At 41.0% G+C, this 71,813-nt stretch overlaps 1 protein-coding gene and 1 long non-coding RNA gene across 3 annotated transcripts; one reads left to right on the forward strand and one right to left on the reverse strand.

Moving 5' to 3' along the window:
• Nucleotides 1-8,284: 8,284 nt before the first annotated feature.
• LOC131839479 (uncharacterized) lies at nucleotides 8,285-19,629 on the reverse strand. The gene is made up of 3 exons (XR_009356960.1): nucleotides 19,375-19,629; nucleotides 12,913-13,043; nucleotides 8,285-8,674 (listed from the first exon to the last, which is right to left on the reverse strand). It is a non-coding gene; the product is annotated as an uncharacterized LOC131839479 (long non-coding RNA).
• Nucleotides 19,630-19,713: 84 nt separating this feature from the next.
• CTSC (cathepsin C) lies at nucleotides 19,714-55,399 on the forward strand. Of its 2 annotated transcripts, XM_059186970.1 has the most exons (7): nucleotides 19,720-19,972; nucleotides 21,856-22,001; nucleotides 39,490-39,656; nucleotides 44,262-44,417; nucleotides 48,752-48,867; nucleotides 52,950-53,081; nucleotides 54,384-55,399. In XM_059186970.1, the coding sequence occupies exons 1-7, from the start codon at nucleotides 19,801-19,803 to the stop codon at nucleotides 54,884-54,886; spliced, it is 1,392 nt and encodes a 463-aa protein (XP_059042953.1). In that variant the 5' UTR covers nucleotides 19,720-19,800; the 3' UTR covers nucleotides 54,887-55,399. The 2 variants fall into 2 exon arrangements, with proteins under 2 accessions (XP_059042963.1, XP_059042953.1); XM_059186980.1 differs by lacking the exons at nucleotides 39,490-39,656; nucleotides 44,262-44,417; nucleotides 48,752-48,867; nucleotides 52,950-53,081; nucleotides 54,384-55,399 and adding exons at nucleotides 27,427-27,511; nucleotides 29,137-31,515 and having other exon boundaries at nucleotides 19,714-19,972.
• Nucleotides 55,400-71,813: the final 16,414 nt, after the last annotated feature.

A 71,813-nucleotide genomic window follows, 5' to 3' on the forward strand; every position in this document is an offset into this window, starting at 1 on the left:
CAAAATACATTAGAAGCCATTTTCCTGTTGGCTTCTCTGGTTATTAAGGTTTCCAGGCAGTCCCTGGAGACCTAATCCACCTCACTGATATTTCCACCAAAAATGCTTGCTGTCAAGGAAACTAATAGCCAAACTTCTGTCATGGCCCAAAGAGATCATCTCCCAAATGAGAATTTGGTAAAATTGACAAAAGACATTGAAAAAGAGGCCCCAGGGTGGGAGAAACAATATTGGCAATCTAGTAACTGTTGCCTCAATAAAAAGAGAACTTGGGTTTGGGCCAAATAACAGTCCAGACCTCTTAGAAATCCTAAAATTCCCACTACTTACCACTGTACATACATTAAACCATTTTTCTACTGAAAAATGATCATGCTTATGAACCAGTATTGGTGGAGAAATTTGAGAAGGCCACAGAAAGTGCCTATCTTGCTTGTCCCACTTAATCAGGATATAATCCGGGAACCACTTGTGAACATTTAAAATTAAACAATGGATCATTTTAGGTTTTGTAAATGTATTTCATATACCTTTCCCAATATCATGGATTGGTTCCAAACAGTTCTTATCAGATAACAATACTATTTTATTTTGCTTTGTATTTTATATTTTATTTATTTATTTAGATAGTGAGCATCAGGAAGGGCAGAGGGTGAGAGAGAGAGAATTTCAAGCAAACTCTCATAGAGCCTGACACAGGGCTTAATCTCACAATACTGAGATAATGACCTGAACCGAAATCAAGAGTCTGATGCTTAACTGAGCCACCCAGACACCTCTGAGATGGCAAAGTTGTTTTAAAAAGATTCTTTGAAGTTTTGCTGTTTTGCAGCAAGCTTCATCAGCTACTGCTTCATGGTTTTTTTTTTTTAATTTTTTATTTTTTATAAACATATATTTTTATCCCCAGGGTACAGGTCTGTGAATCACCAGGTTTACACACTTCACAGCACTCACCAAAGCACATACCCTCCCCACTGTCCATAATCCCACCCCCTTCTCCCAAACCCCCTCCCCCCAGCAACCCTCAGTTTGTTTTGTGAGATTAAGAGTCACTTATGGTTTGTCTCCCTCCCAATCCCATCTTGTTTCATTGATTCTTCTCCTACCCACTTAAGCCCCCATGTTGCATCACCACTTCCTCATATCAGGGAGATCATATGATAGTTGTCTTTATCTGCTTGACTTATTTCACTAAGCATGATACGCTCTAGTTCCATCCATGTTGTCACAAATGGCAAGATTTCATTTCTTTTGATGGCTGCATAGTATTCCATTGTGTATATATACCACATCTTCTTGATCCATTCATCTGTTGATGGACATCTAGGTTCTTTCCATAGTTTGGCTATTGTGGACATTGCTGCTATAAACATTCGGGTGCACGTGCCCCTTTGGATCACTACGTTTGTATCTTTAGGGTAAATACCCAATAGTGCAATTGCTGGGTCATAGGGCAGTTCTATTTTCAACATTTTGAGGAACCTCCATGCTGTTTTCCAGAGTGGCTGCACCAGCTTGCATTCCCACCAACAGTGGAGGAGGGTTCCCCTTTCTCCGCATCCTCGCCAGCATCTGTCATTTCCTGACTTGTTGATTTTAGCCATTCTGACTGGTGTGAGGTGATATCGCATTGTGGTTTTGATTTGTATTTCCCTGATGCCGAGTGATATGGAGCACTTTTTCATGTATCTGTTGGCCATCTGGATGTCTTCTTTGCAGAAATGTCTGTTCATGTCCTCTGCCCATTTCTTGATTGGATTATTTGTTCTTTGGGTGTTGAGTTTGCTAAGTTCTTTATAGATTCTGGACACTAGTCCTTTATCTGATATGTCGTTTGCAAATATCTTCTCCCATTCTGTCAGTTGTCTTTTGAATTTGTTAACTGTTTTCTTTGCTGTGCAAAAGCTTTTGATCTTGATGAAATCCCAATAGTTCATTTTTGCCCTTGCTTCCCTTGCCTTTGGCGTTGTTCCTAGGAAGATGTTGCTGTGGCTGAGGTCGAAGAGGTTGCTGCCTGTGTTCTCCTCAAGGATTTTGATGGATTCCTTTCTCACATTGAGGTCCTTCATCCATTTTGAGTATATTTTTGTGTGTGGTGTAAGGAAATGGTCCAATTTCATTTTTCTGCATGTGGCTGTCCAATTTTCCCAGCACCATTTATTGAAGAGGCTGTCTTCTTTCCATTGGACATTCTTATCTGCTTTGTCGAAGATGAGTTGACTGTAGAGTTGAGGGTCTATTTCTGGGCTTTCTATTCTGTTCCATTGATCTATGTGTCTGTTTTTGTGCCAGTACCATGCTGTCTTGATGATGACAGCTTTGTAATAGAGCTTGAAGTCCGGAATTGTGATGCCACCAACGTTGACTTTCTTTTTCAATATCCCTTTGGCTATTCGAGGTCTTTTCTGGTTCCATATAAATTTTAGAATTATTTGTTCCATTTCTTTGAAAAAGATGGATGGTACTTTGATAGGAATTGCATTAAATGTGTAGATTGCTTTAGGTAGCATAGACATTTTCACAATATTTATTCTTCCAATACAGGAGCATGGAACATTTTTCCATTTCTTTGTGTCTTCCTCAATTTCTTTCATGAGTACTTTATAGTTTTCTGAGTATAGATTCTGTGCCTCTTTGGTTAGGTTTATTCCTAGGTATCTTATGGTTTGGGGTGCAATTGTAAATGGGATTGACTCCTTAATTTCTCTTTCTTCTGTCTTGCTGTTGGTGTAGAGAAATGCAACTGATTTCTGTGCATTGATTTTATATCCTGACACTTTACTGAATTCCTGTACAAGATCTAGCAGTTTTGGAGTGCAGTCTTTTGGGTTTTCCACATATAGTATCATATCATCTGCAAAGAGTGATAATGTGACTTCTTCTTTGCCGATTTGGATGCCTTTAATTTCCTTTTGTTGTCTGATTGCTGAGGCTAGGACCTCTAGTACTATGTTGAATAGCAGTGGTGATAATGGACATCCCTGCCATGTTCCTGACCTTAGCAGAAAAGCTTTCAGTTTTTCTCCATTGAGAATGAGATTTGCGGTGGGTTTTTCATAGATGGGTTTGATGATATTGAGGTATGTGCCCTCTATCCCTGCACTTTGAAGAGTTTTGATCAGGAAGGGATGCTGTACTTTGTCAAATGCTTTTTCAGCATCTATTGAGAGTATCATATGGTTCTTGTTCTTTCTTTTATTGATGTGTTGTATCACATTGACTGATTTGCGGATGTTGAACCAACCTTGCAGCACTGGAATAAATCCCACTTGGTCGTGGTGAATAATCCTTTTAATGTACTGTTGAATCCTATTGGCTAGTATTTTGGTGAGTATTTTCGTATCTGTGTTCATCGAGGATATTGGTCTATAGCTCTCTTTTTTGATGTGATCCTTGTCTGGTTTTGGGATCAAGGTGATGCTGGCCTCATAAAATGAGTTTGGAAGTTTTCCTTCTATTTCTATTTTTTGGAACAGTTTCAGGAGAATAGGAATTAGTTCTTCTTTAAATGTTTGGTAGAATTCCCCTGGGAAGCCGTCTGCCCTGGGCTTTTGTTTGTTTGGAAGTTTTTAATGACTGTTTCAATCTCCTTACTGGTTATGGGTCTGTTCAGGCTTTCTACTTCTTCCTGGTTCAGTTGTGGTAGTTTATATGTTTCTAGGAATGCATCCATTTCTTCCAGATTGTCAAATTTGTTGGCGTCGAGTTGCTCATAGTATGTTCTTATAATAGTTTGTATTTCTTTGGTGTTAGTTGTGATCTCTCCTCTTTCATTCATGATTTTATTTATTTGGGTCCTTTCTCTTTTCTTTTTGATAAGTCGGGCCAGGGGTTTATCAATTTTATTAATTCTTTCAAGAACCAGCTCCTAGTTTCGTTGATTTGCTCTATTGTCTTTTTGGTTTCTATTTCATTGATTTCTGCTCTGATCTTTATGATTTCTCTTCTCCTTCTTGGCTTAGGGTTTCTTTCTTGTTCTTTCTCCAGCTCCTTTAGGTGTAGGGTTAGGTTGTGTACCTGAGACCTTTCTTGTTTCTTGAGAAAGGCTTGTACCGCTATATATTTTCCTCTCAGGACTGCCTTTGTTGTGTCCCACAGATTTTGAACCGTTGTATTTTCATTGTCATTTGTTTCCATGATTTTTTTCAATTCTTCTTTAATTTCCCAGTTGACCCATTCATTCTTTAGAAGGATGCTGTTTAGTCTCCATTTATTTGGGTTCTTTTCAAACTTCCTTTTGTGGTTGAGTTCTAGCTTTAGAGCATTGTGGTCTGAAAATATGCAGGGAATGATCCCAATCTTTTGATACCAATTGAGTCCTGATTTAGGACCGAGGATGTGATCTATTCTGGAGAATGTTCCATGTGCACTAGAGAAGAATGTGTATTCTGTTGCTTTGGGATGAAATGTTCTGAATATATCTGTGATGTCCATCTGGTCCAGTGTGTCGTTTAAGGCCTTTATTTCCTTGCTGATCTTTTGCTTGGATGATCTGTCCATTTCAGTGAGGGGAGTGTTAAAGTCCCCTACTATTATTGTATTATTATTGATGTGTTTCTTTGATTTTGTTAGTTATTGGTTTATATAGTTGGCTGCTCCCAGGTTGGGGGCATAGATATTTAAAATTGTTAAATCTTCTTGTTGGACAGACCCTTTGAGTATGATATAGTGTCCTTCCTCATCTCTTATTATAGTCTTTGGCTTAAAATCTAATTGATCTGATATAAGGATTGCCACTCTTGCTTTCTTCTGATGTCCATTAGCATGGTAAATTCTTTTCCATCGCCTCACTTTAAATCTGGAGGTGTCTTCGGGTTTAAAATGAGTTTCTTGTAGGCAACATATAGATGGGTTTTGTTTTTTTACCATAAGGCGAGAAAAAAAAACAAAAAATGAAAAAAAAAATCAGATTAACTGCAAGACTAAAAAAAATCACAGGGAAAAATCCATGAATCCCGTGCTTTGCTTTCTCCTCCTCTATAATTCTGCTGCTCTCCTTGGTATTGAAACCGCACTCCTTGGTAGGTGAACTTGGTCTCGTCTGGATTTCTTGTTGATCTTCTGGGGCAGGGGCCTGTTGTAGTGATTCTCAAGTGTCTTTGCCCCAGGTGGAATTGCACCGCCCTTAACAGGGGCGGGGGGTGAGTAATCCGCTCGGGTTTGCTTTCAGGAGCTTTTGTTCCCTGAGTGCTTTCCGTAGAGTTCCGGAGGACGGGAATATAAATGGCGGCCTCCTGGTCTCCGGCCCGGAGGAGCCGAGAGCCCAGGGCCCCACTCCTCAGTGCGCCCTCAGAGAACAGCGCCCAGTTACTCCTGTCTGCCTGACCTCCGGCCGTGCTCCGAGCTCACCGAGCCTGCGACCGGTTCAAGGTAACCCCGAGCTGTGAGCTTACTGTCGGCTCTGTCTCTGTAGCCAGCTTTCCCGTTCCAATACCTTCACGCTCTGCGACACTCAGACACCCCTGATCCTTCTGTGACCCTGCAGGACCTGAGGCCACGCTGACCCCGCGTGGGCTTCGCCCCAGTTTAGCCTCTGGAGCAATGTCCCTCAGCGGAACAGACTTTTAAAAGTCCTGATTTTGTGCGCCGTTGCTCTGCCGCTTGCCGGGAGCCGGCCCCTCCCCCCGGGGTCTATCTTCTCGTCGCTTTGGATTCACTTCTCCGCCAGTCCTACCTTTCAGAAAGTGGTTGTTTTTCTGTTTCCAGAATTGCTGTTCTTCTTCTCTTCGATCTGCCGATGGATTTTCAGGTGTTTGCAATCTTTAGATAAGCTATCTAGCTGATCTCCGGCCAGCTGAAGTAGTCTCAGCCTGCTACTTCTCCGCCATCTTGACTCCTCGATCCTGCTTCATGTTTATACCTGTGCTGTACCTTCCCAAATGCAGTCCGTTAATTCTTTCTGTGTGCTCTTGCTGTATCCACTCATCTGCTTTCATGGTTGCTTTAAGCAGAGACTTCTAGACACAGAGACCCCAGGTTTGCCTTCATAAGGAGATCCTTTCTCCCCTAAGTTGGAATAAGTGCCAATAAATATATGAGCTGGCTACTTTTAGACCTAGAGTCTGGTTGAGAACTATCATACAATTTGGAATTGTTATGTTACTTTATCTGTTTTGTATAATGATTTTAAGTTTTGTATTTTGTTGACTGTTGAACTTAAAAAAAAAAAAAAAGTACCCAATGAGGTGAGGTTGGCTCAAGGCTTCAAGATGATCTCCAACACTTACAACTTTGAGAAGATGTAGACTTTAGACTAGAATACCTCAGAGTTTCTCCCTTGTAACCTTTCTGGTTACTCAAATATGATCTTAACTGGCTTCTAATTACTAAATACTTCTTTCTAACAGAGGATATGAGAACCAGAAAAGGTCCTTCATTGAACTGAGGGGCAAAATCACTAAATATAAAGAATCCAACTATTAATCAGCAATACTTTTAAAAGAAAGATCTTGATCAAAATAGGGAAATGTGAAAATTAATTAAGGGAAACCTCATCAAAATGGAGCAGGGTGGTTTGGCAGGGGAGCTCTTATGCCCTACCACTCTTCATCAATGGCAAATCCAACAGGAAGACAGGGACCTTGCTCATGGGTACTACTTTACTATCCCAGCAGGAAGAAGAAAGTCTTACTTCTTCTCTAGGCAACAGCTCAGCCAATAAAAGAAGGCCACAGTTTAGCCAAAGAGAAGCCACTATACTTTTATCCCAGTGGACCTTTTATTTATAACAACTTTCCCAACTTTCTGCTTTTCTCTATAAAAGAGCATATCTCTTCTCTGTTCTGCAGACTTGCCTGTGGTTTTTGCCATAGCTTGCTGGTCTTAGATCTTAGTTCTCTGTTATTCCCAAAATAAACACTTATTTTGCTGGTAAAATAAGAGTTTATTTTGATGTTTAACTAAAGCAAACAAAAATCTTGCCTGGAACAATCTTTTCCTTTTGCTAATAATTTTCTTGCCCCATCCTCCTTTATAAAAACCTCCTTTTTTGTACAACTTCTCAGAGCTTCCTTCTACTGGCTAGATGTGATGCTACCCAATTTGTATACCATTTAATAAAGCCAAGTAGATCCTCAAGTTGAAAAAGAAAGAAAAAGGAAACACAAAGAATATTGTGGTAGATGAATAAATACAAAGTTAATTCTTTTGAAATAATACTCAAGGTTTCCTGGGTAGCTCGGTTAAGCATCTGACTCTTGATTTAGGCTCAGGTCATGATCTCGGGGTCATGAAATAAAGCCCCAAGTTGGGCTCTGTGATGGGCATGGAGCCTACTTAAGATTCTCTCTCTCCCTCTCCTTCTGCACCCCACCCCACTCTCTCTTTCTCTAAATAAAAAATTTTTAAATGAGATAAAATAATACTCAAAGAGAAAGAGAGAAATCAGGAAACAGACTCAACTAAAGAGAACATACTGATGGTTACCAGAAGGGGGTTGGATAGTAGAAATAGGTATTGGTGATTAACAAGTGCACTTGTTCTCATGAGCACAGGGTGATGTATGGAATTGTTGAATCATGATATTGAGCACCTGAAACTAATATAACACTATATGTTAACTAACTGGAATTAAAATAAAAACCTAAAAAATAAAATAATATCCATTGAATGTTCCATTAAGAAAACAAACAAACAAGTAAACCAAAGGTGATGGGTTGCAAAACATACAATTTTGAAGGTGGCAAAAAATGTTAAAACAAATAAAGTGCTCTTAAAATTCATTATGGAGGAGGGAAAATGCCCGAGAAAGCTGAAAATATGAAAACGAAGAATAAGGATCAAACTTGTTTTAAAGTCAATCGGTAAGACAAAATGAAACAAAGCATTCTATTGTTTATGGGAATTGACCATACTAAAATTCCGTGTTTAAATTTAGAGGGAATAAGATTTAATAAAGCGTTGGTACCGTTGCCTGAATGAAAAGACAACTGAACTCCTATATCACACAATATACAAAAACACACCTTAGGTGTGTTTCAGAAATACACAGTTAAAATTAAATAATAATTACTTTAAGTACTTAAACCAATTTAAAACAGCTTAAAATATTTACATTTAAAACAATTTAAAAGATTTATAACTCTGGGGGGAGAGGAGGTTTGCAAGGAGCAGGCCAGGCCCCGGAGGGGGGATGATTCTCTGACGTTGCTGGTGTCACTGAATGAACTTGAGTTTGCTCCTTGGTGAGTCACAGAAACTATGGTAGGTGGGACTGTCACACAAAGCAAAGGTTATCTGTAGCAGGTAAGGAGATCACAAGGAATAACTTCAAAAGCCAAGATTCCCTGTGAATGGGTTCCTTTTATTTAGGAGTAGGATGGATATTTAGAACAGGAAGCCTGGTCATCACATACAGAGGCAGACATCAGTGGTGCAAGCATCTTAAGGAAACATGCCTGTACCTGAATTGTATATTATGTAAATGAGGCTTGTGCTCCTCCTGGGTAGAGATTTTAGGATTATAATGAGATAAAGGTAAGTGCTGGGCACTCCATGAGTCACTCCAGGGACCTGCAGAGCACGTGTGAGTTGGGGGTTGAGCACAAACTGCCCCGGGTGATCGGGGCCTCCAGAGCTCTTCCTCAGAGTAGTCATGATTGCTTGCGGGGTGGTCCTGCTGGTTTCCATCAGGGGATGGCTCACAGGTCTTTTGCTTGAGTTAAGAAATAAGCTACAAAGAAGAGATTAAGGGAAAATGTGACAGGATCAGTGGGTACAAACAGACGGGCAGTAAAGGTCAGGTCTTGGAGTCTAACTGGCGACACTGGGAGAAGTCCTATATGCTAGGGCTCTCCTGGATACTCAGTGCTGCAGTATCTATTTGACCCAGCAATGAGTTGCTGTCACTTTTGTACAGAAATAAAAGCAGCTAAAGAAAAAAAAAGAAAGAAAAGGAAAAGAAGGAAAGAACGAAGAAAGTAAGGCAGCTATAGGAAGGATTTATGTTCAAAAATTCTTACTGCAGCATATTTTGCAATGGTAAAAAGGTAATAATGCTAAAATACCTAGAAAAAACCCAACAGCCCATTAAATAACAGTTACATTGGTTTGTTATATGCCTTAGGTACCATGCCTCCATTTTTCTTAAACAAACTCAATTTCTTGAAGTGGAGAGATTTCTGTAGTTCAGTTTTAGGAATGAAAAACATTTTTTGAGAGCAGGCATGCACACGTGCAAGCAGGTAGGGGACGGGGAGGAGAGAGACTCTTAAGCAGTCTCCATACCCAGACCAGAGACCAACTCAGGCCTCAAGAATAAAAGATTTTTATTAAAAAATGAAATCGGATGGAGGAGAAATATATCCAGTCTGCTTCTGTGTCATAAAAATAAACTGCAAAATCCATACTCACCTAGCACTTCTATAGTGCTTATTCTGTGACAGCATTATTAAAAGCATTTCACATTTTCACTCATTCAAAACTTCACTACAACCGTGTGATGTAGATACTACTATGATCTCAATTTTATTAAGGTAAAAACTGAGTCAGAAAAGGTAGCTTCCCGAAAGTCACACAAGATAGTAAAAGGTGGTGCCAGGATTCAAACCATGGCATTCAGGATCTAGAATCTGTGGCTTTATAATCATGGGCTCTGCTTCTTATGCAGGTTTGTAAATGGCTGGTAAGTTTAGTAAAAGATCTGGGAGCAGGCTCACCAGGAAGTAAACACAGATTACCTTGCCCGGCAGGGTGAGGACAAGAAGGAAAAGGAAAAGGGGTAGAAGTGGGGAAGAAACTTTGTAGCACAATAGCAAAATGTACTTGGTGTAATTTTAAACAAAATTTATTGAATTTTCTATTTCATTACATAATATGATAAATATGGTTAAATATAAGAAACAAAAATCAGCAGTAGCAACTGAAGGAGAACAAATTATACCTCCCCAAAAATATGCCTCTTTGGCCTATCGATTATTTCAAGCTGGCCATTTTTAAGAAACAGCAGATAAAGGTAAAGTTCTGAAAACCCAGTGGAAGTTAGAAGAGAAGTTAACAAGGGAAATCTCCATTTGCACCAGGAAGATGGGGATGACTCTAAATCTCTAGAAACTGTTATAAATGGAGATGGCAGGGACTTAAATCTCCATTACAATCTTACTCGTGTTTACTGTGCTTTTCCTGGTAACCTCCTATCACTGACTTCCCATCGTGAATATCTTTTGTCTTTAGCTGAAGATGGTATTTAAGGTGATGGCTTTGGCCATTTTGGAGAGGTACTCAGTTTTCCTGGTGTTATCAGACTCAAACTTGTCTATGCATCCAATGGGCAGTAAGCTGATGTCTGAAACACCTGTTTCAAAGCAAAGAAAGCTTTATTATCAGAAGGACAGCCCAATGAGAAGGCAGGGGCTTCTTGTCCTGTTGAGGACAGGTCTTGTCCTGTTGAGCCTAGGGACAGCTTATAAATTTGCAAAGGAAGTGAATACAGGAGAAGAGGGTGAAGGGCTTCTTGAAAACTTTAGGAGAATGGGGGGCTTGAAACAATCTGGAGGTATGCATTCTTTCGGACAGTGAGGTGCCTTTTGGGAACTGGTACATCAGGTATGTCCATTAATTTCCAAAAGAAATGTTACTGCCGGGTTCCTATTAAGTTTCTACAATCAGTGGGTAAACACGGGGTAGGAGTGAATAAGGCAAATTTAACGATAAGAGGTGTGTAAAGTATAATTAAGTAGGGAACCAAACAAATGTGGAGCTAAGTTAATAATGCAACTAATAGAACTATAATTCTGCTTATGCATTCATTACAGGCCCAGGAATCAGGTGTCCAGTCTCATGGGGTCTCTCCTATGTGAACAGTAGGCACACATGTTAGGAAACTTTTGTTTCTCTTTCTCCTGTCAATCTGTGTTATATCAATTTAATTATTAAACTATCCAAAGAACCTAGAAAGGAAGGACAGAGAAGTTTTCTGCCCCTACAGAACAAATAGAAATGATGATAAATTTGAGGTCATTTTTCCTCAGAGTTAGTTGTTACCTTAATTGTACCCACACTAAAGTTATTTATATATTTAATTATATATATATATATATATATATATATATATATATTTATTTAAATTCTAAGGGTACTAAATGTTTAAAAGGAGGAATGCATAAATCAGTTTGATTATGTCAACTTAAATAATAAAAAGTCATGATAAATAATGTCAATTTATTTTCGACTTACTAAAATGAAATACTTTAAATGTTCTCATATCATCACTTGAGTAAGTTATCTGATTCTTAGAAAAGGGATGTCTTTCTCTATTTGGAGTAATGGACAGTCTTCACCTTGAAACCTGTCATCCTGGACAGTCTGGACCTTGAAACCTGAATAATGCTCTTCATGCAAAAGCTATACAGTTTTGCTATTTTAGAATTCACCTTGGTTGATTTCATGTTTCCTTGTCATTGATAACATATACAAAAAAGGGAATTCAAATCAAAATATGAAACTTTGAAATAAAATGCTGAGACATGGGTTAGCATTCCTATTGCCCAGCATGTGTTCGTAACTTCACTTCAGAAGAGCAAACCAAACAGTTGTGGAGCCGTGCAGGGTCAACTTCCAAACTAACGCACACAAGTATATTAACTTAAATAGAAGGCACTGTACTTGCAACTCCCAGTTTACTGCAGTGGACTTTGTGTTTCCAACAACCTCTCTAACTTCCCCCTTTCCTCTATAAAAAAGCGTTTATCTCCTTTGCACTGCTGCCCTGCCTATGCTTCTGCCACAGCTTGCTTGCCTGGATTGCAGTTCTCTGCTATTCCCGAATAAGCCTGTCTTTGCTGGTAAAACACTGGCAGTTTTATTTTTTTTAAGTTCAGAGCACCTACCACATGTTGGAAATACCATGGCGAACAAGACAGAGAAGTCCCACGCCTCATGGAGCTTATGTTTGAGGAGGGGAGAAGCATAATAAACAAGAATATTCAATAATTACAGGCAGTTTTTAGCAATTTTAGGTGTTACCTAGAAATAAATGTAGTAATAAAACTGAAGAGCTGGAGAAGGCAGCTTCAGGTAGCAGGGGTAAAGGAGGCCTTCCTGAGAAGGCGAAATACTTATCAGTGACAATGTCATCAATGGTGAGAATGAGCCGTCATGTGAGGAGGTAAGTTATTTCAGGCAGAGAGGATAGCAGAGTACAAAGGTAAGGAAGAGAGAAGAAAGCTAGAGCGTCTGAGGATCAAACAGAGGGTGACAGTTCCCAGTACAGTGAGCAACTGGAAGAACAAAGAGATAGGGGACAGTTCATGCAGATCTTTCCTATAGAATTTTATTCAAAGGTGATAGAAAGGTAACCTATTAGGAAGTATTCAGCTTTCCAATATTTGGAGTAACATGATATGATTCACATTTATTAAAAAACCAGTGCAGAGGGTAGGCTCTGTGTGATATACTGGCTGATCAGAAGGAAGGTGTGTGAAAAGGAAGCGTCAAAGATGTCCCTTAGGTTCCTGGCTTGTACACTACATTCAAGAAAAAAGTGGATGAAATTAGAAGCTAACCATGGTTGTTCAGCAAGAAAGGATGGCATATGGGACCAGAGTGATGTTGGTGGAAAGGGAACAAAGTGGACACATCCATAATTGGCTCTTACTCTGTGTGACCTACAGGATTAGTCTGGTCTATCAGTAAAAATAATGCTTCTTAAAAATTTCATTTCTGGGCACCTGGGTGGCTCAGTGGTTTAAAGCCTCTGCTTTCCGCTCAGGTCATGATCCCAGGGTCCTGGGATCAAGGCCCACAAGGCTTCCATGTCTCTCTGCCTGCCTCTCTGCCTACTTGTGATCTCTGTCTGTCAAATAAATAAAATCTTTAAAAAAAAAATTTCATTTCCCAAACTTGTGTTATTTCACAGAAGGAATAGTGAAGTGAGAATAGGGTCAAATGGTAGAGACTTTCTCCATAACTTACAGTTCCATAGCTGCCTCAACATATACATCTTCTGTTTGGTTCACTTGTAGAACCTTTCTTTCTTTTAATTTTATATCTGATGGCATCAATAAGTAGACCATGCTTCTCTTCTGAAATCACACTCCAGCAATCTAACAGAAAGCAGAAAAGTGTTCGGTTGGTTATCAGACCTATCTATACCCACGAGCAGCGTGACTACAGAAAAGTGACTTCTGTTTCCTAAACCCCATTTTCCTTATCAGTAGAGTGGGAGTAATGAGATATGTAAGATTGCTATCAAATTTACATAACATGTGACTGTACTATGCAAGTTATGATAAGCTATTCAAATAGAAACACAAAGTGTTTTATTCAAATAACAGAGCACAATAATTCTCTAACTTCATCAGCTCATATTCCATCAAATGCAAGGATGTTCTCCTCCAATTTTTACATCTTAACTGAGTAAACTTAGAATATTACCACCCCTCTTATAAAAAAATGACACAAGTAACCCCCAATCATTAGGGAACATGGCTTAAGCAGTTTCTCCGTTCTTGCAGTTGTGTTTGTGGTTGGAAAACCACACATCCTGCCCATCTCTATCCACCTCACGACCAAGGCCATGCATGTTTGAGAGCATCTCAGAGTATGCAGTTATTCTAGTGAAGAAGTTCTCAGCACATGCTCCAAGAACTTGTGGGAATCCATGGGACTTCTTCAGGAGTCTGTAAGGTTCTTTTTTTCAACTATACACCTATATGATGGTGGGTGTTCTTCATATTCTCCAACCAGAACAACTTATCCCAACATATGCAACGTGGAAGCAGATAATCCAGCACTTTTCCATTAACCCAGGCGTTCGAATTTGCAAAATGGTAAAACAATGTTACTTTCCTGGGTTTTTTTTTTCATGTTTTTGATAATATAGCTATATATTTTTAGAATTGTGTTACTTTCACTTTATTGTTACTATTCAGTAAGTCAGTACTTTTTACATCCAGTTTCTGCTAGGGTAAATATTGCCGATATAACCCATACACACAAAAGTTCTTTGGAGTCTTCATAATCTTTAAGAATGCAAAGGGGTCCTAAGAACAAAAAGTGGGAGAAACCTTATAGTGCAATCAGCCAACCTGTGCAGCATTCCTAGCAACCCTCTTATTTCAGCAAGGGTAAGCTCTAATTAGCTTGTTTTCATGTACAGAAAGCTAATTACTTGCTTCTTATGTCTTCCTTCCTGCATAGGATCCACCCTTTCTTTCATAAATTTTATGAAGAGGATAAATGAGTGAATATGGGCCAGGCTCTGTCAAAAACTTTGACATACAAAAATAATGGAGTCCTGCTATCAAGGAACGTGGATCCTAGTGGAAAAAGCAGACAGATCATTGAAATGAATCATAAAACACAGGAACATGGGGTAACACAAGAGGGCATTCTGTCATCTGCCCAGGAGATCAGAAGGACAGAAACCATACTCAGAACATGACAGGACATGACAAGACCTTTAAGCTTGTGGGTCAACCCTACTTCCAAACAAAGGTCCCCACTGTAGGTGCCATGGCTCAGCATTGCTCCATGTCTCTTTAAGAGACAGCCTGCATAGAGGGCAGCTGGCCAACAGCCTCCCCCTGTAATGACTTCAGGAACCACCTCAGCTTTCCAGTCAAGGCAGACAACTAAATGCAGCTCAGGTACTAGGGCCTGGCCATGTCTGCCCACGTCAAGCTCATCTCTGCCGTGCTAGCTGGGGATCTCAGAGTTGTATTCCTGAGTCTCTTTCTCCACAACCCTCTTTCCCTCCTTCCTTTCACGGGATGAAATCCAAGGCTTTGCCCTCCTATTCCTCTTTCCTCTCAACTTCCACTTTCATGGGCGTTGGTCCCTAATAAATTCTCTGAGTCTCAGATAATATCCTCCTCATACAATTGTGTGATAATTAAATGACCTAATATATGTGAATTATCTTGGTACAGTATAAAGTCCTACATAAATAAAATGACTAAGATGATTATTATGACTCCCAATGACAGAGATGTACATGCAACCAAGTAACATGCTACAACTATATGTCAAGTTTTTTCTTCTCTATTTCTAAGAGTACTATTTCTCTATTTCTAAGTGTACACGCAACCAAATAACGTGCCACAATGGTATGTCAAGTATTTTCTTCTCTATTTCTCTACTTCTAAGATCTTTCATTATTTTAATATGCATTCCAGAACAGTGGCTTTCAAACTTACACTCAAGGCAGGGAACTTGGAAATCATGACGCTTTTTGCTCTTTACCATGAGATATAGGTACATTCATGTCCATCATAGTACCAGTCATTCAACATATATTTGAGAACTTATTGTGTGCCAGAAATTATTCAGGGTGCTAGGATTACAATAGAGAACAAGATTCGGAGCCTATTTTTAATTAAGAGGGATACGTTTTCTAACAGAAATAAACACAATAATAAATGCAGTCAGATCTTCATAGAGATCTGTATTTATTCATTTTGTCTTCTCAAAACCAGATGAGGCAGATAGGGAACATAATCATGTACATTTTATAGATGAGAAGATCAAGGCACAAAAAGAAGTAAAAATAACTTCCAAGATCAAACATCTGGTGAAAGGCAGAGGCCAGGCTTCCCTCTCAAGCAGTGTGACTTGAGTCCTTGCCAATGTTTAAACCAGTGATTCGCAACAATAGCTGTATCAGCAACTCTGGAAAGGGGATTGTTAAAGCACAGATTGCTGGGACCTACCCGGAATTTTCCTGATTCAGTAGGTTATGAGGTAGGGTCAGGAATTTGCGTTTTTACAAATTCCAAGAAGATGTGGCTGCTGCTGGTCCTATTGGTTCTGGGACCACACTTCGGGAACTACTTCTAAGCAAGGCAGCCTCTCTAGAAACTTACTTGTTATAATAATCTGAGAACCAAATTCTAGTTTGCATAGAATATCAGTTGGGTTATGGGGCACCTGGGTAGCTCAGTTAAGCATCTGCCTTTGGCTTGGTCATGATCCCAGGGTCTTGGGATTGAGCCCTGTGACAGCTCCTTGCTCGGCAGGGAATCTCGCTTCTCCTTCTCCCTCTGCCCCTTCCCCTACTTGTGCTCTCTTTCCCTTTCTCTCCTTCAAAGTCTTTTAAAAAATCAGTTTTGTATCATATCATTTCAATACATGCCAGATTTTCAGGAATGAAACTCCCAGGTAAATCAATAGGAGATTGTACTTTGTTCTGCTGGGACTTGACCAAGTTATCTAGCACTGACACCTGACCAAGATTTATCCAGCATTGACACCTGACCAAGAGCTATCTAGCATTGAGACTTGACCAAGAGTTATCTAGCATCAGCACCTAGGTATGGTAGTTGAATGACCTGATGAATATCTGATGAGATATTTGTGGGGTTTTGTTGTTGTTGGTTTTGTTTTTGTTTTTTGTTTTTTGGCAGGGTGCAGAGGGAGAGACAGAAAGAATCTTACTTAAGCAGGCTCCATACCCAGTGCAGAGCCTGATATGGGGCTCAGTCTCACAACCCTGACATCATGACCTGAGCCAAAATCAAGAGTCTGATACTTAACCGACTAAGCCACCCAGACACCCTAATATTTGTGTTCTAACTCGCTGAAATGATTTCTGTTTTCAGAGAAAAGGTACCCGTCATTTTTATCCTGATTCTGTAATTTTGCATAGAGGCAAAAAAAAGTATCTGAATATCTTATTCTGTTTTCCAGATGCTGAAATATGTCTTTGAATTAGAAATTGAATAAAAATTTGCTATATTTTTCTTTTTTATTAAGTATATAACTGGCTTATATATACATTTCATTTCAGAGTAATAAAGATCTCTATAAAATATTTGTTAAAAATTAAAACTTAGGGCCGCATCAGTTTGAGAATCACCGATTTTCCTCCCTGCTAATGGAGACAGGGCAATATTTTATTTTGAGGGGGAACAGTTTGGGAATTAGTAGATAATTGGAGTAAACTAATTTTTTAAAAGATTTTATTTATTTATTTGACAGAGAGAGAAATCACAAGTAGACAGAGAGCCTGATGCAGGGCTTGATCCCAGGACCCTGAGATCATGACCTGAAGGCAAAGGCTTAACCCACTGAGCTACCCAGGCACCCTGGAGATAAATTAAATTTAAAATCAAGTTACCTGGGGCACCTGAGTGGCTCAGTGGGTTAAGCTGCTGCCTTTGGCTCAGGTCATGATACCAGGATCCTGCGATCAAGCCCGGAGTCGGGCTCTCTGCTCAGCAGGGAGCCTGCTTCCCTCTCTCCCTCTGCCTGCCTCTCTGCCTACCTGTGATCTCTGTCTGTCAAATAAATAAATAAAATCTTTAAAAAAAAAAAAATTAAGTTACCTGAGGCTTATTTTTGAATCTCAGTAACTGGCAATGTGACTTTGAGCAAGTTATGATCCCTGGATCTCCATTTTCCAATATTAAAATGAACCCATTAGACTAAAAGGTCTGCAAAATCCCTTTTCAGTTATCATTCATTGAATAAAGACTATGTAGGGGCACCTGCGTGGCTTAGTTGATTGAGTGCCTGCCTTCAGCTCAGGTCATGATCCCTGGGCCCTGTGATCAAGCGCCATGTCCCTCTCCCTGCTCACTGGGAAGTCTGCTTCTCCTTCTCCCTCTGCCCTTCCCCCTGCTTGTATGCGCTCTCTCAAATTTAAAAAAAATAAAAGACTATTTAAACTTTCTTCATAATTAGGTATACTACTTTGATTACAGCTATCAAAGAAAATTACAACGGGACTGTTGAACTCTTCGACTCTTTGATATTGACAACCTAGTAAAAGTTTTAATGTTTTAACAACAAATAGCTTGCTTTCCCAGGGACTTGGAAAGGCGGTGCTACATCTCTAAGTGTGTTAGCTTAATTACATGATGTCAACTTTGAATCTTAAGTATAGGACTATAAAATCTAAAAGGCCCCAGCCCTGCCTTCGCAGTTTGTGCCTGCATTACAGAATATGTACACTTCTGAGCTTCCAAAGTGACTCCTCTTGCCAAACTGAAATCGGCTTTCAGGCTGAGAAACCGAGGTAAATATCAGGGAGAAGAAAATTTTCCTCTACCCTTCAAAAGTTCTGGCAGGGCTAAGAATTAAATTGACATGGATCAGATTAACAGGAGGAAATTAAATGTGATTTTGTCTGTACGGGAACCCCACATACATGAGCACTTCAAAGCCAGAAAGGTGAAATGAGGTATGTACGCCAGCCTGTGCTAAGGACGGGATCGGGGCCTGGCACCTCAAAGGACAGATGTAGGATTCACACAGCAGTAAGAGCAGGTATTTGATAATTAGATGTTTACCCTACAACACAGATGAGTTTAAAAAAAAAAGTTATCTCTGGTAATAACTCACATTCTGAGAAAGATCCCCATTTAGATTCTTCTAGGTAGTTGAGGGGCAAACATGCTTCTCTTGACCTTGTAGTCTTAATTACCTTCAGCTCAAAACAGTCCACATGCACAAGGGGCACATTTTGAGAAGACTTGCTCTGAGCCCCTTCACTTACGTATTTATTTTAACACTCCAAGAAAGTTTGAGTGTTTTTACATTAGGATCTAGGGAGACAAAGGCGAATCGTGTGTTAAATGTGCATATTTACTTGTAACCAGTGTGATGAGGGCAAAATGCCTGTGCCCTACAGGGCAGGGACACAGAAAAGTTTGTTTTGTTCATCACTTGCCCTTGATGCTGACACAAGGGCTGACACAAGGCCTGACACGCACAATGGGTTTTGTGTGCAAAAGCAGCCCCAACTTCCACCAACAGCCAGGAAAGTCAGAGAAGCTCTCACAGAAAAGGGTGATATTTAAATTAAGCAAAGAGGCACTTGGAAACAGTGCTACCTAATAATTAATTGGCAGTCAGACTGGCTGGCACACTGGAACCTGCTGGTAAGAGCAGCTTTCTCCCACCAGCTTCCTTCCTCACTCTGCCCAAGTTACTTCCTCTCTCTGAGCCTCCTGCTTTTCATCGTTAGAGGAGAAGGGGTTGAGTCACATAATCTGACATCTTTTGGGCATGTGTGTGCTTGTATTTGTGCAAATAGGATAACCTATTTGTTAACCAAATCCTATAAAGTTTGCAGGGGGGAAAACCCCGAATACTCAAAAACTGCAAGTTTGCACTACAAATGAATTCTCTTGTGGGTAATAAATAACATTAACAGGAAACTAGACAAAACCAAGCAAAAAAAAAAAAAAAAAAAAGAAAAAAAAAAGGTTGTGAAAGTTTTGTTGGAAAACGGAAGGAAGACCAGTTCTCAAACAGCTAGGGTGACTGGGGGTAGCGAGTAAAATTTTTCCGAGGAAGGGGAAAAAAACTGAGTTGGTTGAGGACTAAGTGGAGAAGAAAAGCAAGTAAAAGAAAACCCCACTTACTAGATCTCTCCCTATCTGGGAATGTTTCCCGCCTTCCGTCTGTTACCTCCTGCATCCCTAGCCTTACCTTCTTCAGTCTCCCTCCGAGGACCTCTTTGTGATTTTGGTCTCCTCCCGCCCGCACACATTCCTCTTTTTCTCCACGTACCCCTCCCCCCGCCCAGTTACTTTTCAAGAAGCAAAGTCACTGTGGCTCTTAAGTCCTATTTTGAGACGTCCCATGGTCATAGAACGTGTGCCTCGCTTCTCCCAGGGCTCAAGGTCCAGCGGCAGCCAGGTACCGAAGAGTGCGCACTCCGGCGGCCTCACCTGCGGGCGGGACTGCTCCCGAGCGCCCCGCCCCCCGCCCCCGGCGCCCCAGACCCCGCCTCCGCCCTCGCGGGCCGCGGGTTTCCGGCAGCTCTGGTTATTTTAAGGCACGCGCTGTCCGGATCGCCTCACTCCCGGCGGTCCGCTGTCTGTCTCTTCATTTCCCCTCCGGAGCCCCGCCAGCATGGGTCCCTGTCCCCGCTCACTGCTGGCCGCCCTCCTCCTGGTCCTCTGCGGCGTCGGTACCGCACACGGCGATACACCTGCCAACTGCACCTACCCTGAGCTGCTGGGCACGTGGGTCTTCCAGGTGGGCCCCGTTGGTTCCCAACGCAACGTCAACTGCTTGCTTATGGGTAAGCCGCGGCGCCCCCGGACTTCCACCCCTACCCGCTTTAGCCCGGGACTCCTTCCTTTCAGTCCCCCGAGCTCTTCTTTCCGCAGCGCCCACAAGGAGCGCCCCCACCCGGGGCCGGTGCCGGTGGGAAGCCGGGTGGACCTAAAACCCCTTGGGGTGCCCTTTACCGCTCCAGGACCAAGAAGGCCGAGTTCAGCAGCTGAGAACTTCTCATTTCATGTTTCTTTGGTTGTTACCGGACCTAAACACTTTTTTCAGGAACTTAACATTCCCCTTGGGTTTTTGTTTTTTTGCTTATTTATTTTTTTTTTTTTTCTGTCTTTTTAGTTTGGAAGAGAGTGGAGACAGTGTAGTCTAATGATCTCCCTGTCCAATCTGAATTTTTAAAAATTTTGCTCATGGAAAATGAGCTCAAACACCGAAAAGCATAGCAAGAAAATGTTTTGTTGTTGTTGTTGTTGTTGTTTTTTTTTTTTTTTTTTCTTTTCTTAGCTTGTGGGAAAGAGTCCTTATACCTAGCGTTTTTGATTTACACGTGTGTTGATGCTGCTAGTCCAAGAAAACTTTTGGTATGATGCTACATTGTTTCATGTATTGCAGGGAGATATATAAAAGTTGCCCCCCAACACTCCCTGTTTCTTTGTTTCCGTTCTTTTTTGGGAAATAACTCTTTAGTCTGTAATTATTTTGGGGAATGCCAGAGACAAGCACAGTGTCTGGCTGGTGGAAAGCTGTCAATAAATACCTAGTGTTAGAACACCACTGGGATATTACATATGCCCTCAGATAACATAGCTATACCGAGGATGAAGAGTTTAGTGAAGGGAGAAGGAAAAAAGTTATCTCCTGTTCAGAAGAGGCACTTTTGCTGTATGCAAACCCTTAACCACCCTGTGGTTGTGCAGAGTAAGTGAATCTGTCTTCTGTGATTTCCTTGTCAGCAGAAGGATGATTGCCAGGTCATTTGTTACTAAAATAGACCTGTTCAACTGTCCAACTCCATATGACTGTGTGACATTTCCTAATCCTGGGCTTTCCAAACCTTCTGTTTTAAATGTATAATGTGGAGGTCCAAAGGAGAGGGAGATCAGGATTGGTGCTATTCGGTCACATGCAATCTCCTATTTCAGAGCATTAATCTGAAACTTGGAAAAACCGTCCAAAGTGTGAAACCTCCAGATGGACAGAGCAGAACCCTTTCAGGCAGCCTGTGTCTGTAAGTCAGACTTTTGACTTTAATCTAGTAAAGACGCACACAGATCTACACCCCCATCTTCTGAAAGTTGAAAGCTTAGTTCCTGTCAGCACAAAATATCTTTATAGGATAGAAACCTTGCATTTGCTGAATACTGTGGAAGGATTCAGATTCTGAGGTTCTGAACTAGAGAGCCATTGAGTTGAAAGAGACCCCTTTTCTTTGAAGAGATAATTCCCTTTGTATTTATAATCTGATAGCAAATCCTTTTATATTTCCTTTTTTTTTTTGATAGGCATCCTGTATTCAACCCATTTCTGTGTATCATTTTAAACATCCCTTATTTCTCCTTTTCCTTAGTGGACAAATTTCCTCAGTGTTTGGATGTTCTGGGAAGGTAAGGGCTGTACTTTCTGGGGTCTCTGCCTGGTCAGCTACTTGACAGCTCTGTTGAGCCCCATTTCACAGGCTTGCCTCAGATCCCTGTGGGAGTGTGCAGAGGGAAGCAACAGGATGGAAACTGGTATCTTCACAAGCTAGACTGGTCCAAATCCAGTAGCATGAAGGGAAAGCTGCTTAAAAATAATGGAAACTATAGAGGAGATTTCCCCTCCCATTTGTTGAAATCCAAATAATTTTCCTGTGTTGTGATTTTTTTTTTTTTTTTTTTTTTTTTTTTTTTTTAGGACAACCGGAAAAAAAAGTAGTGGTTCATCTTGAGAAGTTGGACACAGTACGTGATGATCTCGGCAATACCGGCCATTTCACCATCATTTACAATCAAGGCTTTGAGATTGTGTTGAACGACTACAAGTGGTTTGCCTTTTTTAAGGTTAGTTTTGTTGGAAATGCGTTTGTATTTTCAGTGATTTGGTATCTGAAGCTTCTTCTTACAAGACCCTCAGTGACAGCACTGGGCATCTGGGTGGCTCAAGTCGGTTAAGTGTCCAACTCTTGATCTCCACTCCAGTCTTGATCTCGGGGTCCTGAGTTCAAGCCCTGCACCTGGTCTTGGGATCACGGGGCTGACTGATTCGCTCCTGATTCGCCCGGAGCCACAAGAGAGTGTCCTACTGCATAGTGCTAGCCCAGGAAAATACTAATAGTCCAATTCTGATTCTTACTGAATCTGTATAACTTTTACAACCTCATAAAGCCCAAGATGGTAAGTTGGACCATTGTAAAGTCGGGGACTGTTAGAATGTGCTAGATATATTAATGTGAATAACTCACTTTATTAAGCTGAGACAAACAGAGAACTTGAGTTACTCCCTAGGCTAAAGTAAAAGGTAGCCCTGCCAGTGCAGCCTGTTTTCTTCTTTCACTGTCTGTCCTTCTGTTCTAACACAGTGCTTCCAACTGCAGACACGTTCTAGGGTAATGTTAGCAGAGTGCTAACTGGTTTAAGTACATTGAGGACACAAACCTGAGACTTGCTGTTTCTTACTATAAATAGAGATAAACAAACACAGACTTTCTCAGAAAGTAGGGTTTACAGCCTTTGGAACATCTGCTAAGAGTTAGCCAATTGTAGCGATTCATGGGAAAGTGGGGAAAGAATCTGTTAAAGATGATGGAAAAACAAAGCACCAACAAAAACGTAACCTCTAAATGTATTGGGATTTCTTGCGATTTAATCACTACAATATGGTGTTACATCCAAGCCAACTATTTTTCTTAGAATAATAACTCCCCTTCCCCCCCATGAGAATCTCCCTTGAGCATGAAAAAAGGAAAGCGGGAACAAGAGGGAAAATCATCCCCTCATGCCTGGGTTGGCTGCTCTGGTATCGGTGGGTGCTGATCTGTCCTTCGGGCTGTGGAGGGCCGGCTATTCATTTTAGTGGTTGGAGCTCATGCTTGACCATTTATGAAACATTGCACTATCACCCCTGGATACTGTGTATTTAAAAAAAAAAAAATACATGACAGTACCTGTATGAGTCTTTAAAGTTGTAATACTTTGGTAGTGAGTATAATTCATTGCGAATATAAATCTTGGTTTGCACATTGATGAGCCTAGGGCTCCACAGACTTGTAGGTACTCCGCTGCAGCCCTTTGAAAATTCTTTGCCTTCATTTTGAGAACCACTTGCCTGTGGAACTGAGGTACAAGGAGGTATTCAAGGCCTCCCCCCACCCCGCACCCTGTCCTTTTTTGCCTGACACATACTAGGCACTTGGTTGAGACTTTGTTCAAAAAAATGAAAATGAATCTGTGAAGTAGAATTCAGTTGAGAAAGATATTGAATAAAAAATTATTATTTTTGTTTTGTTTTGTTTTTTTGAATAAAAAATTATTTAAGGGTTAGATGGGAGTTGTATTTAAGTGTAGATGAATTAATAAAATAGTTTTACCCATTTGGCTTAGGAAAGTTTTCATTCTTCCTTTCTGTAGAATGAAAGAAACTATTGGGCAGACTTCTAAAGTCACCACTTAATTTCCTGAGCCATAACTGGAAATAGATACAGACGAGTTTCCCTGCATTAGTACTTGAAGTCTGCTTTCAGCTTAAAGAAGAATCCAGAGCTGGTAGTGACAGAGGCAACAGCCGGTGGCTGGATGAGGAATCGGAATACCTCTTTGTGTTTCTCTTTAAATCACAGTGTAAGCCCATTTGGTATTTTTCCATAGCCTTAGAACTTAAGTCCTAGGTCAGTAGAGAACCACTTGATAATGCCAAATGAAGTTATAAGTGTACTCAATCACACTGTTTTAGGCCAGAACCCTACCTAATCGCAGGCTCCTGAATGGTGTTCTCTGATTAGGAATAAAAATAGGAAGAATGTGGGCGCCTGGGTGGCTCAGTGGGTTAAGCCACTGCCTTCAGCTCAGGTCATGGTCTCAGGGTCCTGGGATCGAGTCCCACATCGGGCTCTCTGCTCAGCAGGGAGCCTGCTTCCTCCTCTCTCTCTGCCTGCCTTTCTGCCTACTTGTGATCTCTGTCAGATAAATAAATAAAATCTTTAAAAAAAAAAAAAATAGGAAGAATGTTCTTCCATTAACTGATTACAGTATATTCTTGAAGTGCCTGTTTGACCAGAATCGTTATCAGAGCTGTTTTCGTGCTGAGAAATCAATCACTCTGACTAGACAATAGTTAGGCTTTGTGATAAGATCATAATTTCAGTAAACAGCAGGATATATATAAGATAGTTGGCTTTAAAATTTCTGTTAACCTAATCAAGTAGTTCTAGGTCAACATGTTTTGTAGTGTGATAAAATCTATGTCGTTTTAGCAAATCCAGCTGACAGGGTAATGAGGAACTGAATTTTTTTAAAATCTGAGAAAAATGATAGAGTGGAATTGAGTTTATTTTTTTAATATTTTATCTTGCGGGAGCATCTGGGTGGCTCAGTGGGTTGGGCTGCTGCCTTCGGCTCGGGTCATGGTATTGGGGTCCTGGGATTGAGTCCTGCGTCTGACTCCCTGCTCAGCGGGTAGCCTGCTTCCCTCTCCCTCTCCCTACATCTCTGCCTACTTGTGATCTCTCTCTCTCTATGTCAAATAAATAAATAAATAATTTCTAAAAAAATTATGATTTATTTTGCAAAAGAGTACTATTGAAATGCACAAAGCACTCTTGGCTTCTTTTACAGACTTAGAAAATAGCTTTGAGAATCAACATTAATTTATTTTTAGAAATGAAGAATTACTGAGGTATAAGCAGAATTTTGTATTTAAAATGTGTCCTGTAAACTACAACATCCTCCATTTAGTCTACCGCTGTTAAAGAAACATCTGACATTTTTGCTATGTCCATCTGTCCTCTTGATTTTGTCTATTGTTAGTCTACACATCAAGTGGGTTTCTAGAATGCTCCTTTGACTCATACCAGACCCTACTGCTTGTTTCCTTTTATCCTCTTCAGATATGCTTTCATTACATGACACGTTTGCATTTGATTGTCTGTTACTGTTGCTACTAGAGTTTGCTGAGCAGAGCAGGTGATCTGGGCAGGGTATTCTGTTGGGCTCCTGGGCCACCTGCTCCCCAGACCTCACTACATCTCAACAGAGCATACAGCTTCCATGTCGTTCTCCCTGCATGCCAACTTTGAAACAGTTGTGATACCACTGCTATTGGTAGGAATTTGCCTTATTAAAATTTGCAGGCCTCACTTGGAAGACGGGCATTTTTCATGACTCAAGGTTTGTAAGACCTTTTCCTATCACCCCCTCCCCCCCGCGCACCTTAGTTTTACCTGCTTGAGACACTGGGAGTGAAGTCAAGATAATCTTTTTTTTGCATGTGATTTTAAGCTAGATAAAAGCTTGGAAGGAGATACATCTTGACACTGAAAGTTTTTGGATAGTTTCAGTTTTGTAGGAAGTACTGGGTATATATTCTTAGAAGGTAAGCTTTTCTACTCAACTTCCCACATACATTCAATTATCTGAACCCTTTGTAGGGGGTTACAAACTCAAATGCATTTAGGGCCCACCCAGGCAGGTACCTAAGCATTTGAAATGACCCTAATGTAAAACAGTAAGGAGGAGTTAGAACCTATGACAAAATGGAAACTTTCTTAGAGGCATTCATATTCAGTTTCCTTTTAAAATAATGTACTGGCCAAAATAAATGACAGTACTGACAGCAGGTTGTTTTCTAAGAGTCCTCAGATTTAATCACTTTACCATTTGGTTGTAATTCTCAAACCCAGGTACCGCTTGAGAATATCTGCAGATTAAAAACAGCTGACCTCTTTTTTTTTTTTTTTCAAGATTTTATTTACTTGAGAGAGAGTGAGCAAGAGGGAGAGAGAGAGAAAAAGCGTAGGAGCTAAGGGAGGGGCACAGAAGCATACTTCGCACTGAGTAGTGAGCCCGAAGTGGGAGTTAATCCCAGAGTCCTGGGATCATGACCTGAGCCAAAGGCAGACACTTAACTGCCTGAGCCACCCAGGTGCCCAAGCAGCAGACCCCTTAAATGAAAACCAAGTGTAATGAGACAGGATGTTTAATTATGGCAACTTGCTGTTTGGTGGATAAATGACTTTTTATTTATTTTTATTTATTTTTTCTTTTTTTTTTTTTTTAAGATTTTATTTATTTATTTGACAGACAGAGATCACAAGTAGGCAGAGAGGCAGGCAGAAAGAGAGATGGAGAAGCAGGCTCCCTGCCAAGCAGAGAGCCCGATGTAGGGCTCAATCACAGGACCTGGGGGCCATGACCTGAGCTGAAGGCAGAGGCTTTAACCCACTGAGCCACCCAGGTGCCCCGAAAAATGACTTTTTAATGCTTTTATATATTTTGCTCACTTTCCACTGTCTATCTAATTGTACAGAGGAAGAAAGTCATATGAAAGATACTAAGTCCCAAAAACCACACTCAGGTTGAATAGACTTTCTAGCCTTTTCCTGCTTCTCATTTCACTTTCTCCGAGACTATAGAAAGAAGCAGTAGAGCAGGAACCGATTTTGTTTTGAAGAATAAGTCACCCAGGTGCTGAAGATGTATAGAAGGGAAACTAGACTCATGGCTGAAAATTTTATTTTATGACCATCAAGCAAACTTCATAGATTTTGTTTAGGGCCCACTAGTCTTAGTAAAACTCTAAGCTAAAAAACACTTCTATGGGTGTTCCAAAAGCAGGTTGGTACTGGAAACGAGCTGTATGTTGGGAAAGCCATACCAGAGGATTTATAGCTCATTTTGTGTGCTACTGACTTGTCAATTTCCAGTTTGTCTCAACAGCCAGAAGTGTCGATTACGTTTCTACAATTAAAGATTTGGGAATCTTGTCACATTTTTTTCACTCCGCTTTCTGGGTTCATTTTTAAGATCTGATGGTTCAGCTTTCAGAATACTTGTTTTTTTCGGGTAATTTAATATAGATTCAGCATACTGAGATCCAGATTTTGGTGCTTTTTTGTTTTTTTAATTTTAACAACTTGTGGTTTACTCTTTTTTTTTTTTTTTTAAGATTTTATTTATTTATTTGACAGACAGAGATCACAAGTAGGCAGAGAGGCAGGCACAGAGAAACAGAGAGAGAAGGGAAGCAGACTCCTTGCTGAGCAGAGAACCCGATGTGGGGCTCGATCCCAGAACCTTGGGATCATGACCAGAGCCAAAGGCAGAGGCTTTAACCCACTGAGCCACCCAGGCACCCCTGTGGTTTACTCTTAAGAGTGTTTCAGTTTAGGGAATGGATGGGAAGTTTAACAGTCCATGCTTAATTTCATTTTCTTTCATGGTGATACTTAATCTTAACATGATGACTTAGTTTCCCATTGTGAACTCTTCATAGGATGTCACTGATTTTATCAGTCAGTTGTTCATGCAGCTGGGAACTGTGAGGGTACATGATTTGAGACATCTGAGGAACAAACTGGGTGAGCTCTGTTGAAATTTTTAACTTCTTAAAAGCGAGCAATGTTTGTTGATTCATCTGGGTGAGAGAGACTGGAAAGATTAGGGATTTTGCACAGATTCCTTGCTTGAGCCTGCTTATTTGCAATTTCTTACCTGCCTGCACTATTGTATGTGAGTGAGCTTTCACTTTATTCTCTTTGCACACATCAAATTGGTTCTCCCGAGTCTGATACTGCTAACTTGAGCAGACCCGAACCCAAAAAGATCAAGACTCGGTTAAGAAAAGGTCAGCCCAAGGTTGTTTCACTTCCCTGAAGTAGCTGTGCCTCCTGGGGTTGCTCATTTTTTTTTTCTAAAAGGGCTCAAGAGGGAACCATGGGAGGCTCTGACATTTTAGGTCTGCCTTCTGGTAGAGAGGGCAGCTCTTCCAGAGAAATCCATGTACCTGCCGCTCATTCTTGGGAGACTCCCCCATCTTTTTCCCACTGGCTCCTGGTCAGAGCACAGACTACTGACTAGGAGGAAGAGGACCTTTTTCACTCTTTACATTCTCCTCATACTTAGAAAAGTTGTTTAAATCTCACTCTCACTGGATCCATAAATATAAAGGTCTTAACATTTTTATGGGCAAAGTTGATAGGGACTTAACTATTCCTTGCATTTTAACACAATATTATTTCCCTTTTCCTTACCTCTTTTACAATCTCTGAAGTACAGAAGGGGAGTATGAAAAAGGGAACTGGGGGCAAGTGTTGGAAGTGCCACAGCTTTATCCTGTATCAGCGTTTTCCAGACTATTGATGGCCCAGCAGCGGCCCACACATCTGCTAAGTAGGAACTGCTCATCAGTTCTGTTCACTCCATCCTGTGAACCTTTGAAGGTGGTTCCAGGCAGCTGCTGTGAATAGATCAAAGTGGAAATTAGAGCCAAAATTAATAAGCTTTTTTTTTTTTTTCTGAATTCCTAGTACTTGAATAAGTATAGATGGTATTGAATCATTTCCTTTATTTCAGAACTTATCAGCATCTTTAATATATTAGAGAGCTGTTGCTTAGGAAGATAAAATAGGAAACTTTCCCCAAATAAGTTTATCACTTTTTCCTCACAAAAAAATGAGGTCTTCTCATTTTTTGTGCAGTTTACAAAATTCTGTCTTAAAACTCTCACTGTTCCTTCTAATTAAAGGGACATCTCCATTAGAAGATTACCTGCCCCCCTCCAGTAGGTATTTGCTCTGTAAATGGATAAATAGCCTGGTACATGAAAGTACAGATCAAAACATCCTTAAGCCTCCATGTAGAATTTGAACGATACACGTGTTAATGCATCTGGGTTGTTAGATTAGCCTGTTTCTTCTAAGTACATTTCAAAATTAGATTTCTGCAGTGGTAGTTAATTTCAGATGCATCTGCATGTGCTTCTTGAGCATGTTGGCTGTGTGCCTGATACATGTTGCTTAAGCATTCAGCTTTTGAGAATGGCAGCTTTTTGTGAATGTCTTAAATAGCACTAAAAATTTACAAGCATTTCAAATGCTAGTACTGTGTGTGTGTGTGTGTGTGTGTTACGTAAATTAATATAATTAAACATTCTTAAGAGTGTGATCCTTGTTGGCTTGTAACTCTAGTTTTTATTGTCTTTTAGTTGTTAAATAGAGCATCTGTTGAGGGCCTCTTTTAAAACAGCAGCCACACAGAGACTTTGGGGCTAAGAGGCAGAGCCACATGCAGCCATGGACCTGCCTTCCTCTGACAGCTAGCAGAGGCCTGGGGCAGCTGCATTCCCTTCTGGAGTCTTGTCTTTGCCTGTAAAATGCTGAGGAGTCCTGGTGACCTACCTCCAAGGCAGCTGCCCTCCTGAACATTTCCTTGGAAAGCAGCAACCGCCATTTTGAAATGTGAACAACCAGAGACTACACAGGAAAAACGAAAGAAAAGTCTGGAAGTCTTAGGTGGCTCCACCATTCAGCCTTTGAATGAAAGGAACGATACGCAACTCCCGTTTTTCCCTTTCGAATACTGCTTTATTGAGATGATTGTTTCCAGATTGATGAGGATTTGAATTTTGTGTTTAATTTTGTTCATCATGCAGATTTTATTTCCAGTTATATTATCTTCTTGTGCACCTTCTTTCTCTAATTACCTTGAGAAACCCCAGCACCTGTTGTAAGGAGAAAATGCTTCAGGATATCTTGAGACGCACAGATAGGTTGTTGATGGAAAGATGGTTCTGGGGAGGACTGGTCTGGAGGACTGGGCTTGCTGAGAGATAAGTCAAACTGCTAAGGTAATTTTGCAGATCATAGGCCTGCCTTACCCTGGCCAGAAAGATGGGGTGATTAGTACTTTTTTTCATCTGTTTTTTTATTAGATACCAGCTTTGTTCTAAGAACTTGACCTGCTTTACCTTACAAGAATCTTATGAAGTAGACATTAACTTTATTTTATAGATGGGGAAGATTAGTCTCAATGGTGTTTAAGCTCACACTGCATCTAATTGTAAAATGACAAGAGCTAATCTCTTAGGCCTAAGGACCTCCTTGGGGCTAAAGAGTAAAAGAAAACCCATTTCACAAAGAAACAGTGGTACTTGGAGTAATATTTCAGTAGATTTTCTCGTGAATCCTAGTTTGTAAGCATCACAAATGCTAGTTTAAGGGAATCAATTGCATTGCATGGCTCCTTTTGAAATTTTAGGAGAACTGGCCTAAAGCTTCTATTTCCTTACCAAACTTGGCTATTCCCTTTCTTTCCTAAACCAGGGTTCTTTTCAAGAGGATAGCTTACTTCTTTCCTTTTGTAGTCCTCCAGATTGGATGGAGAATTTTGTTAAGTTTCAAATTAATTACAAATTAAGTACTCTTGCCAAGTTGACTTCTTTCATTACACTATTGTTCACACTGATGGCTATCTTTCAGCTCTTTCCTACTAAACAATGTACTGGTTTCCTGCTCAGTTCGGAATTAATACCACCCATGGTAAATTGAAAATGTGGGGTTACACCTAGTCCCTATCTTCTGGGAGGGCTTTGATCCTGAATCTTTGCTTCAATGGAGGGAGCTCTAGAAACCAGATTTTCATTATTTTATTGGTTCAGATAACTTTTATGATCTCTGAGAGGTCTGTTATTCTGGGCAGGTCATGCCTTATAAAGGTAAAGTCATCCTGTACCCAAGTACTTAAACCTAGATGGTTTGTTCCATCCTACCTCTGGACCCCGTAATTCATCACTCAGGACCTTGATGCTGCCTCTGTGAAACCTTCCCCAGCTTTCTCTGTTAGTGGGAGAAATGGCATTATTTGGTTCATGTTGTTCTTTGCAATCACCTCTACTCAGGTAGTACTATTCTAAGTGCTGTAAATGTGGAGTGATTTTTGATAGCACGTTCTCCCCTTCTTCCAGATTGAAAATCTGTCACTTCTCCCTGTTTGTCTTCAGAACCCAATTACCCAGGATTTTTAAGTGTTTCGAAAATTGACCGCACTTCCCTTGTCTCTTCAAAGGCTTTTCACAAGTATTATCAGCTTACAAAGAATTAATTCTAGAGGATTCTAGAAGCACAAATCAGGAACAATGCTATTTAATATTTTTCATTCTTGTGTTCTAAAAAACATACCCGGTTACCTGTCTCCAGAGCTCTAAAAGAGTTGTGTATTTTCAACCTAACTTCCAGGATGTGAATAGTGACAAAGCAGCTTATGTGTATAAGAATGTATTTCATATGGAATTTTAAATCACCTCTACTGAAGTCTTTTTTTTTCTTTTTCTCTGAGCAACTTTGCAAATAAATGTTTTGATTATGGAGAAGACAACTTGATGGGTACAGAATTACAGATATTTGTATTAGGAGGCTCCATATTATATACTGCTTAGCATTCTCTCTCATGATTGCTGTTTGTCTTCTCTAGTCTTTAAATTCTGAGGGCAGTAATGTACTCTGTATCAACTAATCATTTTGTTCTCTATGTATAGCATGATCTGTGATAAATAGACCTTTAATAAATGTCTGTAGAAGAAAATTGAGTAATATTTGTTGTGTTGTCTTGTTTCATTGATGTGTTCCTGGGAGTTCTGTTACCTTTATGTACTGAAAGTCTGTTGTGGTGGACCCTCAGGCCATATTTGTTGAATGACATGGTAGAAAACAGTGGAGATGTTTAGACTTTATTTGGTTTGCTTAGATTTTCATTTTTGTGTGAGATTGTAAAGGCCAAGATAGGGCTCAAAATTCTAACTTTCAGAATTACTCAAAACTAAATTAGCTGTCAGGGTAAATAGTGAGCTTTACGATGGCAGTGTTTCCCCAAAGCCTGGAGAGGCAACAACCAGGAACTAGCCTGGAATGCTCTAGGTTATGCCCTGCCTTCCTCTGTCTTTACAATAGTGAAAGGCACCAGCCAAAAGTTAGATAAGGTGAACTCTCAGATATCTCTTAGTCTCCCAGTTGAACAGTTTTATAAGCAAGGAAGTGAGGAGTGAGCCAAGCGATTTTGACTACTTTGTTGAGTGACAACCTGGTTTTAACTACTTCTGGGATATATATTTTCATTTAAACTGAAAGTCTTTTAAGGAGTGGAGGCAAATAAATGTATGCCCCTCCCTTTTCACATGCCTATCCAGCTGCCAGTTCCTTCAGTAAAATGCTAGAAGGTATTTTGGTTGCAACCACTATGATTTCCTAGCAGTTTCAAAATTCTTCGAAATTCAAATTTTTAAACAATAGTTAAGTCAGAAAACTAGAGCTAATCCTTGAAACTGACAGAGGGAAGTAGGTTTCTTTCTGAGGAAAAATGTGGTACTCTTGGGGGAAGTTTGGCCAAGTATCCATTTAGAGGGTGTGTCTTATTCTCTTTTGTTTGGCTTTTACCCACACTCGAGACCTGACTGCAATTGAAAGTAGTTAATCTACATTTACATAGATATATACAACAAACAAAGGGCGATATGCCAGTAAACATTTTTTGTTATTCTGCATTGCCAGAATGTAATATCTTTAGCGTATGGTTTGCCATTAAGTCATTCAACTTCATGCTTGGGTATTCTTTTTTTTTTTTTTTTTAAGATTTTATTTATTTATTTGACAGAGAGAAATCACAAGTAGGCAGAGAGGCAGGCAGAGAGGCAGGCAGAGAGAGAGGGGGAAGCAGGCTCCCCGCTGAGCAGAGAGGCCGATGCGGGACTTGATCCCAGGACCCTGAGATCATGACCTGAGCCGAAGGCAGCGGCTTAACCCACTGAGCCACCCAGGTGCCCCCATGCTTGGGTATTCTTTTTGGAAGTGATGAATGACCTTGATGGATAAGACCTGGTACTCCAAAACTTTTATTATGTATTCCATGGTGTATAAAGGTACACTTAATAAATTATATACCTACAGTACTGTACTGATGTTTGCTGTCAGACACATGGCATAATATTAAATGATTAAATATTTGATTCACTTGCTATCACAAATACAGGTCCTGCCCTAACATATTTCATGATGATATCCTTTGAAAATAATAGAAAAGTATGCTTCATTATCATAAGAATCTGTTCCCTATAATTTTCATACTGAAAATTTTAAACATTTGGAAGCAGTTTTTCCACTGAAAATCTTTCAAAGATTTCACTAGTTTTGATTCATTTTGTTAAAAGTAGGAGTGTCAAAGTTCAGTCAAGTTTGGAAGAATTGCTGTTTGGTATTAGGGTTAGTGACAGTTTAGTGGACAGTTTTTTAAATGGAAGTATAGTCGACACACAATGTTAGATTAGGGTCAGAGGTACAGCATAGTGATTCTACAGCTCTGTGCATTCCGCTATGCTCACAGGTGTAGCTGGACAAATTTTAACTGAAATGTTTGTTTTGTTGATAAATAAGATGAGAAGCTGAAGACTGCAGCAATGGAACCCTTTCAAAACATCCGATTTCAAAAACTCACATTTTTATATGGCTGACAGTTCCTACTAGGAATAGGGCAGATGTAAGCTGTGCCCTTTTCTCGCGTCTGCTTAGATTTATTTGCAAGGTCTGGTTTCTCTGCAAGTATTTTAAGCCATTTGTTCATTTTGTGAGAATTAGCCGAATTAAAGCAGAGACGTACATAAATCAGTTTAGGCAGGCACAAGTACAAGGGAAGATGCAGTGTCCTAACCGTCGCACAGGTAAGCAAGCTGCAGGGCCGGTGAACGCCAGACCTTGAAACTGAGTGGTCCTGTCTCTGTCGTTTTGGATATTAGATAACAATGGAAGTGGGTTTTCAGTGTTATTTATATAATTACAAATATAAATAGAAATTCCGTGTTTCCCCCATATTCCAGGGGATCATCTTTTCATCTCATTTTGAAAGCCACTGGTTGACAGACTATGTTGCGTTTTGACAGATTGGGTTTAGTATTTAAGTTCTTCCCTGCCACAAGTAAAGTCTTAAGACAACTTTGTATCCCCCATGGTAACAGGTAGTAGTGTTTATATTGTTGCTTTTTGAGTGTTTCGTAACTTTTTAAACTCTTAACACTTGAGTGTTCTCTTTATCCTTCACAGGAATCCAGTGAAGTGTAGGTTTCCTTCCCCAATCAGGTGAGGAAATTGGGGCTCTTCAGTTGTGGCTTAAGTGTACGCAAATTTTAAGTGGAGGAACGGGATTTAAAGGGCAAAGTCCTTTTACTAAACTGTTTTTTTTCTCCTAGTGCATTACATAAAGTATTCAAATATTTGCCAAGTATATTATTAGTCAGGGAAACAGTGGAACAAATTGATTTGAAAACCCTCCATGTCAAAAAGCAGTTGGGAGAGATCCAGGGTAAATAACATTAAGTTCTAAAATATCCCAGTCAGTTCTTTTTCATGTGGTGAATATTACTAGGTAAATGTTAATTGGAGAGTTGATAAAATGAGCGGGGACTTCAGGAGAGGTTGGAGTGTTTGGCAATCCAGCAGTAATTTTGAAGAGGCAAATGGATAACTGTGGAATCCTAGTAGATTCCTAACGCTAAGGGCTGGTGTGTGGGATTTCTTTACATTTTCTGAAATTATCTATTTGTTGAAATTGGCATAAATGAATAGAATCTTAAATCATACCATCTGCACAAGACTGTATTCAGACAGTGATGTTTACATAAATAAACCTTTCAAAAAAAATTTTAGAAACATTTCAAGCTGGGTAGTGTGGCCAAAATTTCAACTTCTTAATTGGTAATAATGTCAGAAATCACAGAGAAAGTATTTTGTAGTAACGGCAAAAAAAAAAAAAAAAAAAAAAAAAAAAAAAAAAAAAAATACCATGAGAACATTCCAGTCAAGAAAATAACAGAGCACAGCATGTGGTCCTCGCAGGTTGGAAGGTCGTGAGCACTTGGCATCTGAAGTGATGAATCCCTCCTTCCTACTGAGTCCTGCACAGTGATATTAACAACCATGTCCTACCTTTAATAAGGTAATTTCAGGGTCTCTCTAATATTTTAGCACATACTTTTGTTACAAACTTTGTATCTTTTCTGAGTTTCTTGTGTTATTGCTAAATGGGACTTAACACTTGTTCTTTCTCTTCTGTTCTTCATTTGTTTATTCACTCATTCCATAAGTAATTGCTTCCTAATACCAGTTTCCTACTTCCCAAATAAACAAAAACTCCTGTGCTCATGGTGCTTGTTTTCAAGACCAGAATAACCTCAGAAGATGCTGTGAGAATTAAATGGGTTAGTATGTATAAAACAGAATCTATGAGGTGGTGTCTTTTGTCATTCTGATTTTATGAATGAGGTCATAGAAAGGATAAATAACCTGCTTTAGGATCACACGGCCAGTAAGTTGGTAGCGGCGGTCCAACCTGAAGACCATGTCCTTGACCTCTACCCACCCCCATCAAAAACCCTTGACAAAAAGTGGTAAAAAGACTGAACAAGCCAAGGCAGCATAGACACCTGACTTGTAGGGAAGGACCGTTAACCTGTTCGGGCTGCTAGAGAATGTAGGTTGCCCTTAAAGGGCCTGGACAGCAAGTTGGACCTGACTTCTGGGAGTCCGTTAATCTTCTCCAATTTTTTTTTTTAGGGAAACAATGGATGAAGCAATGATACTATCACCTGTGAGCCCATACTTGAATTCTCTCTTCTCCATTTACCTTGCAAAACAAATTTTTCCCCCCATGGGAAGAGTAATGCCTCTTATCCCAAGGAATCCTGTGAGCCTCAAATGATATAGACAGAAGCCCCTCACAGTTGGAATTTAAACCTTTGCTGCATGGCTTCTAGGTATCTCCTCTCCATGTTTGGCCACTGACCAGTACATTTACTTCTTTAGCTCTTTGTGTGAAGATAAAAGGTATGAAGAAGTGGTCCGCAGTATGGGGAAAAACCCTTGGGTCTAGGAGCCCTTGGTTATAAATTCTCATTTGACCTTCTTTAGGGCTCTTTATCCCCTGAGACTCTATTATCTCTCTGTTCCCCTGAACTTCTAAGATTGTTGAGTGACCTGTATTTATGAAGCGTGAGGTGACAATAAATGTGGAGGTGCCATCACGCCGTAATATCAGTGAGGAATCTCGAGTCCTCCGACAAATGTGGTGAGAGGCTGCCATGATACCAGTCATGCTCTGCTGAAGTTTTTCCCCCTTTCAAAATAACAAGATGGCCTTCCTGTCCCAGGGAAAGTTCATCTGGTCTTAGATGTGATGCTTGGGACTATGACTCAGAGTTGTCAAGCAGGTGTTTGAAACTACACTCTTAAAAAACATGGGGCCCAGTTCTTCCAACTTGAATGCCCCTAACTCTTTTGGTTTCGAGGGAAAGTTATTTTATCTGTGATCTAAATTTCTGTCTAGATGGGGAAGTTTCCCGGGCTTCTCCAGTATGGTTAACTTGCTGAACCACATGATGTCATTTTTACTTATATCTGTTTTTACATCTGAATTATTTACATCTGTTTTCTTCATTGAATTGTGAGCCTCCTAAGGGCTGGGCTGGGGCCCCTTCAGTACATGTGTGCATGTGTGCCTGGCACATGCATGGTGTCTGAGAAAAATGTGACCGATAAGTGCTTGATAAATAAGTGAAAGACCCTAGCAAAATACAAAATCAGTTGCATAAATAACAATCTTTTTTTTTTTTTTTTTCCTCAGAAAGTGCTTTCCTAATTCTAAACAGAAGATAATGAGTAGCCTCTAACAATGCGTGGATCATCCCTCGGGGGTGTCCTCTTCTAGGACTTTGTGAGTCTCATTCTTAGGAAATAAGAGTCTTTTTTTAAGTGATTAATTTCACAAAATTTATTTTATAAACAAACTTTTTTTCTTTTTATAAACCTTCATTTTATAAACAAGAAAATTCCACCCAGAGACCTGTTTCACCTTTTGTTTCTATTTTTAAAAACCTTCTTTCAGAAAAATTTTATGTATTTGTATTCAACTTAAGCACTGTCTTGTAATTTTTTTTCCTTCTTAACATAGGTTTTGTTTTATTTTGTTTTTTTGTTTGTTTGTTTTTTCTGTAGAGGGGTTGATGCACTTTCTCTTATAAGGCCAGATAGTAAACGTTGCAGGCTTTGTGGGCCTGTGTTCTCCGAGGAAGCTACCCAGCCCTTCTGCTGTAGCGTGAAAACGGCCATGGACTGTGCAGACAGGAGTGGGCCTGGTTGTGCTCTGTAAAACTGTATTCATAGAAGGAGGCAGTCTTCTCTCGCCCTACTTTACTTACCTCTGTCTTACAGAACTCCCGTTTATCATGTAGAATGCTGTATAATACGATTTGAGTTATTAATTTACTAAATTATTTTTATAGATGAACATTTAGGACACACTCTTGTTCTTGGTTTTGTTTTTAAGTTTTCGGTTCTCTTGTGATGAGTGCCTTCCTGTGTTCAGCATTTTTTTTTCACTTATGTGTATCTGACAGTTTCTATAAGGTATATTTTAACAACTCTTCAAAACCTGGTCAGACCGCTTTCTGAAACTGCAGGGGTGGGGGGCCTTGGCCTAGCCCCACTGGGCCTCTCCAACCAGTACATAGCAGAGGAGGGAACGTGATTCAGAGCCTGAGCCAAAGAGAAACGGAATACAACGCTAAGGGGTTTAGGTTACATCATTTGAGGTTACCCATATTTCTGTGGTTTTCGTCTATAAAAATAGCAGTTGTGTATAGTTTTGACATAATACATAAAAGTTTTAATAACCTTCTCATACAACACACCCTGTAATGCCATAGCTCAGTCATATCTTAGGCCTCTACGCAGTGTTCCTTGTCCTGGCTGGGGCTTTGGCAGCGACAGAAGGAATGGAAACCTGAAGTCCTGCAAGTCAAGATATTCTTAGCCAGAGGCAGACAGACAGCTCTCACGATATCATGAACCACCAACACAGATGCACAATGCTAAGTATGAATAATCCATGATAACATATCCAGTGCTAGGGAACTTAGTGGACATTGAAGCCCAAGATTCAAATCTAGCTCCTTGGGATTGTAAAGCCAGATGTTTTTAACTCCATTCCTAAATATATGCTTTAAATTTAGAAAGAGTCAGTTATAATACGGTAGTTTTACTTTATGTAGAGTTTAACCCATGCATTCCTCTAAACTCAGGGTTTGCAAACCACAGGCCTATTTTTGTTTTAAGATTTCTATTAATTTATTTCAGAGAGAGAGAGCACAAGCAGGGGAGACAGGCAGAGGGAGAAAGGAAGAAGCACATTCCCCAGTGAGTAGAGAGCCCAATGCGGGGGCTCCATCCCAGGACCCTGAGATCACGACCTGAGCTGAAAGTAGACGCTCAACCAACTGAGCCACTTAGGCACCCCTCAAGCCTATTTTTGTAAATAGAATTTTATTGCTATGCATCCTACTTCATGCAGGTCTGTATTCCCTATACATCTTTTATATGGCAGTGGCAGAGTAGAGTGGTTTTGACAGAGGCCTTATAGTTTGCAAGCCTTAAAATATTGATATTCTGGCTTTTAAAAAAGAAGCTTGCCAACCCAAGCACACAGGTAAAGTAATATCCGTCGTATTTATTAGGAGTTCGCAAATGATATCCTGTGAACCAAAAATAACCTACTGTGGACTTTTGGAAAGTATTACAACACAGCTGACTGCCATGCCAGTTTGTTTGGTTGTCTGGCTGCTTTTGGGCTTTTGTTCTGTTAGATTAAATCAATGCCTGCCATGGGCCCAAGTCCCCCCTCATTGAAGTGGAGCCTGATTTGTTTCCTTCCTCCCACACTGTTCTCTCATTCTGCATATTATGTCCCTCTTCCTTGAGGAGATATTATCACTTGAGGGGTTGTAAGCTCTGGAGCCTAACTATGAGTTCAAGTCCCAGATCTCTCCTTTGTAGGTGTTTTTCAGTATGAACTTTGCGATGAGACAAAGGGCCATATTCGTGTCATTAAATGGAGAGAATATTTAATCATCAGGTTTCTCTTAGCTCCCCCATAATCAGAATGTCCTACTTAATTGTGAGGTTGACAGAAGAAAAGATTTTATGTGTGGAAATGTTTTGCTCTTTGTTTTGTCCTTTGCTGGAGTCCATAGTTTGTGAGTAGAAGAGGGTATAGTCTGAGGGCCTGAGCAGAATTTTGTTTCTGCCCCTTCACGGCTCTGTTTCCTTAGGAGCTCCATAGCCTCTCTGAGCTGGACTTCTACTTGCTGGCTGGTAAAATGAGGTTATTGAAGCCTCCTTCCTCATAGGCTTCCTGTGAAGATTGAAGGAGGGAACTTTTGTAAAATGCCTGGAATGTGGCAGATGCTCTAAAAATGTTTCTTCCCCTGCTTTTGATTCCCAGAAATGTTTTCATATGTAAATTTTATTTGGCACTCAGCGATGGTAATCATAGAAAAGTTTATTTCTCATCCTTTTCTAGCTAATTCGCAGAATGTAACCTCTCAGGGTGAAGTTTTTATTTTGGTTGGCAGAGTCTGGTTCCCAAGATGAAAAAAGGAGCTTCTTGACTGAACGGGAGCCAGGGAAATGGACCTACGAGAGGATCATTGATTCACTTGACGTTTCCTCCCCTGATTTAATTGCAGTATAAAGAAGAGGGTCACACTGTAACCAGTTACTGCAATGAGACCCTGCCCGGATGGGTGCATGATGTGCTGGGCCGGAACTGGGCTTGTTTCACTGGGACCAAGGTGGGAAGTACCCCTGAGAAGGTGAAGGTGAACACAGCCGATTCTGGGAGGCTCCGGGAAAAGTGAGTTGTCATCAGTGGGAGATACATTTAATTTTGCTGTAGAGTATGTAGAAGTATGTGTCCAGGTTAGTTCTTGGAAATTTTTATTTTGATTACATAAAGTTTATTTGGCTTAGAAACAGAAGCCATATTCTGTAAAACCTCCCTGGTGTTGAGTAATGGAACTGAGAGGAGAAAGTGTTTTTCTCCATAGCACTCCCAAAGTAATGGACTAATGGTGGCTTTAAAGGAAATTTGTATAAGAGACCATAGAATTGCAGTGACTAATAAAGAAAAATCATTTTATTATTGCCATGTGATAACATGTTGTAGAACTCTCATAGATACATACGTTTATGTCGCAACAAATGTTGGTGATACTAATTGAAATAAATTTTACACAAGACAGCGAGTAAGTGAAATAAAAATTCTTAGTATTCATAGAGTGTAGTAGTTTGCTAGGGCTACCTTAACTAAGGACCCCAGACTGAGTGGCTTAAGCAACAGAAATTTATTTTCTCACAGTTCTGGAGGCTACAAGTCCAAGATCAGTGTCAGCAGGTTTGGTTTCTTGGGAAGCCGCTGTCCCTGACTTGACACGGCCACTTTCTTTCAGTGTCCTTACACTGCCACCCTCTCTCTGTGTCCTCTCTTTTTCTCTTAAGCACACCCAATCTTAATCAGGGTTGGGACTGCCCATACAACCTCATTTTACCATAATTTCCCTAGTAAAGTTCATATCTCCACATATAGTCACTTTCAGAGGTACTGGAGGTTAGGGCTTAAAGCTGTGAATTCTGGAAGGACACAATTCAACATAAAACAAGTAGCTAATATTCTTGTTAAGTAAGGTCCAGTTTAAGTAACTGAACCATACAAACAAGAGATTTCAGATTTTATTCACTTGGAAGGAGAAGACAAATGGATATTAATGGTAGCAACTTTTTCTGTTTCATTTAGTTTATGAAATCCACTGAAAGTACATATGAATAAATCCTCCTAAGCCAGGTCATTCTGGCAATGAATGATTCTGTTGTAGAGAGGTTGGGGGCATGGGTTTAAAGAGGACATGTTGTACTTGTATGGAAAAGTACGCACCAAGATCTAAACTAATACATCCCCTCCATTTTGAATTTATCTTTTTAATTGCTTGGCTTGATCCTTGAACAATGCATTTCTTATTAAACTGTTCACTTTTCACCCCACCATTTAGGAGATTTTATGTACTAATGTGCTCTTCTTGATTATTTCAAACGTTGCCTCATTTTATGAAGAAACTACCACCAGCACCAGCTCAGAACCTGTGTTTGTTAGATCATCTATAAAATGAACACTGGGGACTAAATTCCCTTCAAGGTCCCTTTCAGCTCTCAATGATCTGTCATCCCATAGTAAAGTACATTATTTTCAGTATCCTTGGATCTTAAACATTGAAAATCAGTGTTTGGGACCTAGCTTGTCATTATTACAATGCACATGTCTGTGTCTGATGGTTGCCAGCTATCAGCGATAAAGCAAGGGAAGTAGGACTGAATTCTGCTTCTTGAATACGTCAAAATCAGTAGTGACTCATCAGTAGAAAATACTTAAAAATACACATTTACAATTTAAAATTTTACCCCCACGTCTAAAGAGACAAACAACTACAACTTGTTTTTGTTGTTGTAGGAGTGTTGTCAGAAATATGATTAGGGCAGTTTTAAAATCTCTTCAGTGAAGGTGCCTCTCTGGTTCCACACTTTGCACCAAGAAAGGAAGAACTTTGATAAAAACACACAAACATTCTGCATGTAGTTCCACATGTTTCTTACTGTCTTCAGTGCTCCCAGGTTTTTTGACTGTATCAGAATACTTCCTTGGTGAACATCTAAATAAAAAGAGAAAGAAAAGTTGGCTAAATTTACTCAGATTAGGTGTGTCTTGCTTTGGATAATTGGGAAGTCTTGGATAATGAGTTACGCCTAAGTAATAGACCCTTCCTTAGTAGAAATAATGTTGTATATTCTGTCATTCCTGCCACCTGGCACATAAGTTTGATGCGGGTTTGAATTGTGTGACTAATCAACTCCCCCAATCTTTTTGCTTTGTAAACATGCTTTTTGTGCTAGATTTATTTGTATCTATATCCAGGCATTTGATAACAGGGAAACCAGTGCTTCTCAAATTTTAGTGGTACTTTGAATCATCTGGGAATCTTGTTACAACATAGATTCTGACTTAGGTGGTTTGGACTGGATACTTAGAGGGCTTCCAGGTACAGCTGCTAATATGGAACTCAAGAACCAAGTTTGAGTAACAAGGTTATAAACCCAGGTTCCATGTAGTAATATATTTTTTGCACCATACGGTAATAATGTTTGCCATGTTATATGTACATGATACACAGTTTCTGCCATCATCTCCTTTTATTATCATTATTACAATGTTAGAAAGGTAAATTTTAGGGGCACCTGGGTGGCTCAAGGGGTTGAGCCTCTGTCTTCGGCTCAGGTTATAGTCTCAGGGTCCTGGGATCGAGCCCTGCATTGGGCTCTCTGCTCTGCAGGAAGCCTGCTTCCTCCTCTCTCTCTGCCTGCCTCTCTGCCTACTTATGATCTCTCTCTGTCAAATAAATAAATAAAATCTTTAAAACAAAAAAAAAGAAAGGTAAATTGTAGAAATTATAGAAGGTGAGGAAAGGTAGTGATCCTACATTGTCAACTCAGACGTACCATTTTTGGCATTTGCAAAAATGTATTTAGAATATAAGTGTATTTTCATAAAAAGCGATTAATTCTATCTAAACTTTGATAACTTGCCTTATTATTTAATAAAGTTTGAACACTCTTCCATATCACTTGTTAACATTAAAACTACCAATTATTTTACCAGCAAAAGATGGTTTTATTAGGGAATAGCAGGGAACCTCAACTGGGACAGGCAAGCTACAGCAAAAACTGTAGGCAAGGCGGCAAAACGAAGGAGAAGCAGGCTCTTTTATAGAAGAAAGGAAGGGTTGGGAAGGCTCTATGAACAAAAAGTCCACTGGAGTAAACCAGGAGGTGAAAGTATCATGGCTTCTCATTGGCTGTGATGTGGAAATCTCTTTAGGCTGGGCTGTTCCTCTTACTGGTAGTAGATGGTGTTCACATGCAAGGTCCCTATCTTCCTGTTGGATTCACAGTTGATGACCAGTAGTAGGGCATGAAAGCTCCCTGCCAACCTCCCTACTCCCGTTTTAGTGTGGTTTCCCTTAATATTCACACGCTAAATGATTTCTATACAGTTTCATTGAATAAACTATGTAGTAAATGAAGTACCATTATTTCTTTAATCATTCCTTATCTTCAGATGCTTATTAGGTTATTTATCATTTTTTTAAAGATTTTATTTATTTATTTTAGAGAGAGAGAAAGAGAGAAAAGGAACGAGTAGTGAGCAGGGGCAGAAGCAGAGGAAGAAGCAGACTCCCTGCTGAGCAGGGAGACCAATGCTGGGCTCAATCCCAGGACCCTGGGATCATGACCTGACGTGAAGAGTGATACTTAAACCCACTAAGCCACTCAGGCACCCCTAGGGTATTTATAATGTATTGCTATTATTAAAGTGTTTCATTGACCATCCTTATACATACATATTGAATTTTTATTTTTATAGGTGATATTCCAATTCCAGGCTGTGCACCTCCTCAGGCAAAAGTGAAGGGTGCTTTTTGGACCCTCCTCATAGGTTGTCTCTCCATGTATGAACCAAACTCAAATTTGCTTTGGTACCAGAAAAACCGATTTTTGTTTGAACAAAAGATATCAACAGAAACTACTATAAACAACGGTTTGTTTAAAATATGAGGAGCAAGGAGTGGGATGCATTTCAGAAGCCTGATAAATTTAGAGCCAGATTAAGGGGATTTTTTGATTAAAAAAATTGGTAAAATTTAATGCTAGAGAGGATGATGCAGTTACTCATGGCTCCCAAGGATTCTTGAGCTGGGTTAATGGGGTCATACTCTGAATGCCTCACTACAAAATGACTTGAGACCAGTGAAGTTTCATGAGGGTTAGGAATATTTCAGGGATCTGGGGCACCTGGGTGGCTCAGTTGTTAAGTGTCTACCTTCAGTTCAGGTCATGATCCTTGGGTCCTGGGATTGAGCCCCAAGTCGGGCTCTGCATGATTCTCCCTGCCCCTCTGCCCTTTGTTTATGTTCACTCTCTCACTGTCTCTCTCTGTCAAATAAATAAATAAAATATGTTTTTTTTAAAGAATATTTCAGGGATCAGTTTTTGTTTTAGTTCGGTTTTTGTTTACTGAAGTTTGATTATTTTATCTGATCATTTCAGTTTATCTAAATTTTGTGTTCTGAACATGTGATGTTTGACTATACCATTGACTGCCTTGGAAATTCAGTATCATGTCTCTCTCTGCAGTGAGGTGCACTTAGCTTATGGATTTTTATACTAAAAATATAAAATAAAGATTATTTTATAGATTTGAATAAAGTGGTTCAGGTACATTACAAAAAAAATGCCTTCCTAAAAGATGATTACACATTCCACTTAAGGTCCAGAGCATAAGGGTACCTCTTTTAATGGAGTCTAATTACATCAATAAAGAGGATAACTGAGGCTACCTTATTTTTGTTGGCAGCTCTCATAGGCTCTACAAGTATAACGATGAGTTTGTGAAAGCGATCAATACCATGCAGAAGTCTTGGACTGCAACCAGATACATGGAATATGAGACACTGACCCTGAGAGACATGATGAGGAGAGGCGGTGGCCGGAGTAGCTGGAGAATGCCCAGGTAATAAAGCATATATCCCTGTATTGCTAATGAAGGTATTTGTGTTGAAGGTCACCCTCCCTTTCATCTTGCTCTCCCTGGTTTGCCCACCATTCTGTTGGCCATGAAAGCCTAATCTTTTTTAGGTTATCTTTGTTCTCTCTCCCTCTCCTTTCCATAGGTTTTCTGGTGCTCTCCGAGTCCTGTTTATGGGTCTTGCTTTCACAACATCTGCCACTTCCATCATTCCCTGGCCATTTTCTACATGCTGGTGTAGGGTTTGATCATTTCTCTGCTGCATTATGATCAGCCTCCCACCTCCTGTCTCTCTAGTGCTATCTCTTGGGTCTCTTCCCCTCCCGGGCCCCATTCTCAGCCCTTCTCTGAAATGCCAGTTTCATCTTCCTGTATCCAGCTATGGTTGCATCACTACCTGTTATCTCTTAATACATTTACTGGTAACCAAAGCCATCTAAATGTGACTATGCCTATATTTAGTACCATGGCCCGTTTTCAAACAATATGACACAATTACCGAAATCTTTGCTTTCAAGTTACCTCCATTCATGCTGTTCCCTTTGCTTCAAGTATCCCTCACGAGCTAGCCTGTAATAACTCAGATTTGTCACCTATAAAAATCTCAAAACCTCTTTGTTAGAAGGGCCAGCAAAAAAAAATGGCTTCTTCTATATCAATTTATCTCTATTAGCTACCCTCAGCCAGAAGTGACACTTCCCATCTGTAGCTTACACACCCCATAGCTTACTTCTTTCTTAAGGAGATTGAATCAAATATACTTCGAATTTATAGAGTCAGGAATTTGGCAGATTTTTAAAAATTTCCTCCAAACTATATATACCAGGATATGTGGTCCCTTAACATGGGTTAAATGACCAAGGATATTCCTGTGATGCCATACTTTGTTCCAGGAGAAGAAATTGGTATAACTGAAGGGCAGAGAACTGGAAACCAATAGGGAGTCAGTGGGACTCAATAAATTATGTAGGTCGGTTATTTTCTCTCTTAGTATATTGAAACATTCTCCAGTTTTCAGAGAATACAATGATCATTTCCTTAACATCTATAGAGTTTTTGGTTCAGATTTTATTTGAACAGACCACTAATTGGTTAATTAACTAAAATGCATTTCTCACTTTTTCATTTGCAGACTAATAATCCTAATGCTTTGACATTTTTCAACTACTAGGCTATATGGAGAATTTTCCTGTCACAACTGATAGCATTCTCTCATTATTCTGCCCCTTTCTCAAAAGAATCTCCTACAGTATTAAAGTGTGTTCTAAGGAATTTCTAGTCCATGAGACGCTCTGGTTAATGGAAATTAGGGAAGGGAGCATGCTGTGTCCCTTCTCAGGTTTGCTAAAGTGACAGAGTTCTACTGTGCATATGTGAGACAGGAAGTCGAGAACTGTTCAGTGAAAATCCAAAGGAGCATGAGAGGAAGAAGTGTCAGCACTTGAGCCTATGGGTCCCAGAGCTCCCACATGAAAGATCTGAGCCTCAGACACAATTGCATGGCCATGCCTCATGGGCCATGCTGCTTTTATGTTTGATGATTCTGTCCCTCCACCCAACCATCTTTGTTTTAGAGAAAGGCTAGCTTCCTGCAGGGCTGCTTTTAAGGCTAAGGCTCCATTCAGAAGTTTAACGGTAGGAGGTAGAACTGAGTGAAATGGGAAATACCAAAGTAGACATTGTGGTCTGGCTACTTGGTTTTTGGTAGCATTTTTGTACATGAATTAGTTCTTTTAGAAGAATCCAGTGACATAATAGAATCACTCAGAGATTCTTAACTTGAGGTTTATAGAGTCATTGAGACTGCCAGAAGTGTAGAATAATGTAGAATGTAGAGTAATGCTTTCACCAGATTCTTAAGAAATCTAGAGCCAAAGGAAGAGCCTGTAATGTGTAGTGTACCAGTAATGTTGGCAGTCTTCTTGTCTCACCAGTTCCTCTTTCACTCTTTGTTTTCACATCATTGAGATCGATTGTCACATTGTTGGTTTTGTCTGTCTGTATCTTGACAGGCAAACACCCAGCCTTATAGGATGCCAGGAAGAAGCAAGTTAACATTTGAGTGCCTGCTTTGGGCCAGATGGTCACTTAAATAAATGTATCTGCATCATGTTTAGTCCTGTTACTGACACGGATGATGATAGTGGTAGTTACCATCATAAGAGCTTACTCTATTAAGGATTTGCAGAGACAGGAAGTATTCTAAGCACTTGTTAATCATTACTACGTTGAGCTTTTATAATAATCTTCTGAGGTATAGGTGATTATACCCATTTTAGTAGGAGTCAGTTGGAGTTTTGTGATGTTAAACTCTTTGACAAATGTCACACAGCTAGTAAGTGGTGAAATCACTTGTAGGAGGTCAGTATGACCCTAAGATAAATACCTGCTCTGAAATTACATTTTGCTGCCAAATTTCTATTCCTTTTTTATCTTTCAAATTACATAGTGTATTCCTAAGTATATACAAGACAATTAGTTAATATCTGTTGATTGATCAAATCTTTTGGGCTCTCAGTGTGAAATCACAGAAACTATTTATTTCCTTCCAAAAGTTGTTCATACCCTAATGTTTACTTACAAATCTTGAAGGAAGTATCCAATATTTGTTTCTTGGTTTGATTTTTCCCCTGCCCTATATATACAGTTTTCATGGTGCATAGCTTTTTTAAGTACCTTGGTTATTCCATGGGTACTATCCAAGTTGTATATTTTATGATAATACAACTTCTTTGTATTTGTGATTGTGATTGCTCTGTTTCATGTCTCTTAATGCTGACCTTCATATGGTCAAAGACCATCTCATGTTCATCTCTGTGTCACATACAGCTTCCAGCAGTGTCCTGGCTTAGTTAATATTTTAGTGAAAAGTTGACATTTCTGTATGGAATGTGCTGTCTATTTTTAATAATTCTCAAGGTTATGATGGCTATTAATATGTGATTCTTATTTCTCTCCCTTTATTTCCTCTCCCTTCCATTGTGTCCTAGCCTTGACTTAACATCCTCTCTAAAAGAAGCATGTGCAGAAGGGAGCTCCTTGGGAGTACTTACAGAGGACACAAAGAAGTCCAGAAATAATCTTTACCAGTGACTAAATTGGAATCTGGTCTAAAGTACAGGATAACCACTGAAACATTGGAATAGTGCAGTCTGGCAATGCCAAGTTGAATGAGAAATTCAAGTAGTTACAGTATCAGAAAGATACATATTATCAGGGTATAATAGTAGTGTCCTAACTAAAGAGTTGAAAGAGAAGAGCAGTGAGTTTTACTTGGGGTCTGGTGATGAGGGGCTGCTCTGGGAGTAGTCCTTAAATTAGAAATCAGAGAAAAACCCCTAAAGGGATTTCTTCTAAGCAGTGGGCAACAGGCATTTTATTTTATTTTATTTTTTATTTTATTTTTTTTAAAGATTTTATTTATCTATTTGACAGAGAGAGATTACAAGTAGGCAGAGAGGCAGGCAGAGAGAGAGAGGAGGAAGCAGGCTCCCCGCTGAGCAGAGAGCCTGACGCGGGACTCGATCCCAGAACCCTGAGATCATGACCTGAGCCGAAGGCAGCGGCTTAACCCACTGAGCCACCCAGGCACCCGGCAACAGGCATTTTAGATAAAAGGAGTAGCAGCACAAAGACATGGAACAATGAAGTCATTTAGCAGACTTGGAAAGCTCCCAAGAAATCTAGCATGTCTAGAGCTGGAATGCTATTTGTCTTAAATTACTAATACGAAGAAGCTTGTAGGACAATTTTCTCATTTCCAGACAATGTGTCTATCTATTGTTCCAGGCAACTCTGCTTTTCGGGTCTTACTTTCCAACTACATTGTATAGGCTACACTTCGATACTGATGAAGCATTTTGGTCTGTTGTTGAAGGAGCTGGTCAGTCTACTTTATCCTGAGACTTTCCCTTCTTTTCCACCTGCCTCACTCCTCTCTTTTCTCTGTATCCTTCAAAGGCCATCTTTAACGTCCCATGTGTCTACTTTCTTGGTCAAAATCTGTTTAAGAAAATGCAGTTATTTAAGCATACTAGCAGTAGCCTCTCCGTGATGTACAGAACCAGTGTCATTTCATAGAAGAAAGATAATGGATCCTGAAAAAGACACAGATAATAAAAGCCATTGACACAGCTTAGTGGTGTAATTGATAGATTGCATAATGGACATGTGTAATGGAAACTCTGATGGGACACGTGCTCTTTAGGCCAGAATCTAGATTCTAGGCAGCCAGGTAGCTAAAGTCATGGAATTAAAGGTTAGGAAGTTATCCTCAAAAAAGACTCTATATTGAAGTCTGATGTGTATTTCCATCCCAGGCCCAAACCTGCACCACTGACCGCTGACATAAATGAGAAGATGTTACATTTGCCAGCATCGTGGGATTGGAGAAATGTTCATGGTATCAATTTTGTTACTCCTGTTCGAAACCAAGGTAAAAAAGACTGATTTTTCATTTATTCATTTGGAAGTGTTTATTGGACATTTACTATGTGCCAGGCTCTTGGGTAGATTCAGGGCATACAGAGATGCAACAGGCATGATCCACTTTAGTAAAGAAATATAACGTACGTGGCCAGTGGCCACCTCTTCTTTTGTATCCATGACAGACCTGGATAATAGATAAGCTCTCCAGCAGAACCCAGCATTCTTGGGCATCCTTCTCAAAATATGTTCTAGCTAGCTAATGAAATTAATCAGTAATAGGTAAGACAAACTCTGCCCTCTCTCGCAGGAGAGACTCATGTAGAAACAAAGGTTCACCTAGAGTTAAAATTGGTCTTCCTCCTACAAGTGGTTTGGTGGAATCCTTCTTTGCTACTTGTCCACCCACTCTCCACCTCTCCCCCCCCATCATTTAGTTTTAATTACTGTAAGAGCCCAGAAAAATGCATCCTTTCAATTTTTTTTTCTGGTAAAGTAGATTTTTTGAACTGTGTAAGGACATTTTTAATTCACTTTCTGTCAGAACATGACACATGATGGTAAGTATTAACCCCGCTTCCTGAATGGAGGCTTTACACAGCCCAGATTTACCAAAAGTGTCACTCTTGTTGCATTTTACCCATTATTTCTGGAAATTTGATCCAATATGAATAGATTTAATAACTCTTCCTCTAATAGTACTCACTAGCAAATTATCCTGTTATCCTAAATTTTAGCCAACAATCACATGGAGGATCATTTATGCCATACTCAGGTTTATTGCTTCTCAGCTCATTTTGAAGATAATTATAGTATGCATGACTGATTTGTTACTATAAAATAGATGTAGTATTTATTGTCTAGAAACATTCTGATTAGTGTCTCCTGAGAGGAGTATAAATTAATAGCACCCAAAGATAAATTGTCCTTCCCCTTCCCTAGATACTCAGTGATAATCAGCCCCTCTCACTCCTCAGCAGTCACCACAAGCCCTTCAGCTCCATGCTCAGTGAGTTCTTGCCAAGTGTTCTGAGTGGGCGGAGCTTCAAGCAGGTCTTAGAGCCCAGCCAATCACGTTCCTGTCCTACAGAGGACATCAGACTCGACTCTTTGCTTTTGCTTCTACACATTCTTCTGGGACTCTTCCACTCGAGAGAATATGTGGATCCTGAACATTCTTCCCTACCTTTCCTTTCCCGGGGAGGGCTTTTTTGGAAAGGGGGGTTAGGAAATGAGAGAACTTTGAAGGTAAATTGAGGAATGAATGGAAAGTGAAATTAAAGGGATATTAAGAGAGGATTAAAATTTACTGTCATCAAGCATTCCCTATACCTCTCTGACAGGATTAAGTATATAATGTATGTCAAGTGTTGATTGTTGAAGGCCTGATGCATGGTTGCTTTTGCTGTATTATAGAGTATTTATAGAGCATCTAACATCTGTTAAGATTTTTTTTTTTTTAAATGGCTAGGGATATAAAGAGTACTGTGGCATGGCTCTTGGCCTAGGGACTTGCCATTTCGCAAGATCTGCAAGCAAAGTACTAAAATAACCAAAGGGTAACTACTTCACAGAGAGTTTTTAAAATCCATCGGGGGCATGGGAGATGGCCAAAAGAGAAGTTTAGTTCCACTTACTTCCTAAAAGATACAGCTGACTGGTGACAAGACAATAATCTGGGGGTGGGGGGGTGTTTTGCAAGGGGTAGAAATTAGACTCTTTAAAGCCAAATTCTTTGACACTGCTTTTCTTGTAGTTTGGCAAAAGCTATTATCTCTGATATCCCATATTGTTTGAGTGCTGTAAATATGGTTTGTACTGACATGGGCAATTTTTAAGGTTCCCCTTTTGACTTCCTATTAATTTTCTTTACTTAAGGTTGGGGAAAATATTAGTTATTTTCTCTTCTTAAAAACAGGGCTACTTGGAAATTTCCACTGACTTCAGGAACACCAGCATTCTAGAACACTCAGAATTCAGAATTACCCAAGTGAAGGGAATTCACAACTTTTCTGTATTCAGAGAGTAGATCAAGATAATGAAAAGAAGAAATATTGGCAGGACAAATGAGGTCTTACCTTTACACTTGAAAGCAGCTTTAAGCACCAGCCATGTAGCTGGATTTCTTCCAAGTTTGAGAGGGAGGAGAAGCTAGGAAATTGGAAGGCTTGGACTTTCTGAGTTCTTCTCTGCGCTATGCTGTCTTTATTTACTATTGTATCTTCAAGAGAGAGGGGGGAATGTCTCTCAGGTCATATTAGTTAGGAAGTGTAGTGTTTTCCTACTGTCTAAACTCTAGTTCATTTAAGCCTTGTTCTAAATACCACCTGTACCATGAGTACTGGAATGCAGAGACCTTAACCCTGTCTATTCCATGCTGTTCATTTTATACACAAGATAAAAAGAAATGCCAGGAAGGTCCAGTGACTTACCCAGGGCCACACGGCTGAGAGACAGGCTGAGGATGGAGAAAACTCCTGACTCCTTCTTCTTAGCTCAGTGTGTTCTCTGTTGTGGGAAGCTATAGCTGAAAACACTTAAACCGTGTAAAAATAACATTACCTGTTTGAGGTGGTGGAAATAAATGTATTCACCACAGACCTCTGAATGAGTCAGATCCCCTTACTCTTTTGTTTTCTTTTTCAGATTTTATTTATTTTTACAGACAGAGATCACAAGTAGGCAGAGAGGCAAGGCAGAGAGAGAGAAAGAGGAGGAATCCCCACGGATCAGAGAGCCCAATGTGGAGCTTGATCCCAGGACTCTGGGATCATGACCTGAGCAGAAGGCAGAGGCTTTAACCCACTGAGCCACCCAGGCGCCCCAGATCCCCTTTATTCTTTTTTAAGCTGTAGTATTCTTAAGGGATAATAGACCTTTTAAAATCTGTATTCCAGCCTTAACTGAAGAGAGGCATTAATTTTCTTGGCAACTGACAGATTCTTCTGAGAACATCACTGGCTTGAGGAAGGTCATCTCCTTACCTCATTCCCATGGTGTCTCTGTTAACAGCATACTGAGTTCTTGGATGGACACATGGCCTAGCCCTCTCACAGTGCTGGATGGTCTGATGAGAAGAGTTCTGTGTTTAGTATCAAGAGTGATTATTTCTGTGGCCGCTGTGGCCCAGGAATGCCGGATAATCAAAATGGGACCATTTCCAGATTCCTGGGATGTTATTTATTAGCAGACTCATGAAAGGAACACTGGCTTTGTCAGTTTACTCTCGCTAATCTAGTTCTTTGACACTCTGTCGTTTGAAAGCGGGGTTCCAAGGATAGTGTTACTTGGATGGTTCTAAAAACAAAATGTGCCAGTTAACTTTGGCCTATTTAGTGACAAGATGATGGGGAAGAAAATGTAAAGATTGTTTAAAGTAGATGCAGACCTATAAACTGAAAAGAACACAGTCTGCATTAGAAGATTGTATTGTATCTAAAAAGGCATCACTAGGGGCACCTGGGTGGTTCATTGATTAAGTGTCTGCCTTTGGCTCAGGCTATGATCCCAGGCTCCTGGGATCGAGCCCTACATCGGGCTCTGTGCTTAGCAGAGAGCCTGCTTCTCCCTCCACCTCTGGCCCTCTCTGCCCTGTGTGCGTGCTCGTCATGCTCTCTCTCAAATAAATAAATAAATCTTTAAAAAAGAAAAAGAAAATGCTGCTCTTGAGATACTGGAAAGCTCAGCTCACGTATATCCCTCCAAAGGGTTCTCTCAACTGAGAGGCTCCATGTGCTATAGACCTATATAATTTCATTGTCAAGAATACTGTCAAATGCTTTGCAGAGACTAGGGGAGTGTTTTGGATTTCATTTTGTTTTGTTTTGCCTCCTAAATAGTCTCAAGGAAAGCCCCATGTCATAACATTTGCCTTTCGGTGAAAAAGCTGAGATCTTTATGTTTTGCTATGAGGTTAATAGTATTTATCGATTGAATCGTCTGTATTGGACTGATCCTTATGAACAACAGCAGCAGAACTCAGTATAAATATATTAACTGCATCTCTCCCTTCGGATTTCTAGATGTGTCCATGTTTCTTTGTAAGTGCTTCAAAGTTCCCTTAGGTTACATGTATTTGCTTTTGATCACCAGCATCATGTGGAAGCTGCTACGCATTTGCTTCGATGGGAATGCTGGAAGCGCGAATCCGTATACTAACCAACAACACGCAGACCCCGATCTTGAGCCCTCAGGAGGTGGTCTCTTGCAGCCAATATGCGCAAGGTGAGTGTCGTATTTCAGGCGCTATTTACCTGGGTGTATCTGGCCATGGTCGACAAAGGTAAAAGGATGGTGTGGCACAGAGCACAGTGTCTACAGTCAGAGTGCCTGGGTGCAAGTTCTGGAGTTCAGGCCTTCTCACTTACTAACAAGTGCTTCTCATGGAATTCACTGCACCATTCAGCAAAATGTCAGTAGTTACTCTGTACTGAGTGAGCACCAGCTCTTCGGGGCCGTTTATGTACGTTATCCAACAAGGCTCAAAACCCTGAGAAGTAGACAGTCCTATTTATAGCCCTATTTACAGAGCCGGGACAGATGTGAAGTTGTTCTATAACATTTTGAAGGCCACATAGATTCTAAATATTAGATTTTCAGTTCCAACTAAACTTTCACTCTGAATCCGAATTCATACTACAGCCACGCTAACACTGGTTTCTCTCTAGGGGAGAGTGACAGATGTGTACTTGGCTTCCAGAACAGGCCTCGGGTGACGGTGTAGAAAGCCCAGCTGCCATTGATTTAGAGCAAAACATTCTCGTCGTAAAGTTTTCTGCTGTCATCCCCAGATTTGGCTATTATGAAATGAAACTGCTTAGGAATGATTCTTTGTCATTGGACCTTTTAGTCTTTCTGAAATATTTACAAAACTACCACCAAGGTGACTTCTAGGCCCTGGGGACTGAGTATCAAAGACAGTCCTTACCCTCATGACGCTTAGACTGAAGTGAGGAAAGTAGAAATTAAATAATCAAAGGAACGTTGAAGAAAAAATCCAGGCTTAGGGATGTGTACAATATGGCCAGGACTGGAGGAGGGTGATGGGAACCTGATTTAGAGCTTCTTTGCAGGTGGTGGTCAGAGCAGAATTCCTTCAGGAAGAGCCATGTTGTGGTGTCTGGCTATTTAATCATGACAAGAGTGGCCAACTTTTCGTGGTTTCACATGAAGTAACTAATTTACTCCCACAAGGAAAGTTCTCTTCCTATCTGTATTTTACAAACAAGTCAACAGAGGGACAGAGAAGTGAAATTCTTCCACAGTTTAGGATTTGAACCTGCATGGTCAGGCTTCAGAGCCTTCCCACCTAAGCACTAGGCTATAGTTCCTTCCAGCCCAGATGCCAGATAACTGGCGATGAGAGGACAGGTACGTAGAGGGCTGTGGGCAGTGGACCCAGTAGCATTTAAGCTAGGAACGGCTCCCGAGTGTAACAGGATCGATGGAGTAGAAAAGAAAGGGACCATTTCTTCCGTGCCGCTCTCTAACGGAGGGGTGACCAGTGTGTGTGGTATTCCTCCTCAGGCTGTGAAGGTGGCTTCCCGTACCTCATCGCAGGAAAGTACGCCCAAGACTTCGGGCTGGTGGAAGAGGCCTGCTTCCCCTACAAGGCCGCGGATTCGCCCTGCAAACCCAAGAAGGACTGTCCCCGCCACTACTCCTCGGAGTACCACTACGTGGGCGGTTTCTACGGGGCCTGCAACGAGGCCCTGATGAAGCTCGAGCTGGTCCACCACGGGCCCATGGCCGTCGCTTTTCAAGTCTACGATGACTTCTTCCACTACCGCTCGGGGATCTATTACCACACGGGCCTGCGGGACCCTTTCAACCCTTTCGAGCTGACGAATCATGCCGTTCTGCTGGTGGGCTACGGCACCGACGCGGCCTCTGGCATGGATTACTGGATTGTAAAGAACAGCTGGGGCGCCAGCTGGGGGGAGAACGGGTACTTCCGGATCCGCAGAGGAACCGACGAGTGCGCCATCGAGAGCATCGCCATGGCCGCCACGCCGATTCCGCAGCTGTAGGGGGCGCTCCCGGCCCTCCCCGCTCGCCACGGGCGGTGGGGGGAGGGGTCCGTTCCCAGACGGGAGCCCCTTAGAGCAGCACTTTCAGGGATTCCAGGTAGATGCCTATCAAGATTGTGGCCTTTAAAATTAAAACTGCCTTTAATTTGAACTGACCTCTGGCCTACTTGACAGCTCTGCAGTAACAAAACGCAGGATTTTGTTAATCATGTGTAAGTCAAACATGTTACATTTTTCCCAAGCCTTTGTGAGAACACAGACTTACTTTTAAATTGTAAAAATCACAAGAGCCTGGCGCCTGCGTCCCTCGGCTGAGCATCTGCCTTCGGTTCAGGTCATGATCTCAGGGTCCTGGAATTGAGCCCCAGGTTGGGCTCCACACTCAGGAAGGAGTCTGCTTCCCCTCTGCTTTCCTCCCCAGCCCCCATGACCCACACCCACCCTCCTGCTCAGGAGTACATGCGCGCGCTCTCTCTCAAATAAAATCTTTAAAATAAAAATTGCAAGAAAATATGGCAATGATTATTACATTTTTTAAAAGTTTTTTTCTGTAAGTGTTCAGGTGATACAGATTACAAAATATATATACATGCTTAACAGTTTTCACCACTGACCGTTCAGTTAGATTCATGGTTATTATCTATGGTACTTTAAAAACAAAGAATGTGAGTATATTTCAACTGAAAAAACAACAACAACAACAACAACTATGGACCTTTATGCTAAGGAGCATACTCAAATAATGACTAGTTAGCCTAAAATTATCCCCTGGATATTTGATAAGCCAGAGGCCAAAGGGAGAAATGAGTTTTGATGAAACTGGGTTGGTTAAACTTTTGGCTTATCTTGCCTCTGGAAGTATTGGTCAGCCTTCCCTGGGTGAGATTTACAGCCTCATTAGTGGGAAGTTAACAGTTTAGATTGGGACAGATCTTTGAGATCTCCAAGGGATATTTCACAGTGATATGAAACCTCTTTGCTGAGTTAAACAGATAGCATCTATTAGAAATGATGTGACAATCAGGCAGATTGGGTGATCAGAGTTCAAAAACATAAGCAAAACCCACAAGCCTCTTGGAACCCGTAGGAGCCATAGAGCTCATGGGATCTGTTCTTCTCTCTGCATGGAAAGAATGCCTAGCTTAGAAAAGGGCAAGTGATTCAGTCAGGTCACCAAATGGTAATGACTGGGTCTGGTTAGAACCAAGATCTAAAGCCAGTTCTCCCTGAGCGCCCTATACACTGAGTCTCAGCATTTTCGACCAGAAAATCTAAAATGACCAGAGATACTAGGTGTACACTTGGAAATTTCCACTTTGACGTTAAGCGTCAGAGTTTTGTCCGAAACCTCATAGGCTTTTTGTATTGAAATTCACTACAATGACGTCTTTTCTCTCCTTGCAAGAGTATGCCCCGTGTGTAAGGTGTGGCTTCTGGGATGTCCTTGCCCCGGCCCCATACCTTTGACTCTCTCCCTCATGGTGACTCAAAAGCAGACACTGAATGCTGTGCAGAGCCAGCACGTTTGTCATGTGGAAGGCCTCCAAGGAGCTATGAATGCTCTCTTAGTCTTGGCTTTATTCCTTGCCTGCCTTGTTGCTATTGTGAAAGTGTAAATTGACTTTGAAACCAAGCATGGATTTATTTTTCACTAGAACTTATAGAGATATTACCTGTCAGGTTAACCGATAAGGTATTATTTAACAGGAAAACAGGAGCTTATCCTCTGGATTTCTACCTGCACAGCTGTCTGCTGACCCCAAAGAGAGTAAGTCATGAAGATAGAGGGAACCCATGGTTTTGCATAATTTCATGAGAATCTGGGATGAACTCTTAAGGAAATCATTGCTGGTGTCATTCGTAAAATACTTCAGCAAAAATTGAAAGACTACATAGAGGTGGGAACTTAACTGGCGATGGGGAGCAATTCTCACAAGTGTGATTAGTTGACAAGCCGTGGTTCTCGGGGACCCTAACTTTCCTGACATTATGAGAGGGATTACCGAGACCGAGAATCCACTGCACTTCAACCTGCATTTATCTGCTCTGGAAGTCTGCTTTTCCGGTTTCTAAATGATAGAGATCACTGCTTCATCCCCCGTGGCAGAATTCATTAAAGATGGCGACTGAATGGAACGTCACTGTTCCTAAAGACCTGTGATTAAACTCTTAAACTGTAGAAAAAACAAATTTCGTAATCTCAGACTTGTTTATAGTGGTGTTAATAGAACATTTAATCACTGTTGACGGATTGAGCTCTGCAAAAAAAGTGGAATGGGAACTCTGGCTAAACTCCCCAAAGACCTATCCAGGAGAACGGCATTGTACATGTGGAGACACCGCCGTCCAAAAAGGAAAGTGAAGTTTTAGCTGGGCGGTGAAGCCACAAGCATGGCATTGACTTGGGTGACTTGGGTGCCTAGTGCCTGGATCACCTTTCTGGCTCTGCCTCATATTAGCATAAGGCCTGAGGCAGTTTTCCTTAACCCACCTGTTTTTCAGGTGCCTGAGCTGTGAACCAGAGAGAACTGGATAGATAACCCTCCCTTTGTGACCTCTCCCTCTAAACCCTGCTGTTGCAACCGAGGAACCAAATAGATTTGCGCTTTGGGGCACCATTGTTTGCTTTCCTTAAACTCAAGTCTTTCACCGTCCCAAGTGGGGAAACTGAAGTAGATTCAGATAACTCAGTTTCCCAGCCAGGCAGCCTTGCTCACTGACCTCTGTTTGACCTCCAAGCATGAAAGCCAGGGACTGGATAGCCTTGAATAGTAAGGGATATACGTAGCTACTTCATTGAGTTCTCTGAGGATTAAAGGCCTTCCTATTATGTAGAGCATGTAAACAGTGCTTGGAACATAGAAAGGAGTATGTAAATATTAGTTATTACTCAAGTCTTCCTTTTCTAAATTCAAATCGTAAGATAACTGTTTGCTGTGAGGAGGCAGTTGAGACATGTTCTATTAATAACAAGCTCTATGGGAGTAGAGGAGGGGCTTGGGAGATTTTTTTTTTCTTTTAAGGAAGAAAAGAATCTACAGAGGAACACTAACTCAAAGAAACAGAAAAACTTTAAAAAACTTGAGGGAGATAATTTTGATTTTTAGGTACAGATGTGGTTGTTTGTTTTTATTTATTTGAAAAAGAGAGAGCACAAGCGGGAGGAGCAGAGGGAGGGGGAGAGAGTCCCAAGCCGACTCCGTGCTCAGTGAGTGCTCAGTCACACGGCCCTGAGATCATGACCTGAGCGGAGACCAAGAGGCGGACGCTTCACTGACTGAGCCACCCAGGCGCCCCTTGGTACAGAGGTTTTTACATCCTTCACCACGTGATTGCTTCTGTGGCTACCTCTGGAGAGAAAAACAGTGAGGCCATCAAGTGTGAAGGCTACGGCTAAGAGAAAAGTCACCAATTTTGAAACAAAAAACACTAATCTAAGGTCATAATACGTTTATCTTTCTATTTGGGATTTTCCTGTAAGGATAAGGTAAGCATAATGGGGTCACAAAACATTAGTGCTGGAAGGTCATCTGGTTCACCTCCCATTAAAATAAAAATGGGCTTACAGAGGTGGGTGAAGTAGCATACCTTTACTACCTAGTAGCATGCTACTAGGTAGTAAAGCTATAGATAACTACTAGTTCATAAAGCTAAATCTAGATTCCACTGTATCCAGAACTTTTACTATTCCTCCCAATTCTGCCTCCCAGTTACAAAAGGAGGAAATCTGTATATTGTGAGACACATAAACTCACCTTGTTCTGTAAAATCATTTCTAAGTTATTTTCCAACTTTCAGAAATCCTATTATCTCTCAGGAGCTAGTAGTACTCTTAAGCTTCAGCCCACATGCTGTGGTTTGGAAGGCTTAATTTAACAGTTGTCCTCTAAATACAGCGATATTAATATTTCTATTTCTTAACTGTAATAAAGATTTATTTTTGGATGAAGGTTAAGTGGAAACTTCCTGACCATAACTGGAAAGCTTTAAATGTATCAAAGTCTTCTGCTCTGACAGGAATTGGGTGAACTTGAAATTGAATATTGGTAGCGGGTCAGTTAGCCACTGGGTCTTCATTTCATCAGCTGTAAAACATTGGCCTCATTGAACCATAGTTGTGATTGCAAGTGTGAAATCGCCTGGACTGTAAAATAATTGAAACCTCAGCGGACCTGCTTGCGCTACAGAATGTTCTCGTGATGACAGCTGACCAAAATCTCAGGAGAGAAACTAGCCTTTGTACAGGAAACACAACGTCTTTGCTAGTTTCCTCCTTTTTCCTTTCAGAAGTCTGTTTATCAAGACTACTTTTCCTTAAATGCTTTCTAAGAGTTAGCAGAAGTGAAAAATTTAACCTCTACTTTTCCAAAGTTGTGGATGTGATGCAGATCCAAGCATTGAGTTGGAGCTTTCTGTCCTAAAAGGCATATTTGTTTTTTGAAATTCAGTTCTACACGTCATTAAAAGGGGAAAGAATATGATAAGCTCCAAACCTTTCAAGTTGGGAAAAATGAAAAACAGACATGTTCCTGCCTCTAATGCAGAAGGCCTAAAGAGATTGAAATCCTAGCAATCAATGGAAAAGAATTAAACTGGAGAAGTAGGCTTCCCCTGTGGAAATGAGGGAAATGCCATGAAGCTAGGGTTGTGCTTTAAAGAAATCATAGAGATGATTTTTTTTTCCTGGAATGTATTTTCTGACCCTTCAAAAGTATTGAACAGTTTCAGTGTAGTTTTAAGTGGTAGAAAACGAATGCTCTTAATACCAGCATTCTCTTTTGTGAGGTTCTGGAGAGCTTAAAAAAAAAAAAAAATTAAATGAATTATTTTCCCTTGAATTAACTATTCCTGTGGCATCTTAAGAAATGCTCAGTATTCCCAAGAGGCAATAGACATGATCCCTGGTCTGCAGGCTGAAATACAGTTGAGCAGTAACAAGGAGTCTCTAGAGAGAAAGTAACCAAAGCAGCGTTGTGCTCTGAAAATACCGTGAACTTTGGAAGAAGACAATCCTGACTTTGAGTCTTCGCTGCTCTCGTGTTCGTTATTTAGAGTTCAGTTATTGAACACAGATTTTTAGCCTTCGGTGTCTGTCTGTTAGAAGGCAATGGTAACATTTACCTCTCTGGGTTATGTGTGGCAAAGGGTAAAAGAAGCAGTAAGTGTTTATATATTACCTGCCCCTTTGTAAAGAGTTTGAAGTGCTTTGTAAAGGTAAAGCACAGTCCAAGGTGAGCTCAGAAGCCAGGGGTGAACGGCAGTAAAGGAAGATAAAGGTAGGAGAATGGGCTATGACCCTGAATAAGGTCTGTACAGAGTCTAACACATCACATCGCCTGATACATGAAGATCACGCTTCAACAGTGGTTCTGAGCCAGAGGTGATTTGTCTCAGGGGCCGTTTGCCGATGTTAGCAGACACTGGGTTGTCATGCCGGGCGAGGAGAGGCAGTCCACAATGAAGAATTATTTTGAGTGGAGCCATGGTGGAGAAAGCCTGCCTACAACACGCTCACTGCCTGACGCATTTTTCCCAGCACCTAAGTGTAATATAGACTTCAGAGAAGGCAGAGAATTCCAGGGGTCTAACATTATCCCAGAAGCTTCCAGAGAATACATGAAATTTGAGCTGGGCTGTGAAGAATGAAGACCGGGGAGTAAAAGATGTGCAAGGCCCGAGCGGTTGGGGAAGATGGAAGAAATGAGAGAAGACAGGCCACTTCTTCTCCATGTGAGGACAACAGACTGGGCCCATCTTATGGTAGCCTTCACCCCATAGGAACCCACACTATGATCTGAAAAAGATGTTATACTTATTAAACGCTTAGCCATGTAGTAAGAATGGAGCTCATTAGTGGACCAGAAATTGCTGAATCTGTATTTTCAAAATAGAGAGGAGCAAATGGGAAGATAGAATGGTAATTGGAGGCCCAGGTGTATGAGACAAATCTGCCATAGAAGGTGAACACCCCATCTCAACTCACCAGACTTTTGACCGAGGAAAAAACTAGACTGTAGTATTTGTGCTTAAAAAGAACATTTCTTGGGGCACCTGGGTGGCTCAGTGGGTTAAGCCGCTGCCTTTGGCTCAGGTCATGATCTCAGGGTCCTGGGATCGAGTCCCACATCGGGCTCTCTGCTCAGCAGGGAGCCTGCTTCCTCCTCTCTCTCTCTGCCTACTTGTAATCTCTCTCTGTCAAATAAATAAATAAAATCTTAAAAAAAAAATTTCTTTAAAACATCATTCCTTTGTCCTTGCGAGGTCATGGACCACAGACGCTGAGACTGATAAAATGATGGATTCGTTCCCCATCAAAACAGCACACACTAATCCTAAATTCTGCATAAAATTTCAGTAACCCCTTGGAAATGTACAAGCCCCAGCATAGTGAAGCATACTTCTGTGCCTACAGGTACTTTTTTTCCCATTGAGTAGTCATTTCACAGTGGAAATTTCATTACCCATTTTCTTTCAGCTATAGACTGGGAGGAACCATTTTAAAGGGCTCGGCAGGTGGGGCTCAGAGGGCCTGTATCTGGTGGGTAACTCAGTTTGCTGTCATAATCCCACCCTCGGTCAGATCCTGTTTGGACACTGAGCTCCCCATTTGTTCTCTGAACCCTAGTGGCTCTTTTGGTTCCAGCCCCTTGTCTTGGTCTCTCTGGGGTTGGGACCTAGTCTTACTCCTCCTGTTGGTGTCTTCAGAGCAGGGCTCTGATGGCAAAACCCCACCTGGCAAGAACAGTGCTTCCACTAGTGGAGAGCCTCTTCTGTTGCTTGCTTTCAAGAATTCTTCAGTACTGGAGCCCCACGACTGTGCTGCCACTGATAAGGGAACAGAAGGCTGGCTGAGATCAAAGCAAAAGGTGACACCCTCCAACCTTCCCCTACCCCCACTCCTGGGTGGGACATCTGTGAAATTTTTTTTCTTTTCAGCATAACAGAATTCATTGTTTTTTTGCACCACACCCAGTGCTCCATGCAATACGTGCCCTCCTTAATACCCACCACCTGGCTCCCCCAACCCACCCCACCTCCGCTCCCCCCACCCCTCGCCCCTTCAAAACCCTCAGATTGTTTTCCTTAATACCTTGTGAGAGGGCAAAACAATCTTGGCAATGGCAAGGCCTCTGGTATCCGTATCTTGTAGGTCCTCTTTAGCATATGAAAGTTCTACTGAAACCTCCCTTTTCCTTACCTCTCCTCAACTCCATGGTACATAACCTGCAACTACTCACAACCCCGGGGCAGCAGCTCTTCCTGCCCACGGGTCCTGTTCCCCCACTTTAATAAAGCACCATTGGCACCAAAGATGTCTCAAGAATTCTTTCTTGGTCATCAGCTCCGGACCTCACCCCACCAAACGTCACCTATATTCTAGAACTTCATCTCCGCCATCCACACCAGTAGCATCACTATGGCCTCTTCCCCTGAACCCACTGCTGCCCCCGGCCCCCTGTGGTAGCTTCAGCTAGGACATTCCTTGGTGGTTCACAGACTGCCCCTCCCCCCCAACGCCATACACAGAGGGCAAGGAGAGACTGAGGAAAGAGGGAGGTCACTCCAGACTGATCTGTGGCAGGTTTAATAAGCAAGAGAACTTACAAGGCTCATCTGAAGCAGCTACAAGATGGGTAGATCTCTGCACATGCCTACCAGCATCTTAAGAGGCCTTACCTGGTTTCAGGCATGTGTACCATCTGGATGGCCTCGAGGACACCTTCCTCAAGGTAATGGCATTAGAAGATCTCCCACTGTGGGAAAGGGCAGATCGCACATTCCAAGCAAGGCGAGGAGGTAAGGAAATTCTAATTGTTCAGGTCCGGCTTGGACCGTGGTCACCTTCTCGCCATTATCTCTTCCAACTTAACTCTGCCAGATGTCCTAGATTTTTGCACCCAGTTAGTTGTTTTTATTGATAATGATAGCTACCATTTATCAAAGTCTTACTTTGTGCCAGATGGTGTGGTAAGCCCTTTAACAAAAAGAGTAATAGGGACCATTTCCTGAAAAAGTCAATTCAACACTATCACTTATTGATCCAAAAATTTTGATCAATGGAACAATGGGGTGGTTCTCCAACAGAACTGGGGAAGGAAGAGAAAGAACATGTTGAGGGAGGAAGAACAAAGCTGTACTTCGAAAACACGGAGACCTGGTTTCTAATCCCAAGTCAATGAGTGAGCTCTACTTAACCACTCTGATTCCTAATCTGTAAAACAATCTTTACAAGGAATTGAATGAGACATTGTATGTAAGGGGCTTACTTACTTCCTTGTCCTTTTGTAGGTAACTATCGCTAGCCCTGAGAAATGAGAAGATTCCTTCATCATCTTAAACCAGGATGAACAAAAGAAGGGTGATCTCAGAGACAGAGAGGTCAATCAGGAGATGAAAAAGGAAAAAGGCATGACATTCTATTTTAAACGTGGTGAACTTGCAGCTGACCACTGCAAAAGCAGTAAAAGCTTTTCCTTTCAAAAAGCATCTCACCAGAAATGCTATAGTGATTCTTTTTAAGGATCTGGCAAACCTAATGTTTAGCAGATTTGCAACAATTGCTATAGGCTCAAATGGAAGATATCTTCTGGTAGCACCCTTGGTGCTCTGAGGGAGAGTAGATTATTTTACTTGGAGTGCAATGGCAAGTAAGTTATTAAGGACAGCCACGTTTCTTCAAATATGAAAAATAGGAGGCACCTGGGTGGCTCAGTCGGTTAAGAGTCTGCCTTCTCAGTCCAGGTCATGCTCCCAGGGTTCTGGGATACAGCCAGGTATCTGGCTCCCTGCTGGGTGGGGAGTCTGCTTTTCCCTGTCCCTCTGCTCCTCCCCCTGCTCGTGCTCTCTCTCTCTCTCAAAGAAGGAAAGAAACAAATCTTTTTGAAAAAAATATGAAAACTAGATAAGAAAAAAAGAAAGGTGATTGAGCCCCTCTGCTCCATTTCTTATGCCTCTAGATGTTGGTACAAAGACATCAACCTACGGTGGGTTCATGGAAAGCATTTGGGCTCACTGAAAGTTTAACATCAATCTGAGCACTCAGGGATCTCTTTCTGTATATTTCAACTACCCACCTGTTGGGCTTTTGAAGTCTGGGATAATGAAAGAAGCAAAAAGAAAGAGTCCCTGCAGTTTTTTTTTTTTTTTTTTAAAGATTTTATTTATTTATTTGACAGAGAAATCACAAGTAGACGGAGAGGCAGGCAGAGAGAGAGAGGAGGAAGCAGGCTCCCTGCTGAGCAAAGAGCCCAATGCGGGACTCGATCCCAGGACCCTGAGATCATGACCTGAGCCGAAGGCAGCGGCTTAACCCACTGAGCCACCCAGGCGCCCCGAGTCCTTGCAGTTTTTGCATGAATTTTTATTGAATTCAGCTCAGAGCCATGGGTAGCCAGAGGAGTGCTCCTTTTGGCAAGCATCCAGAAAACATCTTTTAGGATGAGCTGCGCTATTTTTGTTTGGGAGCAACATTGCACAATTAATCACAGTGTTATTTACATTTATGAAAAGTTGGAAACAACCTAGAGATCCAACAAATAGGAAATAGATCATTTATAGTATGCAAGCTTGACAATATTATGCAATATTAAAAACAACTCCGATGCTGATACAAGACACTAGCAAATGTTTACAATATATACAAAGGTGATGCTTTGTTGTTCTGTAAAATGCAAATGGACACATAAGCACCTTCTAAAGGGCAGGAAGATTGTGAATGAACGTTATTTCTTTATTGTTTTTGTTATAACAGCTTAGTTATAAATACCAGAAAATGTACTACAAAATTTGCATGACCAAGAAGGCCTTACATGCTCAAGTCTCTCTCCCCTCATAAAAAAGCTACTGGCTTTTCATCTTACTGCAAATAGCACATTATTCTTTCCTTCTCTTAACAGTTTTGCTTCTTCAAAGAAGTTTCTTTTCCCTTCTCACTTTGTGTTTTCTCCTCAGTCTGTTGAAATCTGCCTTCTGCCAGGTCACTTCTTTGAAACTGTTCACATCAAAGTAAGCAGAAAACACCGTGTTGCTAAAAGCAGTTTTCAGTCTTGATCTCAGCATTTGATACTGGGTCACGCTTTCCTTAACCTTCCAATTCACACCTTTCAGATCTCTCCTTCTTTATGTCTCTCCTCAGGCTTGTGGTCCCCCCTCCCTCCCTTAATTTTGCTCTTCCTCCAGGGGCACCTGGAGCGCCTGCCTTTGGCTCAGGTCGTGATCCCATGGTCCTGGAACCGAGTCTCACATCAGGGCCCCTGCTCAGCAGGGAGTCTGCTTCTCCCTCTTCCACTGTTGCTCCCTCTGCCGCTCCCCCTGCTTGTGCTTTCTCACTCAGGAGCTTGAGCTCAAGCTCTCAAATAGATAAATAAAATCTTTTTTTTTTTTTTAAGTTTACTATTCCTCCAGCTTCTATACCAATCTCCTTTTCCCCATCACTACACATTATCTTTTGTTTAGCTTTTCAGCATAAACCATCCATTTAGCATAAATGTTAGCATAAACTATCCATTTGGGGTGAGTCTCCAATCTAAGGTCCCACCGCCAGAGCTTCATGTATTGGTTATCTGTAGGGGCAAAACCCATTACCCAGAAGCTTAATGGCCTAAACCGACACACATTTATCATCTTACAATTGCTGTGGGTCAGGAATCTGGGTTCAGTTTCACTGGGTTTTCTGCTTCCTGGCTGCTCACAAAGAAGGGACTCAGGGTGTCATCAAATAGTCTGCATTGTGATCTGAAGACTCAGCCCGTGAAGGCTCCTGCAGCCACTGGAGGCAGTATTCAGTTCCTTGCATATTTTTGGATTAAAGCCTTCAGTTGCCCCCTGGCTGTTGGCCAGAGAGCACGCCGAGAGCCTTGCCACGTGGACCTCTCCAGCATAGCAGCTGGCTTCATCTAAGTGTGCCCCCTGTGAAGGCAATGGAGAGGGCACCCTAGCGAGATGGGAGTCACAGTCTTCGTAACCTAATCTTGAGAGACATCTCCTCAGTGTTCCCACATTTTGCTGGTTGGAAGCCAGTTCATCAAGGTGAGAGGTGTACAGCGAGCCGGAATGCCAGGATGTGGGGCTCTCTGGGGCCAGCAGAAAAATGCCTGCTGTGACTTGAAACCAGATCTCTCACTTCCCACTCATACATCGATGTACGAGTCCCATTACCAATAGTAAAATGCACAGATCTGCGTACATCATCCTTTACCCATCCCCAAAGTAAGCTCACCTTCACCCTTTAAGGGCGCTGCCATTCACCACATTCCCCAAATCAGAAACGAGAGGCGCTGTCATTGATTTCCTCTTCTTCCCCTCCCCCAGTGTTCAATTAGTCGTGACCTCCTACTCATGCTCACTTCTGAAGATGTATCCTGTCTGTCTGTGCCCATGGGTCGGTCTGAAGCTCTCAGGAGTTGCAACTTGTGTCACCGTCCCAGCCTCCTGTCTCCCCCTCCTATTCCCAGGCTCGCCCTCTTCCGGTCCTCACTGAGGCCATGGGGACCGTGTCACACCCCTCCTTGGTCTCCAGCTAGCTCCCCGTAGCTCAGGAATACTTAAAGGTGGAAAAGGTAAGGAGTCTGAAAATGCACCTTCAGGAAACTTGTGGATTTCAGAACGCCAGGCTACAGGAGTTCAAAGTCAGCAAAATCTTCTTGGCCAATAGAGATACACCAAGTTGAATGACAAATATTGTGAGGGGGAATAGCTTTGTATCTGACTAATATCAAAATTTCTTAGTAGATGTAAGTGGTTTATTGTGGTATTGCAAGTATGTGGGATGTAAACTTGTAAGAGTTGTTTATTTGCAATAACTTCTATTAGGTGTTCTTTAAAAAATGATCTTCTTGGGCATCTGGGTGGCTCAGTTGGTTAAGCGACTGCCTTCAGCTCAGTTCATGATCCTGGAGTCCCGGGATCGAGTCCCGCATCAGGCTCCCAGCTCCATGGGGAGTCTGCTTCTCCCTTTGACCTTCTCCCCTCTCATGCTTTCTCTCTCTCTCAAATAAATAAATAAAACCTTTAAAAAAAAATGATCTTCTTGGAGGGCTGAGTCCCTTGAAAGTGTTTCAGTTATTAACATTTTTTAATGAAAGGAATTATTTAATAATTAATAATAATAATTTATTAATAAATGGCTTCATTTATTGAAGTTTCACACCCATTCTAAGAAACTCAGACCTATTTATGCTATCACTTCAGCCTCTCTGGATCCCTCCTGATGCACAGGGTGGCAGTGTAAGAGGGGGAGGACATTCCCGAGCACGTCTTGGATGCCTGCACACATCAGCGGAGCCCTCATCCCTCCCCAAACCATCTACATGAAGATTCTAGCCCCCGGGAATGTAGATGTTGTGATCCGCTCTGGACAGATCTCCTTTTTCTAATGTGGCCACAAGAGAGGGACGGCTGAGAGTGGAAGGGGCATATTCTCTTTAGTTATAACATGATTAGTTGTCACATATTTCAAATATTTCCTCAACTGCCATGCCCTCCCAGGTGTCGATGCCGATTTTGGAATATTCATCTGGGAGCTTGTCTGTGCAGAAGCAGACTTGGGAATACCAGTCAGCAACTGGAGACCAGACCCCCATGTTTATTTCAGTCAGGGCTGCCCATGCCTTCAAGACATCAGTCACTGGTTTCCCTAAAATACTCCTCCTTCTTAGATTCAGTTTAACTGGATCAATTTCCTGGACCTGGACAACAGTTGATACTTGTTATCCTGACAGCCCCATTCAAAAATGAGATATGAAAAATAACATTTTCATGGTGATATGTGGGAAAGAACTATAAAAACCCTTAAGACGTGGTTTGGCAAAGATATTTTCCCAATTCAAAAATGAGTCGTGTTTCTGGCACTTGCTGTAGTACTTTGTAGCTGGCAGCTGAATTATCTTGGTTTCTGCCCAAAACCCTGGCTTCAAAAGCTGATCTTCAAATCTCCTGTGTTAAAGAAGGATTTAAAACATTTAGTGGTCATTTGCATGTCAAAAATAAGCCATTATATTAACCTGATTATGAGATACTGTGCCTGTCTAAATGGCCAGAATAATAAACACATTAATTACCTTTTGCATGGTAGTATAATATTTGTATTATTCTTCCAAACAACCCATAAGATAGGACAGGTTTTAATAGCCCATTTTATAGATATAAAAACTGAGATCCAGTGAGACCAAAAGCCTGCCTCAGGGTATTTGGAAGAATCAGTACTCAAACCTACAACTCTAGACTTGAGCCTCTTGTGCTCGCTTCGGCAGCACATATACTAGACTTGAGCCTCTTTTCTTTCCACTTTGCTACATTATTTTCAACGTTTTTTACTTGAAATGCAATGCAGTAGACAGCGTGTTAGTAATTCTTCCCTTAACTGTGCCTCACAGAAAATTCTATACCACTTTTAGCAATAATGACTTGGAGAATTATTTATACCTTCCTTAGCATTAGTACTTTTATAGTTTCTGAAGGTAATTATCCTACTCGTGATTGATCTGTTACTATAAAACAGGTGTGGGCTCAAGTGTCTACAAATGTGCCCATAAGTAAATATGTTTTGATATCTTAAGTATGTGTTGATGTCCACATTCCTTTTTCTTAGAAAATTTATTTCAACCAGGATCTCCTGCCTCTGAAAGTCACTATCCTCTAACCCATGACCTCATATCATTTAGTGGTTTGAGACCTCTAAATGGGTTCTCTCCATCGAGATGAGGGCATAGCTTGTCTTCTGTGTTAAAGGCAATAGCATTAACTCACTGTCTTTCAATCTGATGATAATTCTGGCTGAGTTCAGTCCTGTGTGCATTTGCTTCCCATCATCCTGGCTCTTTTACTTGGAGAAGGGAGATTACAAGTCAGCAAGGAGAGAGGCAAATGGAACCATGTTATATAAACTTGTGCTTGGAAAGCAATCTAGGACCTCAGAGGTGGGTTGGCGAGAGATAAAGGGAAGCATCAGTCCAATATATGGACTTCAAGGAAACAAGGTGATGGGATCCAGGCAGCATTGATGTATCTACGGGGAAATTTTAGTTGATGGAAGACGGGTATGGGCACAAATGGAGGCAATAACATGGTTCTCGGTTTTGGCAAATGATTCCAAGCTAGTGCCTAGATGCAGTAGGTAGGCATATCATCAGTACCCAGCAATATAAAGGCTAAGCATGATATCTGGACCCAAGAAATTGGGCTAGGGTTCTGGGGGGTTAACACAGTCCTGGAGAGTGAATGTTCAAGGTCCTGGGGAAAAAGGAAGATTCCGGCTTTGGGCCTGGATTTCAGCCCATATACTTTGGGGCTGAAACAGATACCCCTACTGGTGGAGATAGGATCAGTGGGGAGAACAATTTGTGCAGGAAGTAATATGATCCAATTGTTATTTTGTGAACATTTTTATTTGTTGTTAAGGAAAAGTTGAAAGGAAGGGTTGACTGGAAACCATGAAATCGATGAGGAGGCTGTTGGTTTCTTCAAAGCATTTTCTGTCTCACCTTCCCCCTTGTCAGACTCCTTTTTCCAGAAATCTTTTTTTTTTTTTTAAGATTTTATTTATCTATTTGACAGAGACAGAGGCCACAAGTAGGCAGAGAGGCAGACAGAGAGAGAGGAAGGGAAGCAGGCCCCCCGCTGAGCAGAAAGCCTGAAGTGGGGCTCCATCCCAGGATCCCGAGATCATGACCCGAGCCAAAGGCAGAGGCTTTAACCCACTGAGCCACCCAGGTGCCCCTTTCCAGAAATCTCTAACAGTCCCTCTTACCAAATCATTGAACACTCAGTATCTGTTTATGTTTCATGCTTCCCTGATGCAATTGTAAGCTTCAATGAATTTGATGCACTTAATTCGCTTGCTTATAGCATTAGGTTAGTGATAAACAATAAAATACACATAGGTGCTTTGCAGTGAAAAAGACAAAGCATGAAAAATTATGGCATGAACAGAGAAATGGAGGTACATTGTCCTTAAGAGTATCCATGAGTCAAAAGGGAAAGGTTGATTGATTCCAAGAGCAGGGTGTTATTATGTTGGCAACTTCTTGAATCAAAAGTTACACCATCTTTCTTACATTTAAGGTTCAAAGGTATATTATTTTATTTCTTTGTTATTCAACTTGTTTGTGTTTTTACGTGTTACTTGTAAACAGTATATAGGTGGGTCTTTTTTTTTTTTTTTTTTAATTCTGTCTGGCAATCCTTGAATTTTGCTACAGTGTTGAATCCATTTATACTTAGTGTAGTTACTGAAACAGCTGGATTTGAGTCTGCCATCTTGGTGTTTACCATCTGTTTGTCCCATTTGCTCTGTACCCCCCTGTTTAGTTATCTTCTGTGCTGTCCTCAAATTCCCCCATGACAGTGAAGATTTGTCCTCATTGGTGAGAGGCCAGGAGCACTAGCAGGGGCCTTGCAGTCCTCCTGCACACTAGGTGATCCCCTGCCTGCCTCTCAGGAAGAGTGATCTCTTGCAGCACTCTGTCCTGCCCTTCCTCCTGCAGCCATGACTGCCTTCTCCCACAAGCAGGCTCCTCTCAGCTCCCTCTCTTCACCCTCACTTAGATGGCCACATACCTTGCACCACAGAGAGTATCTCTTTAATTTCTTCTTCTCTGTCCCCAGTCTTTCTTGTGAGCACCGAAGGTGAAGTGAAGTGAAGGCCCAAGGAAAGAGTCAGTGAGGGGATGCAGAGATCTCCAAGCCTCAGCATTTAAAAATTCCATCTAGTTTCTTTTTCACGTATATGGCAGCCCCCTCTTCCTCTTAGCACTCTGCAGAAGGCGGATCTGCTCTCTCATCCAAGAAAGGCCCATCACCTTGTGTACTTCAATTCCCCAGGCTACCTCATGGTCTCTGTTCTCTAATACATTTAAAATCTTCTGTGGTTTGTATAGTATGCTGCTTGTTCTCACTATTAGAGTGGAAACAGCGTCATCCTCTGACTTTCTATGTCCTAAGGAAATGTAGATCTCAGATGATACATGCTCCATACTTCGCACAATTCCTGATCCCTAACTGCTGTTCAAAAACATGTTTGTTAGTTTCATGATATGAATAGTCCCATCTACTATTCAGAAACCTTTAAATTACTGTTCAATTTAATCTATGTTTATATTCAGAGATTGTTTTGGAGAGAAGCAATAATATAAACTCTAAAAAAATCACTCCAGCATATCATGTACGTAGGTACATCAATGAAGAGGAAAAATGTTATTTCCGTTGTGCTAGATACTAGCAAATCAGGGCAAAGAAGGAAGAAACCTGCAAGGCAGGGCTTTATGATCACCAGAGATACTCTGTGGGTTTATAACCCTCTCTGCCTTTTCCAGACAGACCTTTACCTCGTGCACACACACAACATGCCTTACTTCATCAGACTTTATTTCTGGATCTTGAGTGAATCTGTGGGGAATATTTGTTATGTAAACATTGTATTGATCTCTGATAACTTCAAAGACATTCTGAAGTATGGAGGATGGGGATATATTTAGAGATCATCCAGGGGTTATATAATAGAGTAATATTCCGCATAATAACATCTTGAAGTACTGTCCGGGGAAGTGACCAGATCACTGCAGAGTATCTAGGTCAACAGCCTCACCTCTGAAAAATAGGCTGGCTGTTAAGGAGGGAAAACATGGACTTCTTTCTTTTTGTAACCAGAATAACAAGACCTCATATCCCATAAAAGCAAAGATCGACTAAAATATCATGAAATAGACCTGGGTTATGCAAAATAAAAAAGTTATTTCTTGTTGCTCTGAGTCTTTTACTTGCTTATAGAGGAAGACCCTGTGCAGGCTTTGAGGAACTCTGAAACACAAGAATAAATCATTAAATAATACAAGGAAACCAAAAAGCATTCTGAATTAAATGAAAGGGAACAATTTTCTATCCACGTTGTCTGGAACTGAATTTGTTTAAACACAATATATCAAAGGAAAAT

Source organism: Mustela lutreola, chromosome 1 (genome assembly GCF_030435805.1).
Source record: "Mustela lutreola isolate mMusLut2 chromosome 1, mMusLut2.pri, whole genome shotgun sequence".
Classification (NCBI taxonomy): Eukaryota; Metazoa; Chordata; class Mammalia; order Carnivora; family Mustelidae; genus Mustela; species Mustela lutreola.

Bases quoted from the DNA above. Each gene is read 5' to 3' on its own strand.
- CTSC (XM_059186970.1), top strand. From the start codon at position 19,801: ATGGGTCCCTGTCCCCGCTCACTGCTGGCCGCCCTCCTCCTGGTCCTC. The intron at 44,418-48,751 runs GTAATAAAGCAT...TTTCCATCCCAG, and splicing joins AGTAGCTGGAGAATGCCCAG to GCCCAAACCTGCACCACTGA. The intron at 48,868-52,949 runs GTAAAAAAGACT...TTTGATCACCAG, and splicing joins TACTCCTGTTCGAAACCAAG to CATCATGTGGAAGCTGCTAC.